At 34.0% G+C, this 72,089-nt stretch overlaps 3 protein-coding genes and 1 long non-coding RNA gene across 5 annotated transcripts; 2 read left to right on the forward strand and 2 right to left on the reverse strand.

Moving 5' to 3' along the window:
* Positions 1 to 1,731: 1,731 nt before the first annotated feature.
* On the reverse strand, positions 1,732 to 2,924 carry LOC142616423 (F-box/kelch-repeat protein At3g06240-like). Its single transcript, XM_075789282.1, has 2 exons — positions 2,558 to 2,924; positions 1,732 to 2,519 (listed from the first exon to the last, which is right to left on the reverse strand). Exons 1-2 carry the CDS (start codon positions 2,922 to 2,924, stop codon positions 1,732 to 1,734), a joined length of 1,155 nt encoding a protein of 384 aa, XP_075645397.1.
* Positions 2,925 to 8,302: 5,378 nt separating this feature from the next.
* LOC142614787 (DExH-box ATP-dependent RNA helicase DExH3) lies at positions 8,303 to 36,534 on the reverse strand. The gene is made up of 19 exons (XM_075787422.1): positions 36,191 to 36,534; positions 35,307 to 35,461; positions 35,126 to 35,213; positions 34,790 to 35,026; positions 34,321 to 34,416; positions 29,118 to 29,306; positions 28,829 to 28,988; positions 28,605 to 28,735; positions 28,075 to 28,245; positions 26,552 to 26,824; positions 21,280 to 21,474; positions 15,532 to 15,735; positions 15,207 to 15,276; positions 14,937 to 15,085; positions 13,207 to 13,515; positions 13,051 to 13,110; positions 9,422 to 9,574; positions 9,217 to 9,327; positions 8,303 to 9,057 (listed from the first exon to the last, which is right to left on the reverse strand). The coding sequence occupies exons 1-19, from the start codon at positions 36,449 to 36,451 to the stop codon at positions 8,596 to 8,598; spliced, it is 3,474 nt and encodes a 1,157-aa protein (XP_075643537.1). The 5' UTR covers positions 36,452 to 36,534; the 3' UTR covers positions 8,303 to 8,595.
* A 4,291-nt stretch (positions 36,535 to 40,825) lies between these two features.
* Positions 40,826 to 45,208, forward strand: LOC142614851 (protein RBL). Of its 2 annotated transcripts, none has more exons than XM_075787496.1 (5): positions 40,826 to 41,058; positions 41,165 to 41,263; positions 42,032 to 43,119; positions 43,192 to 43,453; positions 44,715 to 45,208. In XM_075787496.1, the coding sequence occupies exons 1-5, from the start codon at positions 41,040 to 41,042 to the stop codon at positions 44,894 to 44,896; spliced, it is 1,650 nt and encodes a 549-aa protein (XP_075643611.1). In that variant the 5' UTR covers positions 40,826 to 41,039; the 3' UTR covers positions 44,897 to 45,208. The 2 variants fall into 2 exon arrangements, with proteins under 2 accessions (XP_075643611.1, XP_075643610.1); XM_075787495.1 differs by having other exon boundaries at positions 40,843 to 41,058; positions 44,700 to 45,208.
* A 5,623-nt stretch (positions 45,209 to 50,831) lies between these two features.
* LOC142615644 (uncharacterized) lies at positions 50,832 to 51,801 on the forward strand. The gene is made up of 4 exons (XR_012840803.1): positions 50,832 to 50,881; positions 51,108 to 51,176; positions 51,319 to 51,390; positions 51,768 to 51,801. It is a non-coding gene; the product is annotated as an uncharacterized LOC142615644 (long non-coding RNA).
* Positions 51,802 to 72,089: the final 20,288 nt, after the last annotated feature.

The following is a 72,089-nucleotide window of genomic DNA, read 5'->3' on the forward strand; positions in this document are numbered from 1 at the left end:
ACAATAGCATAGATAAAATACATTGAATAGGATCCTATGAAACAGGTTTGTTAATCATTTCAAATTGTACTCATCATTTATATAAAAATATTAATAATACATCATATTATTTACAATAAAAATAATAATACATATTAACTTCAAAGTTCATTGCATGATGTGAACTGCTAAAGTTTGCAACAATAAGCAGCATTGATACAATGATTGGTTGGTATTACATTTCATGCGTGCTTTGTGGAAGGAATGTCAAACGACAATCAAGATCATTTTGGTGAAACAAAAACAAATTTCCCTATCCCAAGGTTAGAGGCACTCACATTAATTATATACTCTCCAAATGTATATAATATATTCATCTCACTACAACTACTATATATACAATTGCAAACTACATCACATATAGGATTCAAATTGAAGTTTTTTATGCAACTAACAAAATAACTTTTGTGATATTTAATCGATATGCTGAGAAAATCCTAAATAAATCTGCAAGAGATCTTGCTAAAAAATAAACTGATATGTAGATTGACATCGAAAAAAGAATCCCACATGATTTGAAGAAAATTTTAGATAAAAAATGCATTTCCTACTTCATTTGAATGAATTCAAATTAAAGGATGGTTTTGATAATGACACAATAGTTATGATTTTTGATATCCAATCAAGAATCTTCCAATGTCAATTCATTAGTAATTAACACAAATGATGCAACAAAAGGAAAAAAGTGATGAAAGCCTAAAAATTGAACAAATAGGAACGAACCAAACTTCAAACGTTGAAGATGAAGAAACAGATGATGATAACATACCCCTCGACAAGCTTTACAAGCATTTCCATACCACAATAACAAAGCATTGAAGAAACAAAAAAAAAAAGATTTCGTATTGAAGCTCTTTATTACATCACATAATAATCATCAATAATATGGAATGAATTAATATACTTTTATCAACTTTTATTATACAATATTACTCCAAAGTTGTTTTTCTTTTATTGCTCATTACTTAAACAAAATAATTATAATGAATATATGTGTGCAATTTATAATTTTTGCTTCTTATGATGAACTCATTACTAACAAAGTTTTATAACAAATATGCTATAATATATGTACAACATTCTCCAAAAAATTTTTTACATAAAACATTATAACATTATCCATGCATCACACGGGAAACTTACTAGTTGAATTTTAATTGTAGTTGGTTTTCTAGACAAGATTGAGATTCATAAATTAGTAGCAAATATTTCATGTCCATACAAGAAGTCAAATATAGTGAAAAATTATTCTTAGATCAACATGCAATTAAAATGGTAAATAAAGGCATCATTAACCAAATATGCTCATGAAGAAATTGGATGAATAAAATCATATGAATGCTCAAGAGCAAAATCCAATGAACCTGAAAGCCTAACAGATATGTATCTCTTAAATTCTTCCTCTTCAACCACTCAAAAGGTTCTATGTACTATAAACTATAGCATGTTTCTTTAAGACAAAAAAAGCACAAAAGTACCAATAGAAACATAATTTTAAGCAGCTGAAAACAATTGTTGATTCACATAAATTGACAATACACATTTGATTTGAGTCAAAATAGCATTCTATCAAATGCCATTAAAGGATAATATAAATCCAGAACAAATATTATGCTTTTAACAATACTAACACGCCTACTACAATTAAAAGCATGACAATGGTTTCAATTAATTCATACCATTAATGACTTCTCAGTAAGATATCACATTTGTACCATCAAGTAAAGCAAGGTTCTCCATGTAAGTAGCTATAACTAAAGGATGTATAGCTTGAATACTAGTCTCCTTCTCATATAGAGTTTCGGGGTCAATTAAAACATACTTATCTTCCAAGCTGCAGATCTCTTGGAACTTCTTTTGGATTAAGAGTGATCCATACTTGGTGAAACCAATGAAACAAGTACGAGTTTCAATTGGTACAACACAAAGTTTACTCCACGATTCACACACACCGTACTCCCTCATCACCCATATGCAACATAGCATGCCATGTGGTTGTCGTTCAAATTTTGTTAAAGCTAGTTTTTCCTTGACTGATGTAAGACATTTCCCATCCTTGAAAGAGTGATCATTAGGCAAAGGTAACTCTTTGAATTTCTCACTATTGACATCAAATGACAATATCATTTCAATATAGCGCATCTCTTGTCCTCCTCCCTTTTCTTTCATATCTAGCATCCAATGCAAATGTCCACTAACAAAGGGGAATGGCTTAACACAACTAAATTTGTAGAAAACGACATTGGGCCTCCATGAGATTCCAACTCTTTTCCATGAATCTGAACACAATGTATACACCTCAGCCTCAGGGGGAGGCATAGGTTCGGTAAAAGGCCTTGAGATCCTCACAACCTTGTAATCATTTTTTTGAGAATGGTGAGCAAATCCAAGTTTAGCGAGATGTAATTGGCTCAAGCAAGTATCAGGCAACTTCTTAAATTTTCTAATACTGGGGTTCCACAAGAATACATCATTAAACCCAAAGAATACATTATTACTTAGGAGTTTTGCAGCCTAAAATCACTGAAACACAATAGTCCATTGCATGAACCGACTAAAAAGGCAAGCCCAGATTGAAAACTAAAGGGAATTTTCAACTCAGATATACCATCAAACATGTGGTCACAGGCGACCTTCAAACCTTGATTATCAAGATTAATTGATGGCATGTGTATGACATAACCTTGATTGTGGCACAACAACATATTAAGGTGGGTGGAAATGAAATTGGGGCTGGTGATGCGAAAGTACCAAGATTTGTGAACACGCCTGATTCTTAGGAGTGATTTTACGGGTAGCTTTGCTACGATGTCCAACACGATGTCATCTGGGAGATGGTTCTTCCTTTGTCGGAGGATCAGTGATTGTGGTCGGGCTTCTTTCATTTGAGATATTTTCCACCGGAAGAGAGGGACACCAAAGAGAGAGAGTGAGCAACACTACTTTTGGAATATAGATCGATAATTGATGAGGGATCAATAAGTTTTTCAAAATAGGCATAATATAATATAGTAGATTTTTTCTCAACATTAATTCATTGGTATGCTTTCTTGGATGTATAAGTCTAATTACATACTTTGCAAATGTATCTTTTTTGAACGCTATATCTCGGCAAATTCCTTCTTATGTATGGTAGAGTATATTCGTTTGTGTTGACTATCATACTTTTTCAAAGATAGTTTTCTAAGTTTCTAAATTTTTTAATGTAGGTCAAAGGAAAACGAAAATTTGGTAAATGAAAATTTGGCTTATTCTTTAGAGGTTGTCTTTTGTGTTTATTATATGAAAAACATTTTCATTCTCATAGTTTCCCTTTCATGTTTTGAATTATACAATATATGTTCTTAATTTTCTATGTGTACCAGATACCAAAAAAAAATCTCTAAGTCATTTTCAAGTTTGCTACCAAATACAAGAAAATGAGACATTTTTCAAGAAATTTTATTTTGGAAAATGGCGCATTTTCCAAAAAAAAAATGTTTTCTATCAAAACAAGAAAACCAATTATCAGGAAACATTTTCCAACTCATTATACAAGAATTTTTTTTTTAAATTTTCTACATGTACCAAATATAATAAAACATTTTCCAACTCATTTTCAACATTGCTAACAAATATAAGAATATGAGACAATTTTTAAGAAAATATATTTTAGAAAACGAATCATTTTCCAAAAAATTTAAAATATAAAAAAAAAAAAAATTTCTATTTAGTAAAAAAAAATTAGGTGTTTAGTATGACAAGTAAAAATTTTCTAGCAAGCTATGAAAACCGACTACCAAATTGTCGGCAACCGCTAGCAGAGCGATGACTTTGGTGATTGGATTGCCAGCACCTATGTCTGATTTGATGGCTGGAATGGAGGTTTTGGTTATTGGACCTCTGGAATTGAACAACGTCTCCAATGATTAGACCCCCCGACAACAACCGCCAGAGTAGCAACTTCAGCCACCAAAACACCGGCACAGGTTGCCGGAGCAGTGGCTCCTATTGTTGCAATTGCAGCTCCGATGATCGGAATGCTAGCACTTGCTGCCCAACTCCTCGAACCGGTGACCTTGCCACTAGTTGGGATGAAGGGAAGCCACTGTATTTTTTTTTTGTAAAATGTTTTATCAAATTTTCAAAGGTAAAACGTTTTATAACTTTTATAAAGGATTTTACAGTCAACGTAAAATATTGTATAAGTTTAACCACATTTTATATGCAAACAAACACCTAAAAATTGGAAAACATTTTCTAAAAAATACTTTACTTCAAAGCAAATGAAGCGTTATCCTGTGGATAGGGTGGCGAAAAATGTTGCAATTTCATGTCACTTTGTATAGCCATCCCTTTTGCGTCCTTTAATATATATAAAATGTTATTCAGGAATTATATGTCAAATTGGCCTTTGGGTTGGATGTTTCATAAAACATATGGAAAAGAGTAAAAACGACTTACAAACTACCATAATAATGAATATAATTGATACCAGTTTTATAACTAAAAATAAATATTTAAATTGTCTTTTTGTGATTGATAACATAATATCAATTTGTAAGACTTACGTAATAAAATTAGTGTAAACCTATCAACACTCTCATAAAGATAACAATTTGGGGTAATTGCACATAACCCACATGTGGTTTGGGTGAAAATCACTTTGCCTACCCGTGGTTTGAAAAGTATCACTTAACCTACCTGTGGTATGTTTCCGTCAATCTCCGTAACCCACCTTAAGTCTAGCTGTTACAAAAACACCTCTTAACCCCAAAACACAACATAACGCGAATCAAAACACCCAAAACTCAAAAACTTTTTGAGAGAGAGACCTATGGTGAGATCAACGTGTTCTTCGAGGTTTTTATATCTCTTTTTCGGCCTGTCCCGACCCGGTGGTTTCATCTCATCACGGTGGTTCTAGCTCTCGATAAGTGGTTACAAATTTTCTTGCCATTAATGGGTTGTGGCTCTCCATTTGGTGGTTTTGTGTCACCATTTGTGGGTTTTGTTGGTTTTTGCATTTGAGTTTGCTTTATTTTTTTTTTGCAGAAATCGCGGTGGCCAGTGGTTATTGGTGGATTTGGTTATGGGTTCACAATAGAGAGAAAAGAAAGATAGAGGTTTTGAGTTTTAGAGAATTTGGTTATGGGTTCACAATCTCAATCTCACCACAGCCATATCAAACACCTAGCTTCTCTAAATTCTTCTCCAAATCGTCCTTGTATGTTGGTAAGCTTTTTTTTTTTTTTTTTTTTTGAGGTATAACACATACCCATTATTCAATTTTCTCTCTTTGTTTGGTTTCCAAGAAAATAAAAGGGAAAATGGCTTTAGTCTTCTAGATGGGTTAGTAAATCTATTCTCTTAACTAAGCATACATTAGAGATTCAGAGTTGTACTGGTGACAATGACTTTAGTCTTTTAGATGCTACTATGAATCCTGTTAAGTCCACCACTGATGTTTTGAACCTAATGAAACTTGGTGAGGTGAATCGTGGTGAATCGTGTTGTCAGCTCTACCGCAATTAACAGTAGTTGTCGTTCCCACAGGTCAGTATTTAGGAGATGATTTGGGATCTGTTTAAATTTAGTAGTTATTGGAGAAAGAAATCCTTTCTTTTTTCACGGATGGGTAATAAAAGGGAAAAAAATATTGGGTACTGTAGTTTGTGCTATTTGAGCTTTAAATTGATGTGTAAAGGTCGAAACTTTTGATTTGTTTTCGATTGGGAAGGAGGAAGAAATTCTGGGTTTTGTGATTTATATTGTTGAGGTTCTTGTAAAGATGAGAGACTTACTGAAAGTTGAGCCAAATGGGTGTTTAAGACTAAGATTGAAGAGTTTGATTTCTTTTATAGTTATATGGTTGCTGAGAAAATTTAAGAGAACTTGGGAATGTGTAAAAAAAAAAATTCTGGGTTTTACAATTTATGTTACTTAAATTTAGAAGCTTGCCTCTATTATGCTAAAGTTAATATAAGAATTTTTGTTTTTTATTTGGCGTAAAATTTATTTTCTGCTTCTGTTTGGTTGCTAAGAAAACTGGGTATGTTCTTCATGTTCAAGATTTATGTGAATTGAGAGAGACAACAATACCACTTTTTGATTTTGTTTCTCTTGTATTTTTGTGCTATTTTTTGTTTTGGGAGGAGAGAGACATAAAATTTGAGTAAAAATACCTATTTACCCCTGATTTTAACAGAGGTGGGTTACGGAAAACAAACGGAACATACCACATGTGGGTTAAGTAATACTTTTTAAACCACGGGTAGGCAAAGAGATTTTCTCCCAAACCATAGGTGGGTTTATTGTAATTACCCCTAACAATTTTAAAATGTTCATTTTAAAAACATGGATTTTAAATTAGTGTTGGCGGGTGTCCTCTCTACTTCTTTCGGTGTGTATTTGTTCGTTAAAGAAGAAATAGCAAGGGCAATTTTGATATAACAATCAAAAAATGCAACTGTAATATCACTACAAAAAAACTAGGGCTATAGCAGCATTTTTAAACCACGGCTATAGCCCAAAAACTGCCGGTATAGGCCCAAATGGCCTATCTCGGTGCTTCTTAGCGCTGCCCAACGAGTGTGACAATAGGTCCCGACTGTTTTAAAACCCTATCCTGGCAATTTTTTAAGAAGTGTTGGGATATCCTTCATCAACAATTTTAAACCCTATAATAGCGCTTTTTAAAAATGAAAACTGTCATTGTAGGGGCACCTATAATAGGAGTTTTAAAACTGTTGCTATAGGATTTTTTTTTTCTCATTTTACATTTAATTGTGGTTTTCGGTACCCTATTCTAGCGATTTTTTTTTTTTTTTGCTTCTTATAATCACTGTAATAGGCTAGGCCTACACTTGCAGTTTCAAAACCGTCACTATAAGTATATATAAATATATCTTATATCAGTGGTTTTAAAACCGCTATAATAGGCCCAGCCTACACTTGCAGTTTCAAAACCGCCACTATAGGAAATTCAAGGAAATAAAAATATATCTTATACCAGTGGTTTTAAAATCGCTGTAATAGGCCAGGCCTACATAAAATAGAAATATATCTTATACCGGCAGTTTTAAAACCGCCGCTATAGGGTTTTTTTTTTTTTTTTCAAACACTTATATCGTTTTCTTGCACATCACTTTAACATCCAATTTATAGGTAATCAAAATACATTGCCAAATACACAAAAGGATCCATTGCAAAGGCATATATGCTAATTCATTATGAAAAATACTTACGATTTCGCATTGCATTTTTTGGAGTCCATTGCACAAACGCGATTTTCTCCCCCATAATCACGTTTTGTAAAGCTTACCAAACGCATAAATTTGCGTTTCAATATCACAAACGGCCATAAAAGCTTAACCAAATGGGCACGCATAGGAACAAAAACAAACAATTTCATAGCCCTTCAGAAATGGATCCACAGGAAGTGCACAAAGGTAAAGTCCAATTGCTATAGATCATTAGCTAGATTGGGAAACAAATAATAAAGAGTAATATATATTTCATACGGTTGTGTGCAACAACCGTAGGCGCACACACACTTTGCACTGAATCATGACTTATGGTCATGAATTAAATCACGAATATTGTGCAGAGTGTGTGCGCATACAGTTGGGTGCAACAACCAAGTGTGCACTTGTATTAAGCCAATAAGAAAATTACACGTACCAGGAATCCTTCAATCCCACCCTTTGTTTAAATTAATTTTAATGCAGCCTGGAGCCCACAGAAAGCATGTGCTGCGGCAGTATGCAGAAATCACAATGAAGATTTGCATTCTGTGCATAGAAATGACACAAGCAATAGATCCATTAGTGGCAGCATATGCTCAAGACTTGGGAGTGTCAGAGGCAATTGAACTAGACTATTCTAGTCTAATTATTTTAGAATTTCAGCGTATTTGTGATGTAGCAAAGTATTTGTCGTCTTCCAAAGTGAACTGGCAGGCTCAACTTGTAATCCAATGTTTGTTTGGGCTTCTGTAGATGAGTTTGTTTCTTATCTTTTGCCTCTAATACAAACTTACTTTTTAGTTTTTACACCCCACCCCCAAAAAAGAAAAAGGAAAAAAAAATGGAGTTCAACGAAACAGTTCCTGTAAATTACAAGGCATATTGTAATTAGACAATAAATTTACAGAAATCAATGTGATTCAGTTTCTGACTTCATAACATGCAGCCAAGTAATTGTCAAAATTGACCACCAAAAAAGATTCTTATATACATAAATGGCATTTCCCCTATCTCAACTCCCCCCCCCCCCCCCTCCTTTTTTTTCCTTCTCTACCATGAAAACTAAAAAAGAAAAAAAAAAATCCTAATTTTACAACTTTTTCTTCCCGCTCTAATAGTACATGGTATATATATCACTGGGAGATTCATATTTCCTCCATTGATGTCAATTATTAATCAGTAACGAGGAAGCACGCTTGTGCAGTTGTGCTCACCTCTCAAATAATTGAACCTATACTATATTTTCATGTAAGGGCAACATTGCATAAACAGGGTCAATAAACCATGGAAGGTAACATCTCAAATAAGTAAATTTGAGGAGAAGGCATCATCAACGGCCCTTTGATCTCCTGCGTTTTCCAAGAAGTTTCAACATGTTGTCTGTGACATCAGGTGGAGAGTGATCGTCTCTGTCCCTACTGTTGTCAGAAGTGTGAGTCAACCAGGCTAGTGCCTCTATAGCAGCATCCCTCTCTGCAAGCTGCTTGTTTTTCTTGGGTTTCCCTACGAATTGCATTCCCTTGAACTCTACCAGCGCCCTGAACTCATTTGTCTTAAGGTGTTTCGTTTTGTATTTAGGGGGGGTGTGTCCTGCTCTCATCAACAGTGTTTGTAGCAAGCTCTTAGGATTTGTTCCATCTTTTGTGAACCTGTTTTCATTAGACTCCCTTGGCTTCTTGTTTTCACGTCCAAATACAAATCTACCTTCACATTGGTCCCCTGATACAAGCTCTTGAATTGCAAGCATAAGGTACTTCCCCTCCTTGTGAATGTCAAGGTTAGGATCTTCAAGCTGCATCATCACAAGGGCATTATGAGCAAAAACAATATCTATTAGCAAAACCTTCCTCTCATTTTACTTAAATAACGTAGACCATTGCAATAAATAGAAAATGTCAGGCAGTAAGTAATATATCAAAATATGCTTGTGATGTTACTGTTGTTTCCTAACCTTCTTCTGGATATGAATATCAAGTTCTTCCTTGAGCTTCAAGTAGCACTCCGCCATACTAGGATCGATGAAAAAATCAACATACCCGTCCAACATTTTCAAATGGCCAGCCTGAAATAACAAGAGATTAGATATACTAAGATCCCAGACTCAAATTCCTTCAAAAGAATGAAAGGTTTTATAGATATGTATATAGGTAATTTACCTGTACACCTTGGCTTAGAGCACCACCAAAAAGCATCAGTATGGAATCGGATACACCAGTGGAATCTCGTATGAAAACTGTATTGACCTTCACTTTTTCACCAAACACCAGCCATGGGTAAGGAATTGTCTGGTAACGTGCATTGACAGAATTCTGAAGCAAAACCCTCGTATATATCAAATAACTGCTCGATACCAAAGAATTTATGTGCATTGACAGAATTCAGAAGCAAAACCCTCACATATATCAAATAACTGCTCGATACCAAAGAATTTTGACAAGATCAAAACACCAATAAGAAATTTTTATATCCATAACATCTGCATTAACATAAATCTTGAAAAACGAGTCTTGTTTTTTAACCAAAAACTTTTTCACCATGAATTTACAGTTTTTGCAATCCAACAATTAGGCACTGTATAAGGAAGTAAAAACCCACAACTTCCAGGATAGGAATTGAAGAACATCCTTGAATTCCCATGTGCACTGATAAACAACCAGAAAAGTTTTTAGAGAGACATCTGTCAAGTCCTCCCTTTGTCTCTTTAAAAGACAAGAATTTGATTTTACAGATTTCACAATTTAAAATTTTATGCACTGAATGGGCTAAAACCCATAACTTATGGGATAGATATATTATTATATCCTTGAATCCTATGTGCATTGAAAATCCAGCATGGTTTTAGGGAGACAACACCCCCCCACCCCCCCCAAAAAAAAGGGTGTGTGTGTACAAATATATGAATGCATATTTCAACAGATGTACTTATGTGCACTTACTAAGAAAAGGAAAGTCAAATATGAGAGCTTCCTAAAGAATTACACAAGTCAATTCAAATGATCCATGAAATCAACTAAAGTGTTAGAAAAATCCCCACTTAATGCACCCCAAAAGCCACCAAAAAAAAACCAGAAACAAACAAAAAAACACAAAGGACTCCAAATTATGAACAATTGTGCAATAGTGTGATAGATGGTTTACAGATTCACCACTTCTTTTGTACATTCAACACAAATTACCGGTGGTGTATTACTCTTTTTAAGATTGACCTTCTTAAGATTGTATTATTGTCGTGATTTTACCCAAGGTAGCTGTTCACATAAAGAAAGGCACTTGTTTAGGCGTCTTATTACTATGTATACTTTTCCAAGGAAAACATGTGCTGCTGGAGCCTCTAAATAATCATAATAAGATCAAAGACTAAATTTTACCATGGCTACTCAGAAGCCATCGCACACAATCATTACCTCCAAACATGTTAAGGTTAGTATAACGTCCACCAGAAAATCTAACCCCTCCAACTCCCAATCATAAAAATTACAAATAAATCTCAGATTCCAACAATGAGACCCATCCTCCCCACTAAAACCAATCAAAGAAGATACTGAAGCATCTTTTCCCTCTGCAATCGAATACAAATCCCGATCTCCTTTAGAGCATGTTCACCACACCAAACATCATGCCAAAATTTAGTCCTAAAATTGAAAAGAAATCAAAGTAGAGAACTTTTCCAGACCAGCTTTAATTCCCTTCCAAAGACTACACCAATATTACCTTCAACCATTTCAAAAGTCCATTTGCCCCATGTTGTCCTCTACTTTGCAGCCACAACAGATCTCCAAAAGCAATCACTATCCTCACACCAAACTCCCATAACTACTTCTTCAGTGAGGTTTGGTTGAAAGGGGTTGATTTCCTCACTCGTAAACTATGAAGCACGGGTGCGTTTCGGGATTCGGGTGCGGGTGCGGGTGCGGGACTCGACAATTTTTGAAAAAGTAGGGTGCGGGTGCGGCGATTAAAAAATTATTAAAAATATTTTTATTTATATTCTTAATATATTGCTAAGCATACTTTTTCACATTATATAAACATATACCAAATTTAAGAGCAAAAGTAGATAATAACTAGAATACAACTCCATTATATAGTGAAGGCAGAGAGTGGGAGAGAGGCAGAGAGGCGCAAGAAATATGAAGAGGGAGAGGGCTGAGTGAAGGGCTGAAGGCTCTGGAAGTGGAGAAATGAGAGTGTATACGGTATAATAGGGTTTTGTTTTTTTCCAAACGGTGCGTTTGCACCTCTTTTTTTCTTTTTCTTTTTTTTTTCTTTTTTTTTTCGGCCAAGCTAAACGGTGCGTTTCGCACCTTCTGTTTTTTTTTTTTTTTGAATTTCGGCTGCATCGGCCGATTCGCTCCGGTATCGGCCGATTCGCGCTGGTATCGGCCAATTCATGCTGATACGGACCGATTCGGGCAGAATCAGCGCGACATCGGCGCGTATCGCGCCGAAAAAAATATTTTTTTAAAGGCGGACGCGGCACGGACGCGCAGGCAGCGGTGTCGCCTGCGCATCCCCGCGTCCCGCCACGTCGAACGCGGGTGCGGCGGCCCAAATGCCACACCCGTGCTTCCTAGCTCCTAAACTTAAATCTCCACCTCCCCTGCCCCACAAAAAGTTCCTTTGAATCTTCTACTTTCTATTAACCACATGAGAAGGTATAGTGAACCAAAAAGAAAATGTGTTGGGAGACTAAGAGCGTACTTTTAAGTAGTGTAATACGGCCTCCCTTTGATAAATTAAAATTTTTTTTTTTCATCCAGCCAAGCATCTCCATCTTTTCTAAAACTGAGTTTCACGTTGAAGTAACTTTAGAAAAAGAACCCAACATGTCTAAACATGTCGTATGCTAGTTTTTCCTTTATGTGTTATGTGGACTATTTGGTGCAATTGGCATGCACAATTGGCACAAAGGAAGCAGGACTTCTGATGGTGTAAGAAACAAATTTTGTAATCAAAGTGTCTTTTGAGGTCCCTGTAGGATTGGATGACTGCTTTGGGTAGCATACCCTAAATGTCATTTGTTGACTTTCTAGATATTTTTACTTTGTGATTGTATTCCTTTGAAAGGGATAGAGTCACATCTCTTGTAAGTCTCCTTCCCTTCTTATGTTCAAATAAAATTATTTACTTATCAAAATATTTCCCCTGTCAGCCACAAATTATTCAGATGCCTTTGACATTTGTAGTAAACCAGGCTACAGTTGCAGAAAATATACAATTATAAAGCTCTAGAGAGAGATTTTTCCTGTATCATTTTTGAAAAGGAGGCAAAAATAAGCAAAAGGTATTTGTTTTTTTATGCTTCATTCCCAACCTAAAAGTACAACCCCAAAACTAGTACCACTATATGAACAAATAAGGAGAGTTTTATTGTAAGCCTCAATTAATATGTCCCACAAAAATTAAGAATATGCAGAAAATGTAAACAGGACTTCTTTTTTTTTTTTTTTTAAATCTAGACCTGATACATATCAGCAACTCAGATATTGTATTGTACTGTATGTTATACACCATGTATCATAAAATAGAGAAACATGGAAAACAGCTTCATCCTGCAGTTTATCATTCAACTGATCTTAAGAAAGTGGTCCCTTCTAAATAAGATCTAAATCATGTCATGTTAAATGAAATTTAGATGTCTTTTGACATTCTATCATGCGAATTGGATTTCATTAAATCAGAATTTATAGCAACTGAGCAGATAAAATAAAAATTCACCTAAAGTCACTACCATTTAGTACCCCAAAAAATTGTTTTGGTAAGGAGTTGCCACTTTCACACTTACCGCATAGAGTAAAACCTGGCCATCATCCATTGTTTTAAAAGACATGGATGTTTCTCTGTGCTGCACTTGTAGCAAGAAAACAATATAAGTCAACTACTAAACTGAGGATTTTATAATAAAAAACTGAAAGTACACTTCCATGTACAGATACCTTACCACGACAGATGCTATGCCAGGAAAGAGGCCAGAACATATAATTGCACGAACCAATGACTGGTTGTGACTTAGTCTGTTGTTAATGCTTGCATCTGCATCTACCAAACCAGCATCTTTCAAAATGAAGCTAAACTGCTTTCGAAGAGAGTGGATAGCCTGAAGTGTTTGGGCAGATAGGAAATTCCTCCAGCAATACTCGTATGCAGATCCTTCTCTTTCTGCATCTTTCCATCCTTCATACGCACGAACAAGAGCCATATGATCACTGTAATCTTTTGCAGAAAATCTAGACTTTGCTGTCCCTGCCAACTGAATCAGAGAGGTAATAGCAAATATTAGTTAATGTGTTTTCTCCACAATCTATGTGTGACAAGACAATTGGTAACTCAAAGGAACAATTCATGAACACTGGGAAAAATATTCATGTGTGTATAGGTTAACAAGCACTGTAATCATATAGAATAAATGAATAGTACACTAAGTGACCAGTATAGTGCCTCAGTTGATACAAGTAAAAGTTTATTCCTGTCTTTAAGGAGGTTAGCTTATAAATGTACTGACCAAGAGTTAAGCCAGGAGTTACTAAAGTAATGTAACTCGTAAAGAGCCCTGACTGTTCATGCTAAGCTCCTGGAACTTTCCACTTTGAAAGCTCACAATACAATTACAAATCAATTCAATATTATCATCTCCCATCAGTACCTATTTAACAGATCTCTGGTTTCTGAGGGCCCTTGTTTATAGCTTGGACTTTAATTTAACTGCTTGAAAGTATAAGAAACTCTTTCTTCAACAAGCAAAGCAAAAGTAAATGAACCAACATCAGACATTTATATAGACATCCTTCTCCTTATCAGCTAACCTTCTAGTTCATACCAACTAAAGCATTGTGAGCTTCATAATTATTGCAGGATAAATAGTAGAGAATTACATTTTTCCAGAATTTACAGAAGTATTGGGTCAACTAGACCAGCTGGAGTGGTTAAACCACTTTTCTTTTCTTTTTTTGGCTAACTGTTAAACCACTTGACCCATCAATGGTAATTGTCTTGGACTCCTAGGAACATGGTATCTCAAGCAACCCGGGTATCCTATAACTAGAAAAAGGAGAAAACAGAAGGAAATGAACATACACTTGATGTTTGATATGAATATTGTAAACGAATTGGCTGTTAAATGGCAAGATAATTATTCATTTCAAGATTCTTTTAACGAGTAAATGTTTTCTTTTCAGCTCACAGACCTAAGAACTTCCTCCTGCTTTGACCTCTAATTTTCTATAAAATTGTTTTGAACTCTTGAATAGCCTAATTTAAGTAAAATGAATTGGTGGAATAAAAACCAGTTGCAATTAATTGGTTTGAGAAGGAAAAATGACAAGAAAAACTATCAGATAACACTTTAAGAGGCATTATCCAATTAAACATAGAGAACAGGAAGCAGTAAGAGTGCAATGCACTCTACCATGGAATACTGATTTTAAAGCTGATACCACTCTTATTTTCTTTTACTTCTTCACATTGTCTTTGCTGATTAGTTTTACATGGCACAGATGTATACTACTATACTTAAACAATGCCCAGGGTACAGGTCTACATTCATAATTAAGGTACACATCAAGATAAAGAAGAAGAGGTTGAAAAGACTTTGATGCATCAACAGCTCATTTGTTGAAGAGGTTGAAAAGACTTTGATGCATCAACAGCTCATTTGTTGAACTTGGTACTTACATCCTTTTTGTCTTGGGGCAAAAGGAAAGGATCCCTGACACTAAGCCCAGAGACTACTGTAAGAACAGGATCAAAGCACCGAAAGACAGCACCCATGATTAGCATTTTCCCAAGCTTGGGGTCTACTGGAAGCATGGACAAAAACTTTCCTGAATTGATATTACAAAAAGAAAAAATGAGTAAGAACAATGAATTAACCATGAAAAAATATACAAATGATGAACACAATTAAGTACAAAAAGCTCCACTGGCAAGAGTCAAGAGACTAACCAAGATTTGTCAGACTTTCCTTCTCATCTAGTGCCCCAATCATTTTCAGAAAATCAACGGCATTTTGTACCTGTCATCCAATTGAAGTTCTCAATTTATGCCATTGACTCAAAGGTAAATGATAAAATTGATTTATCAAATCACTGCACTACTTAACATTGTAGGGTTACAAAAGATATATCACGATTAAGAAATTTCCTAAACAATAATATCCAATATTTAATGACATGAACAATAAAAAAAGGCATCATTGTCAATTAATTTTAAGTACAAAGCAACATATCAGTAAAAGTGCATGGGATATTCAATGAGCAATATTACTTACAGCCAATGGTTCTGGTGGCTGCAGAGCTGAAGACAAGAAATTTCCTATGCTTTCAACCTGCAAACTTTTAATTTGCAAGCAGAGAGAGTTCAAAGGAGTTCTCAAAAGTTCAGGAAGCTGATATTCGGAGAAAGCTTCATAAACACAATTGGGATAAAGGTGGTAACATTCACCAGGTAGCACGCGTCCTGCCCTACCCCTTCTCTGCAGCCAAATAAAATCCGACGAAATATTAGATAGCCATTTGCAAATTACATGTATATGAGTAAACAAATAAAAATAAAAATGGATATGCAATGGATAAGGCAAGAAAAGATGTCAAATAACTTCATAAAATGTGCTACATGCAATCAGCCACATACTGCCAACTCTTCAATTGGTCAGCATGAAATGGTTCTAGGTCATACAAATCACCAAGCAAGACCAGATTCAATCCCATACATGTCAACAGAACCTCTTACTCATGGACAAACATGTCCATGCACATATCCACCAACAGGAAAATAATCATATCCAGAAAAAGTTCTGTTTTTTTTTTTTTTTTTCTGATTTTAATGACCAGCAAATTTGAATTAAAGAAGAAAGAAAAAATAAACAAAAAAATGAGAGCAAGGTTCACGGCATCCATTTTATCATTTCATGCACAAGGGCAAACCAAAGTGGAGTAAGGCCTAGTGATGCAAGGCAAACCAAAACTTTGCAACAAGAAAAATAAAGATAGAACTCAGGGGTCAGCACCAAGCAAAGAAAACCACAAGGAGTCAACACCAAGATCCCATTATCTGTCTTCTATGTGGGAAGTAGTAATCTTATTGTATTCTGTCATCCTTGGTACCCCCATTGAATGAAGTTGGTTCTTCATTTGTTTAATCTGACTAGTCAAGTCTTGAACAGCTTTCATTAGATTTTCTAAGGTTGGCTCCGTGGTAGACAACAATGGAGTGGGCTTGGACTAGAAACTGCACTGCCATTTGTCTTTTATTTTTCAAATTGTGTGATTGGTTAGCTGTTCTTTTGCCTCATACTGTCTCCTTGTTTTTTTGAAAAGCGCCGAGATAAGAGTGGGATAGATAACTGTGTAGATAAAATCGTGGTACATATTTTTTTCTAGAGTTGGCTCTCATTTTTTCCCAAGTGAAGTTTTAAAAAATCCTCAGGAGTATGGAGAAGTCAAGAGCTCCCCCTGCTGTTGGTGGTCGAGGGGCTGGTTCTCTGGCAGTGTATGACCAGCAGCTCTCTCACTCCTCCCGTCCCTCTAGTTCTGGAGTCAATCCCACCTCATCTGTTGGTCCGAAATCCCCTTCCAGTTCTGCCTGTGATGCGAGGCCTTGTGGCCATCCTTGCCAGCATTTATAATGGTTTGGGCACTGTTGCCCAAGAGAAAGTGGGTCCAGGCCAGTGATTTGAAGAACAATAAAATTTAAAGTGAACCAATTATAGTTTCAGTACTCCAAAGCTCTACCAGCAACTCACATTTTGGTGAGACCAACTTTGTCGTGTTCAATTGACACACCAAATGTTCAAACAATTGGTCTATCTCAAATAACCAAATGTTGAAAATCAATGAGTTTGAAACTTAATAACCCAAAAAATAAAAAAGGTTCCTCAAATATTAACATAGTTCTCTAAAATAAAAGCTTCAACAAGAACTTGGATTGCCATCTAGTTCAAATGCTTTGAACTGATCATTGTTTGGGCCTTGAACTTCATTTCGTTTCATTTTTTATTTTTACCAACTGGCTCAGATTTGGGCTTTTATTTATTTATTTTTATTATTATTATTATTATTATTATTATTATTATTATTATTATTATAAAAATAAAAAAAATAAAACTAGATCATTAAGGGCCACTATTTTATTTTTGATAGGTAAGTAGTTCAACGTTTTTTTTTTTTTTTTTTTTTGACAAGTAAGAAAGATGTATATTCAAAAAACTGCTCTATGCAGAAAAAGCATAAAGCAAAACAAGGAGTACAAAAAAGAGAAAAAAAAAAAACAAAAATACAAAGAAAATTAATTACAAAGGAGAGAGCTAAGAAACACAGGGATAGAAGCACTAGATGTGAGTCCCCAAACCTTAAACCAATCAAAAAGAGAGCCACTAAATGAAGCAAGCAGCTGGTCATCAAATCTGTCCTTGTCCTCAAAGAAAATACAAAAATATTCATTCTAAACAAAAATATTATATAGTAGGTCTAAGAGAAACTAGGAACTTAGGGACAGATAAACAATTAGAAAAACCCCAACACCTTGACCAATCAAAAAGCGTGTGCTGAAACACAGATTTTAATTGATCCAAGGAGTTTTCAGTGTCCTCAACCAGGCGACAATTCCACTACTTCCAAACAATCCACAGAAAACAACCTAGTACCATATTCCAAATAACTAAGCCATGCTTCCCAAACCAATTCCTCCAACAAAAAACATAAACTCGCAACAAACCCAGGCATGACCAATGAATCCCAAATATCTGAAATACATCCCCCCACAAAGCATGGGCAACATCACTATGAAGTAAGAGATGATCCACTAACTCCCCATTACTTAGACACATACAACACCAATTCACTGAACACAACCCTTTTAGGAACTTTAATGGTCCAAATATCCAACCATGGAAATAGGCAATTAGTAGCAACTCGAATCACCTAATAAAAAGATCAAGTATCAAACTTGCCACTTCCTTCTAGGCACCAATGAATCCTACCCCTTGCCTCACCCCTTGAAACCCAAGAATAAATATGATCAAGAAAAGAGAAGGCTACCTCTAATTCCCATTCATAAAAATCCCAGTGAAATCTCAAGTTCCAACTCCTACAATCCCCATCCACCAGGTGACCCAAAACATCAAAGATAAAAGCTTCCTCATCACCTAAATATGCAAAAAGATTGGGGTATAGAAGCTTAAGAGGAATTTCTCCAGCCCACGCCAAAAGAGAATACGATTACCCTCTCCAATTTTGAATGCCAAATGTTGCAAAAAACTATCCCATCATGCTCTTAAACCACACCATAAACCACACCCATGAGCCCCCCTACTAACTTTAGTACTCCCCCCTGTCCTCCGCATATTTGGTAGCAATAATCTTCCGCCATAAATGAGATGTTTCATGCCCAAACCTCCACAACCATTTCCCTAACAATGCTTGATTAAACTACAGAACCCTCCTGACCCCCAAGCCACCCACATCAATGGGTGAACAAACCTTGTCCCATGCCATCAAGGGATAGTAAATAAACCCCTCCTCTAAAGCCTCCCACAAGAAATTCCTCTGAATTGTTTCATATCTATCAGCCACATATCTAGGGATGGTAAATAAAGATAAATAGCATGTTGGAAGGCTTGGCAAAGGACTCTTCAACAAATTGAGTCTACCTCCCTTTGATAAGTAGAGTCACTTCCAACCCAAAAGTTTTCTTTCCATCTTCTCCAAAATGGGATTCCAAATAGAGGTAGCCTTAAACAGGGCACCAAAAGGCTTTTCTAATATTTCATTGGCAAACTACCCACCCTGCACTGAAAAATACTTGCTAAATCATCCAAGTTACTTACCTCCCCAATAGGAACAATTTCACTTTTTCCTGCATTAACCTTCAAACCAGTAAGTAGTAACTGCTTATTTTCATGCCACTATTTTATAACAGACCGGATATCTGGAGTTTCAAGTCAGGTCAGGTAAAGGTGGTCAAATGGGTCAAGAGGGGGTCTGTTTGTTTCTAAGTAGATTGGGTAAGAACTCGTCAAATGCTAAAGAGGCAGGGGGCACTCAGATGGGGTGTGCTATCAATTTCCTTCTAAGATTTCCTCCAAGGCTTGGCAGTGTCGTGCAAGATCAAAGGCTGCTAGTGGGATTGCAGTGGCACAACACCAGGCAAGTCTGTGGCACAGCATCGAGAAAGGACAATGATAACTGAAGGATTTTTTTGTATCAATTGGCCTCAGTATGGACGCTTGTACAACAGCAGTGTGTGGCATTGGCTTTGAGGAGCATGAAATTTTCAACTAAGGTTATCAGAGGTAAGTGACCAGACCTTTTGGTGGATCACAGGATCAGGCTGTGCAGGTTGTTGATGGGTTGCTGGCAGCAGTGTGGAGTGAATGACAGTGGCAGGCTCTCTCTCTCTCTCTCTCTCTCTCTCTCTCTCTCTCTCTCTCTCTCGTTTTTGTGGGTAGAAAATACAACGGGGCACAGGGATTTTTTTTTACTTTTAATCTTTTCTGGTTTTGGCTTGACCATCAATGCTTCAATAGCTTCAAATGGACCCAATTTTTACTGGGGTACCAAATTTGATGTAGGACAAGCCAGAATTTTGTAATAAGAAAATAAAGATAGAACCTAAGAGTCAGCACCTACGCTTGGAGTTATCGCCAAGCAAAAAAAAAAAAAAAAAAAAACACACCACCTAAGGTTAGTGTTAGGATTATGGTCTGGGAAGCACGGGTGCGGCGTTTGGGCCGCCGCACCCGCGTCCGACGCGGCCCAACGCGGGGACGCGCAGGCGACGCCGCTGCCTGCGCGTCCGTGCTGCGTCGGGCATTAAAAAATTAGTTTTTTCGGCGCGATTCACGCCGATACGGCGCCGATTCGGGCAGACACGCGCGAAATCAGGCCGATTCACGCCGATTCGGTCCGTATCGGGTGAAATCGGTCCAGCCGATATCTGCCAATACCGGCCGAAATTCAAAAAAAAAACAACAACAACAACAACAGGTGCGTATGGCTGAAAAAAAAAAAGGTGCAAACGCACCGTTTGGAAAAAAACCAAGACCCAATCCTCTCCCTCTTCATTTTTCTTGCGCCTCTCTCCCACTCTCTACCTTCACTCTTCAGCTAGGCTCTCTCCTATTCTCTGTATTCTAGTTATTATTTACCATTGCTCTTAAATTTGGTATATATTTATATAATGTGAAAAAAGTATGTTTAGCAATATATTAAAAATATAAATAAAAATATTTTTAATAATTTTTTAATCGCCGCACCCGCACCCTACTTTTTCAAAAATTGCCAAGTTCCACACCCGCTCCCGCACCCGCACCCGTGCTTCATAGATTATGGTTAAGTAATTAAACCCACCATTTCCTAATAGTTTAAGCTCTTGATTTAACATGGTATTAGAGTAGGAGATTCTGAGTTTGATCTCTGTCTTCGCTCTACTTCCCATTTAAAATGTTCAATTTCCACTTGTAAGGCCCCCACTTATTAAGAGGAAGTTTAGGCCCACAAGTGAGGAGGAGTGTTAAAATTATGGTTAAGTGATTAAATTCACCATTTCCTAATAATTTAAGCTTTTGGGTCAATAGGTAATTTAACAGTTAGAATCGACACCAGACCATAAAGACAATTTCAACATAAATTTTATTTATCAAAATAATATTCCTTTAATAGGAGTACATTATTGTGCTCGTATAGACTACAAAACCTTAATTCAAACTAATGAAGGAAATATTACTTAATGAATTACAAAAAATAACCCCGATTTTAATAAAAATACTGATAATAAACCTACTTAAATACTAGGACCTAAAAATAATATACAATTGACCAAAAATACAATTACCTTGCAAAATTAAATACTAATAAATTAAAATAAATAGCTCTTTGAGCATCACGCATCACCTAGATTATCAAAAGAAAGAAAGAATAAATGGACGAAAGCAAGTGGAGCTTCATAGCATGCATTTTATCTTTACAAGTGCAAGGGAAAGCCAAAGTATATAAGCCTGCCTAGGATACAATAGACTTACTTGACGAGCAGATGCTTGTGATATCCAAGAAGGTAGCAGACAAGGCGTATTATTCAAAGCATCATAGGTAGTCTCTTTTGCTTTTCCACAATCTACCACAAAAACTACATCATTGATTGTGATACTTGCCTCTGCCATATTTGTAGCAAGAACTATTTTACGTACATTTGCTGGTGGTTTCTCAAATATAAGTTTCTGCAGGAAATGACAACAGAAAACAATGGATAATATGATATGAAATCAGCAACCCCAGATGAAATGCAAATCGTGTTACAAAAGCACATTATAAATGATATGTTTGAAACTACATGATGATATGAAAGCAAAATGAACCCTCACAAGCAGCAAGAATTAGAGGCATGGTCAGAAGCTTTGAATGCTATTCTTTCAATGTATAAAGCCTTTGTAAATTACAACTTTGACTGTAAGAAGTATTAATGGATGAATACATCCTCACAAAGCACACAACAATTATGATGCAACACTTCCAAAATATCGTCAATAGGCTCAATACCTCAACCAGAATACCAAGTACACATTTGAAAAAAGAGTTGATAACCCATATCAAACATCTGAGGAATATTTTGCACTCAATCCACTAACAAGAAGTCTCCTTGAACAAGTGATATCTAACAGATTCTCTGCATAAATCAATTTCACAATCCTGAGAATAACTTCAAAAGTAGACCAGTCAACCCCAATTTCTTCCAACAAGACATAATTGCACACCTAAGCATTGTGATCAAATACATATACAAATTAGTATCACAAGAAAAGGAGAAGCCCCAATCACAGACCTCACTGTATCCAGATACTATTTAGTATTTCACCACTTCTGAAAAAAGGGGCCTATTTTTGAGATATCCCTAACCATGACCAAAACTAGTAGTAGTAATAGTTTCTAATCTACGCATTTTAATCAAATGCATTTCTATACAAATCAGAATTATATAAAAAAAAAAATGTACCAATCACAAATGTCACTGTATCCAGTTGCTGTTTAATATTTCACCCACAACCATGGCAGGGATTACACCTACAAACTTCATTCTCCCCTTCTTACAAAGCCAAAATAAAACAAAAACCTTTGAGCCTCATGGCCTTTGTCCCACATCACTAAGGAGTAAATTGGTGTGAGTTTATATACACTCATCACTACCTTAAAGATCAGAATACGCTTTTTGAGGTTGGCTTGGGATTATACCTATAAACTGATGAGAAAATGAATTTCTGATCTTTGAGCCTCATGGGCTTATTCCCACACCTACAAACTTCATCCTCCCCTTCTTCATTTCATATCCTATCTTTCTTTGTATCTCCACTTGTCAATCTTAACATTCTCACTTCGTATCCTATTTTTCCTAGTATTTCACCTATCCACAATAATAGGACCATCAACAGGTCAGGTTAGAGCTCAAATTTGATCCAATAAATCAGATCCGAAACTGGTTAATACATTCAACAGTTAGGATCCAACTAAAAATTTCAAAATTGATATAAATGGAACAAACTGAATTTTGTTCTGATCCAATTCTGTTAGCCCCAAATCCAATTATTTATTTATATACACATCCAATTAATTTTACAATACATATTCAAATCATATTTTATCTATTAATTGAATTCACTTTTTATCCTAGCTTATTAAAAAAGAGAATTTATCTATTCAGATATAATGAGCCTAGCCTGCACTTTTTTAAGGACTCAGTGTTGGGAATTCAAATACATATTCAAAACATTTAAATTTTTTCATTGCTAAGTTACACACACACCCAAAGGATCTTGAACCCACAGCATCACCCTCCAACCAATTGTTATGAAAGAAGGAAATGCCAATTGAGCTATAGCTCATTGGCATTTTTTTTACATTGCTTGAATTTACTTTTTTTCTGGCTTTAAAAAAAAAAAAAAAGAACTTTTTTTTTCTTTTTTGATAAGTAATAAACTTCATTGAATATGAAAAAGATCAACAAGAAAAAAGAAACAGGGCACACAGGCAGTGTGCAAAGAGACAACAAAGAAAAAATCTATAAAAAAAAAATGAAGCATGTCAGGTAAAGACATGAAAGTAATGACGCCCAAAGCACTTGCCCATTCTAACTAAGTTTGAAGGAAGAAAAGCTTCAACTCATGAATTGACCTTTCATCTCCTTCAAAAGTACATGTGTTCCTCTCCCTCCCACATTAGACAATGAGGGATCATACTCCAAAGCAACTTAGTATAGAATCTACAATTCCTTCCTAACCAACTTGCTAAAAGATCCAGAACCCCACACGGCATGACCCAATGAACTCCAAAAAGGGAACACACCATATTCCATAATTCTTGCGCAAATGGGCAATGTAGAAGTAGTCTCCCCACTCCTCTTACACATACCGCACCAATCCACCACCACCAGTTTTCACCTCCTTAAATTATCAACAGTTAAAATTTTCCCTAACGCCGCTGTCCAAATATAGAAGCTGACTTTTGTAGGTACTTTTGGTTTCCACAAAGGTTTCCATGGAAAAGGACAGGTGATTGGAGGTTGTAAGGCCTTACAATAAGAGCGAACATTGAAAACACCCCGAAGAGAACGTTTCCAACACAATTCATCCACCCCATTCCTTCTCACAGAGCTAGCATATATAAGTTCCGTAAAGGAGAAGTATGATTCTGATTCCCAATCTTGAGCGGGTAATAACCCTAATATTCCAATGGAAATTACCCCGACTTGTTGCTAGCAATATTGTAAAGTTGTGGGTACATATTTTCGAAAGGAAAAATCAACATATTTCAAATGTATGATTAGAGTAGCTCTAGAGAGACAAGTAAATTAATTTCTTAATGTAATGTGGTCATCTCTCCATGTCTCTTCCTCACCAACTTCTCACCTGACTCCACCACCACCTCTAACCTCTATACCATTCCACCCATTTTCCTCACAACAGTTTCCCTACCAATATCTTTTCAATCCCTTTTTTTCCGAGGACTATCCCCCAGTCACATCCCACACCACTTTTTGAACCACCTAGCCAACCAATCGAACCAAATACTAAACCATCCCAAACAAATACAAACAAACCAAACCAACATACACACATCAAACCCAATCAGCCACCATCCAATATCAATAATTCACCCCCTTTAAACACAAACCAAACCTCAAGAAAAAAAAGTCCAACCTACACATGTTCCAGTTAAAACCCTGGCCAACCATGCTCCCACGGAGCCATTCAAACCAAGAAAGGAAGGGATTAGAGAGCAAGATGGGGAAAGTAGGGGCAGAAAATTTTTTCAAGTAGAATCAAAATTCTACGAATTGCTTTTATTAGTGGGTGGGAGTAACCGTCATTTGCAAATTTTTGAAAGGGTAAGGAGTATGAGTAACATAATTTTGGCAAGGCAGGAATACAGTGGTTTTGTGCTTCTATGGAAGAAGTTGTTGCACTACTGTCAAAACAGAACGTGGTTAGAACTTTCCGAGAGGCAGGGTGGGTGATGATATTTCAAAAGCATAAGAATGAGAAGGGTTGATATATATCAGTATCGGAATATGGGGCAAAAAATAGCCAAGGGTCGGTTGACATTCCGAAGGACAAAAAATAGCCAGGGGTCGTTGTTAATCACTACATTTTTGAAAGACAATCATTCACGCGATTTGTTATTCTCCATCACCGCTGGTGTTTTCCGACCAATGTCAACCACCGTGGTAGCCGGCTAAAATACTCTGTATTTTCTGATACATTCCCCTCCATCCCCATCAGTTCTTACCCTCCGGAATGACAACCGACCCCTTGCTATTTTTTGCCCCATATTCCAATACCGATATATATCGATCCCTCTCATTCTTATTCTTCTGAAATATCATCACCCACCCTGCCTCTCGGAAAGTTTTAACCATGTTCTGTTTTGAGGGTAGTGCAACAACTTCTTCTGTAGAAGCACAAAACCACTGTATTCCTGCCTTGCCCAAAATTATGTTATTCATACTCTTTCTTCCCCTTTCAAAAATTTGCAAACAATGGTTACTCCCACCCACTAATAAAAGCAATTAGTAGAATTTTGATTCTACTTGAAAAAAATTTCTGCCCCTACTTACCCCATCTCGCTTCCTAATCCCTTCCTTTCTTGGTTTGGAAGGCTCCGTGGGAGCATGGTTGGCTAGGGGTTCAACTGGAACATGCGTAGGTTGGACCTCTTTTACTCAAAAGGTTTGGTATGTGTTTAAAGGGGGTGGTTTATCAATATTGGATGGTGGCTAATTGGGTTGGATGTGTGTATGTTGGTTTGGTTGGTTTGTATTTGTTTGGGATGGTTTAGTATTTGGTTTGAGTGATTAGCTAGGTGGTTCAAAAAGTGGTATGGGATGTCATTGGGGGATAGTCCTTGGAAAAAAGGGATTGAAAAGATATTGGTAGGGAAAATGTTGTGAGGAAAATGGGTGGAATGGTATAGATGTTAGAGGTGGTGGTAGTGGTTGTGGTGGTGGAGGCAAGTGATAAGTTGGTGAGGAAGAGACAGGGAGAGATGACTGCATTACATTAAGAAATTACAACTTACCATATTAACAGGGTAAAAAAAAAACGAAAAGGAGAACTTATCTATTCACATATAACAAACTTGCACTTTTTAAGGACTTAGTGTTAAGAATGTATCTTTCATACAGTGAATGATCATACAATAAGGAGGATCTTACAGAGGAAATTCAAATTGAAAAATATAGTCATGCAAGAGATAAGGAATTTTAATGGGAAATAAGATTTCCAAGATTTGTTAGGTCTTGGCTTCTTTTCTCCATGTGGTATGCATTATCATTATTTTATTTTTGTGTTACCTATTATTTAGTTTTCAACTTGTTTGACAGAACTCTTTGTACCTTTTCTAAGCTTGTATTCTTAATCATATAAAAGAAAGTTGAGCAAGATGGAGGGTGAGGTTGTGGATTCAAGACGCACTAGGTGCACATGTATAACCAATAATAGATAATACACAAGAAACTTCTAACTGAATTTTGTACTCAAATGAAATATACTAACATCCACAAGATTATCTATCAAATCCAGATATTGGTTCAAATAATCCAATTCAAACTCAGACTCTACTGAGAGTGCACCAAATTTGACAAATTGACTCCCCTAACTGTTACCATGATGTTTTGAATGATAAAATCAATTGACTAAAGGCATGAACAGCAAAGCTAACCTTCAAGCAGAAATGAAATTTCCTAAAACTTCATGATTTAATCAAATTTCAAGTCCTTATGGAAACCAGGAGAAAGTGATAACCAACCTGTTCAGATGTTGCCATCGATCCATGGCATGTTAGAAGCAGCACCCGGTTAGGATCTCCTAGTAGGGGATGAGCTTTAAGTTGATCTCTCAAACAGCTAATATCCTCCCAGCCAGTCATGAATACTAAGACCGCACCTGGTCTTTCCTTTCGACAGATATGACACAAAACAGCCTCAATAAGATTAAATCCAATGCATTCAGGCATCCAACTTGCTAGAGAATCACGTGTCCTGGAGCTATACTTCTCAAAGCTTGATTTGTTAAGAGCATCCTGTGCAAGAATGACAAGATAACTAAGAGCATGCAACAATTATCAGAAAAATCTTCAATCAGCTTCTGCCATAGTCTTGCGAATTTTTTTCAATGAAAACAAATACATTGCAGTAATTTTAGTTTCCTTCAATTAAAATCAACCATTATATAGAACAACCAAAAAGATAAATTTACAAAAAGCTATTACTCAATTAATTTCTAGAAGTTTCAAAGAACATTTAACTCAACCCACGTGGAGGTCGACATGTGAGTTGGTGTCGTCTGTGCAAACGTAGTGAGGAGACAATGACCATCTTTTGATACATTAAACATAGTGAGGAGACAGTGGGCCATCTTTGATACATAGTAGTGTGGAATTTGAGCTGTGGTATTTAGGACCTTTGGGATTCAGTCGGTATTACCAGCTAAGGTCTTTGATCTATTATGTCGGTGGCGGAATGGGTGAGCTAATTATTCTTCAGATATATGGAATCTTGTGTTTTTACTTTTATTGTGGACTATATGGAGGGAAGGAATCGACGTACTTTTGAAAATGTGGAATGCACAAGGACTCAATTGCTTGCAATCTTCAACAGTTCCTTATATGAGTGGTCTTATGCTTCGGGTCATACAGATAGTGATTCTGTTGAATCATTCAAAGAGTCATTATATATGAAAATAATTCTTTTCTTTGTAATTCTTTAGGCTCCTTCATGTCATTTGTGCATGAAGTGGTCTCTATTCAATAAAACTATTCTTATCTATCAAAAAAAATATTTTCTTCCCTTTTTTTTGGCTAAAATTTAGAATTTTCAATTTCTCCTTGTATCCACCCCCATGAACTTGGATAGCACTCCTTTGCCTTTTTAAAAAAAATGAATTATTTACTGTTAAATAAAAAGGCATATTTGAGATTGTTATTTGTGTGGTTCTGCACCTTTGGCACAAATGACATGCATTCTGTGATAGATCTTATTGATTTCCTCTCTTTTTTAATGTAATTATTTGACAATGTAATTTTTTAGGACTATTTTTTGAATACATCTTGTGTACATGTGGTGAGGTATCCCTGCATTCTAATAAAATCTTATTCGTTATAAAAAGAGGGGAAAAAATCAAGTATCAAAATGATCACAAATATCCCACGATCTTTCTGCAAAGCCAATTCAAATTTTTTACCAAAATTTTGGATTTAATATTTTTTAATTACATTTCAAATGTTTCTGAAATACCCCATATGAAATCCAAGTTGTTGACAAATGCACATACCTCAACAAGAGCAGTAATCTGGCTTTTCCTTTTCCGTGGTGCTAGCTGCTTCTGTGTTTTCCACATTTTGTCTTGGCCATAATCATCAATTTGGTTGAAAGAGGTCAACTTATATCCTGTCATTTCCAGCACGTCTTCTAAAAAGTGTGCTCTCACTGGATATGTAAAGCCCTGAACAATATCCAAATGCAGATAAATCATATGGAGAAAAACTTACGTTAATTAGTCTTTATTTTACATGCGAGCACAATATAAAACCTAAATGTAACTCTCAAGTCACTAAATAAAAGCATACCAAAATATATATACAGGACACTGGCAGCTAAATTGTGACTAAAATCAATAGCAACATGGCATGATTAGGGTTTATATTATGTGTGACTACTAAAAGTGAAGCAGCCAAAGAAGAAAATAGAAGGCAATAGGGCTGCTGGTAAATGTTCAAAATGATTGATACAGCTTGCTGCAGACTAGGATAATTTGTTCACAAATCAATGTACTCATAAATGAACTCAAATTTTTTAGCTTACAGGAATGTGAAATGTTGGCGCTCCTCCAAAGTAGCTGGAGAAAAGCTCAGCATTTAGAGTGGCACTCATTAAAACCAATCTCAAATCTCGACGGCGTGGAAGAAGATCCTTCAAGACAATTAATAAGAAGTCTGTAAAAATGAAACCAAAAGAAAAATTTATAGTTATAATCAGTTTTTTCTTTAGCAAGTCAGATATTGAAGCAGGCGTAATAGAAAATGCACCTTCATTCATGCCTCGCTCATGAATTTCATCAACAAAAACATGGGTTATACCATTCAGATTGCGATCACTCAGCAGCCGCCGAAGTAAAATACCACTGGTACAAAAAAGCAGATGGGTGTTTTTTCCTTTCATTCCCTCTAATCGAACTTTATAGCCAACCTACCAAAAAATTCTCTGTTGTGGTATAGCAGCAAGAATAAAAAGTTTTCAATCTTAAATGTCTATTGAAAAAAAATATAATGCTTGTGTCCATGTGTATATGTGTGTTTTCAAGGAGGCAAGGCTCACTGTATCCCCAAGAGGCTCTCCTCTCTCTGCAGACACTCTTTCTGCAACAGCCATGGCAGATATTCTTCGAGGCTGGGTACAGATTATGCTACAGAATGCTCCACGACCAGATTCTATTTCTGACTCTAATATATATTGGGGAAGCTGAGTGGTCTTACCGCATCCAGTCTCTCCAGATATTACTATCACCTATCAGTTCAACAACTTGTTTAGAATATCAGAAGGAAATATGAACACATATAATTTCCACAAAATTCTCTGTAATAAACTTAATATATGAATATCAAGTGTAACTAAGATAGCAAAGAAGAAATTGATTTTGAAGCAATTTGAAAATCTAATTCCCTCAAAAAATTCAAAGTACACATGTAAGTTGAAAAACTCTAAAATGCTGATCAAACCTCCTAATCTAGCATTTTTAACTGCATTGCACACTAAATGGCTTCCATACTGTGGCCCAATATTTAGAATTGTATACCCAAAAAAAAAAAAAAGCACATGGCAAATCAAAATATGCAAATTAAAAATTTAATTATATAAAATAAAACATTAAAAGTAGGCTACAGTCCTCAAATAAATCCACAAGCTTCAAAAACACCTGATTAAGAACAGAAATAAGATCCCAACCTATAAGCCACATTTTTATTTAAACACTACAAGTGTGCTTCTGTGACACAAAATTGAAAAGTTGTTGCAAGGAACCAGGGGACTTAGAGCCCGCGCATTGTAAAAAGCAAAAATGAAAGTAGATCATATAATTGTCCAAAATAAATGGTATTTCCTCCAACAGGAATGGGTCAAGGGGAGGTGTGGATCAAAATCCACTGGGTTCTGTACCTTACCAATCAAGAAAAATATTGTCTAGAATAAATGTTAGCCAAGCCGTTTCAATCTAGACCAATAGCACATCCAACTAAATCAAGAAAGCTATGATATAATCAATGTAAAATATGAACACCAAAAATACCAAATTCAGTCCATTGATATCCACATCTAAATACATGATGGAAGAGAAAACCTAGAAAAAAAATTACATAATATAAAATTATTGTTCACATATATTGTAAAAGTGCTTTTTTATTAGTGTTTACAAACGCACTCAGCAGGTTTCAAACACACAACCTCACCCTCCACCTTGCTCTTAAAAGGAAAGGATGTCATTTAAGTTAGAGCTTATTGGTGTACTATAACAATATTGTTCACACTATTGTAGCAAAAATACTGTTCATGGAAATGTTAGCAGTTATATAGGCTGTGTGTTAGGAACCCTAATGGGGATGGATAGGAATTATAGGGAGATTGATGGGAATTGTAGGGAAATTTACTTAACTTGAAGTAGTCACCCTCCATAGAGAAAGAGAGAGATTAAGAGAGAGAGAGAGAGACAAAGAGAGAGAGATACACTAATACACTAAGAAGTTGGTTTATTCTTCGATTGATATCTAATGTTGAATTACAATCATGTATTTATAGGAAACTAACTCTAATGCCATTGGCCCACATGGCTCAAGAAAATTGGCTAGTTAATTCAACATGTGCTCTATAAATTAAGCCATGTGTTAAATGAGCTACATGTGCTCAAATCCTAACTAATTCATCATAATCCCAACTAGCTAGTTAACTACCTAACTAAAGGAATTACAATAATTATTTCATATTCCTAACATTTCCGTCCCCTTAAAAACACCTTGCCCACAAGGTGTTGTTGTGAAATGACACCTTCAATAGGGGAAACCGGCCACTAACCCAAAGCATCTTGACCGTTGATTACACGAACTGCTTCAAAGCAATTAATCACAACCCATGACATAGGAGCATAACGCAAAGTAGTCATATTGAACCTTCATCAATATACAACTCAATTTCTTATAAAAATTGGGATCATCTTGGCTATGGAATCCATTATTTATCCCACAACTATCACCAAGAAAAGAAGCATCTAGTTCCTTGGCTTTGTGACAACCACTAATGAGCAAGATGTGGCCCCCATAGAAAAGTCCAATTTCAATGGAATTGCCACCAACATGCATGACTGTTAAGTCCACACCTACATTCTTGACTACATGAGCAGCCCCATTTGTTGAAGCATGAGTTTGGCCAACTTCAAAAACCATTGGATCACTTGCATTCACACCAACAGTGTGTTCTTACTCCACACCAACACCAACAACAATAGGTTCATGTATTATGGATTCTTGGTCAGTAGTGTGTTCTTGCTCCACACCAATAGCAACATGTTCATGTATTGTGGATTCTTGGTTAGTTGAATCAAGAGATCGTAGCTCCTCTTCCGTTATATTCTCAAGAACCTCTTGCAATCTTGAGAGCTCTTCATTCATGGCCTTGTTAGATTCAGCCAAGGCCTTGACTTTCTTTGAAACAGCCTTGTGAGATTTTGTCAAGGCCTTAACCTTCTCTAAAACTTCATTCACCATTTTCAAGATTTCTTGTCGGTTATATTCATCCGTCTCAAGATCAACGGCTCTGATACCAAATGTTAGGAATCCAATGGTTCTTAATGAGGATGGATAGGAATTATAGAAGGATTGATGGGAATTATAGGGAAATTGACTTAATTCGAGGTAGTCACCCTCCATAGAGAGCTACATGTGCTCAAATCCTAACTAACTCATCATAATCTTAACCAACTAGCTAACTGCCTAACTAAAGGGATCACAAGAATTATTTCATATTCCTAACAGTGTGTTTGTTTCAAGTGAAAAACATATATGGAAAATATTTTACACCCAATTGGGTGAGGTAGACCAGAAAAAATACGTCAATTTCAGTTTAACCCTAAAATTGGGGTCCCTTCAATGTAAAATTTTACAATTCTATTTTACCTTCAACCAAATTACACTTCTATTTTTCAGCATCTACCCGAATTGTGTGTGTGTGTGTGTGTGTGAGAGAGAGAGAGAGAGAGAGAAGCTCCATCCGAGACTCCGTCCAGCGTATTTTCCGACATACAAACATATTTTCTGGTAATAATTTTACGTACAAACCAAATACTGATAACCATTTTCCGGCATATTTTCCAGAACGCAACCAAACAACTAAAAATATTTTCCTTTCCAAAAAATATTTTCACTTGAAAAAATTTTACACTCGAAAAACATTTTACATCAAACTAAACATAGCCTTAGAATTATCAATTGTCCTGGATAGTTAGGTTTTTTAAGACTATTTTGGTCTTTTATTTATTTTCATTTTAAGTTGATGTAATTCAGATTATGGTTTATTGTTACTACATTTTCAAGGTTCCATCCTTTATTGAATAGAGGTTATGACAGTTTTGTAAGACAGCTTGGCTTTTATTATAAAAAAAAATTTAACCTTTGGCTTTAAAAGTTCTCTTAAGAACTTAGTGTTTGTTTAATTATGCTCTTAAGAAGAGGTATCTCCTTTATTTCCCTCAAAGAAATCTAGACTTCAATGGACAATCTAATTAAATCCTTAATCTTGTCACTTATTATTCCACGTTAATTCCCATCAAAGCCAAAGATGATCCATCCATTTGCAACGAAAAAAAAAAAGTTTCAAAATCTGTAAAAAATAGTAAGATGTCTATTGAAAGGACCACAATTTGACTCCCTAAAACTACTCCAAAAACAGGCTCACGTGATGTGATGTCGAAGACCATAAAAGATTTGAATGTGTCTTCTTCATCACCAATTGGTTTTGAGGTGAAATGGCACTGCTTACGGTCTGACAATGGTATTAGAGCCATGGTCATGGGTTCAAGTCACCAGAGAATCATTGTGAGGGAAGAGTTGTTGGAGGGACCACAATTTGACTCCCTAAAACCACTCTAAAAATAGGCCCGCGTGGTGTGATGTCCAAGGCCATAAAGATTTGAGTGTGTCTTCCTCATCACTAATTGGTTTTGAGATGAAATGGCACAGCTCACGATCCAACAATATCAAACACCGACTAGAGTTGATATTGGAATAAACATCTAAGTGCCTTAACAAATTTGAAGCTCATATAGAGATTCCAAAAGACAGCTGCGACTCCTTTGACATATCAAAAGGTCGTCTAGAGGTTGAAAGCAATTAAATAAAGGAAGAAAATTTATATACAGCACGAGGAAATGAAGCATGAAAAATTGCAGGAATTTGTATCAATCTATAATGTCTGATCTGACAATGGAAATTTGATCCGTACATATTAAAACTATGAAGAGAATGATGCAGACCAAGCATGTGATGCAAGTCTCAAAAGTATTCTTTTAGACATGGAAGGTTTGCATACATGTGTTGATATTTGATTATAGCCGGCATGATAAAGATTTAGGAAGATTAGATGTTCTTTCAACGAATATCGCAATGTATGATGGGCTTGGTTCACATTATAATTAAGAGGTGATATATGATCAGATATGGGAGAAGTTACAGCAAGGGTATAGCTTTGAAAAAATTGTAAGGATGCAAAGATGATGGCAGTCCAAAGTTTAGAAGAAAGCTGTCAAAAACTCAATGATACAACGCTACAGCCTACAGACCGCCCTCAAAATCTACTAAAGAGAAATAAAATGTTGATTTTTCAGAAAAGGAATAAATTATTTGTTTGTGTTGGACACCATAGGAAGAAGGGTTAGAAATCATTTTCTGGAGATCTGATTTACCAGGGAAAAATTAATCAAAACTAGAGGTTTGTCCACAAGCATAATACAGTACCATAATGATGGTCTGTCCATGACACTGTTGTAGGTATTTAGAAGTATCATTTGTGCTAGTATGGTTGAGGTAGCTTGCTTCCAAGCCACTGCAATAGATGCGTGTAGTCGTAGATGTCAACTCAGACCGGATCCTGGCTATCCGAAAAATGCAGACTGTCTTTCAGTTTACTTTAACTTAAGTTGATGTGTATGGCTAGGATTAGGTATAATTATGGGTTATGATTTAATTTTAATGTGACTAGGGTTTTAGGGTTCAATCATCTTATAAGAGAAGTTATGACAGTTTTATAAGACAGTTACCTTTTAGCCTTTGGCTTAAAACCTAAAAGTTCTCCAAAACTGTGTTTGCTTAAGTAAGCAACTAAGAAGTGTTTGCTTTAGGTTTTGATGAACAACCAACATCTCGTATCACTCCACCCTGTTTAACATGACCAAGAAGATGAAGAGAAAGGACCCAGCAGGATTTCTTACAAAAGAGAAGACAAATAGCTGAAGGTGAGAACAGAAGTTCTATAGTCAGACCTGATTTTGTGCTATCGCTTGGAGCAGCCTTTCTCTCTCCTTGAATGCCGGTAGAGATCTTCGGAAGTCCAGCATCTTCTTGCCTTCAGGTGATTCCTGTAGATCAAAAGGTGACAAATAGCTAAGAGGACAAATTGAAAAACAAAATAACACCATTACTTCCTGAGAGGAGAGAGAGTTATAGGATACAAAGAGCTAAGAGGGAGAGAGGAAGTGGGGGAGAAAGTGGGAAAGATAGTTATAGTTTTTTTTTTAAGTATAGATAATTATAATAGCCCTAAAAATTTATTTCACAAAAAGGTTAGTTGTAGAAGAAGAGATTTTTAGGAATATTTGGTTTTTTTATATAAGTAATATTTGGTGATAAAATTAATAATTGAAAACTACCCAAGAGTTCTCTTACGTAGTAATAGAGATGACAACAAATCAAAAAAATTTGATAGCAAACAACAAAGATTAGCAAATATACCCGCCAAGTTCTTTGCATATTTCGCATTCGCAAACTCCTTCTCTGAAGAACCTTTTCCATAATGGACCCATCTATAAAAGAATCAGTGTTCTCATCCAGATTCACATCTTTGACCTGATCAATGGGTTTAGCATCATCTGAACCATCATTGTCCTTTCTAGAATTTAACATGACTCGATCAAGGTGCTCCTGAAGTAAACCCTCAACCCTCCTTTGCAAGCTTAGCGGGATTACCACCTGCACAAATTGAGCATCAAAAGTTTCAAGGTCTCGACTGACATCACTTATAGTGGTAACATACATAAATGCTCTTCAAGAGCCACTGGAGTATATTACCTCTCTTTGTGGACGCTTATCATCCAAATCTGGCCTGTAATTAGGAAGAGGAACCTTGCTTGCAACAACCACTTTTCCATACAGTTCACTACAAGTACAATTAACAGTGTTGTAAGGTGAACTATGTCCTATCAATCAATGTTATGGACAGAAAAAGCAAATGCCTATAATGCTTCTCTACCTGTAAAGTCCCATCCTTTTGGCTAGATTAGAGATTTGTTCATAGTCTCTCCTATCTCTCTTATCTCGGGATACAATCTCTTGGTCCTTTTCATTACGCAACAGCATGCTGAGCTTCCATTTCCACTCATCTATGTTGACCACCGAAGATGATGCCTGCAGTTATAAATACATTCTGTTACAACTGCCAAGTAAGTTCCCCACATTTGATTTAAATGTGGTAAAAGGCTACTGCCCAGTGAATAGGTTCATAACCAATATGATTATGAACTTCTGAAGCAAAAATCTTACATCTTATACAGCCTACTCTTCGAACTCCACACATTGACAATGTGCAGACTCATCTACTATCTATTCTCCCAGTTCCTTCCCTTTACAAAATCAATGAGTTCCTAATTCTGCCAATCAATTATTTATCAAAAAAACATATATTTTTACTGTTATGGACCTATGCTTATGTGCAATCTAATGCCCATTTCCATAATAAGGAAATAAAAATGAAAACTTTACAAATTTCAATATCTCAAAAAGACTATATAACAATTGCAACGTTGTGGATTCCAATCAGCTCAACTAGTAAAGTCTTTCATCATTAACAAAAAAAAAAAAAACCCGGGTTTGAATCTCACCTACCACAAAAACCAATTGGCGTCTTAGCCTAATGATGCCACAAGTTCAAATCTTATCGTACCTATCAAATGTTTGGTGGCTTGAACTGAACCATTTTGCAGCATTAAGTAAAGAGTTGAGCTAAGAATTCCAAACCCAGTTGTTCTTTTCTATTTTTATTTCTTTTTCCTACACCAGCTTATCAAAACAACTGAGAACAACCTCAAACTCAAAATTCGAAGGAATGAAACAACCTTGTAACAAAACAAAACACACCTTATTGTTGTCGAAATCACAGTCGTACTCGTCGTCAGAGAACTGTTCGGCGGCGTAGCCGCAGAAACCTCGGTTGGCGAAGAAGTATCTGGCATTGGATAGGGAAGAAGAATGAGGAGAAGAAGAAGAAGGAGGGAAAGGGAGGAGTAGAAGGAGATTAAGCAAGGGGCGGTGGGGGCTTTGGTTGTGAGTGTTGTTGGAGATTGAGATTGACTTGGCGTATCCAAAAAGGAGACCCACTACTGCTTTTGGATTTTGCATTCTAACGGAGGAGCTTCGGCCTTTCAGGCATGGCGGTTTTTGCCGAACGGTGCAATAAGAAAGAAACACAGTAGAGAGAGACTAGTGAGTCTCTGACATGGTTTCTTACTTTGTTGCAGCAGCATAGCTTTGAGTTGGGCCGGGTCCAATTCGAGTTGGGTCTGAATTTGCCCCGTTTATTATAGTGACTTTTTTTTAAGGCAAAAAGTAAAAACCAAAAAAACAATAATAATATAATAATTTTTATCCACACTAATTTTAGAATCTGTATTTTACATTCTTGACTATTAGGTCAATACCAGAATGCCCCTTTTAAGTTTTTTTTTTTAATTTAAAAAAAAAATTTTTTAGAGGATTTCAACATATGGCGTCTGCTCCTGATAATTGCTCTTTATTATCAGATCAAGACACCAATCAGTTTTTGGTGTAGGCGGGGATTGAATCCCAGATCTTTTATACAATTATCAGAGACTTTACCAACTGACCTAACTGAAACTCACTTTTTTAATCTAAATTCAATAGTTACAATAGGAGGGTTGCTTTTGTACAAAGCTCAAGAAAGAATGTCATTTTTCAATATATTTGGGGAAAATGTTATTTGGGAGTTACCAGAATGTTTGGGGCGTTTTTTGGGGCCCATACACATGTCACACTTTATTACTTTGATAATTAGAGTTGAAGTTATTGAAGAGTTAAAAGTCTAAAACTCTCGGCAATGATCTTTACTGTCATGTTTTCTCAAGGCAATGAAAATATGAAATATCATAATGAGTATATGAAATGAGATAATGAATGTTGGAGAAATTAGTGATAAATATATTTGTAAGTTGAATATGACAAAAAATAATACTTATATAAAAGAGAGTTGAAATAATAATGTACAAGACTTGTAGATTTGGGATTACTTGCTGGTGAAACCAATTAATTGACTTTGGTGAAAATGATAGTACAAACACGAGCTACTCAACGGTGGTGAAAAAGTATTCAATGGTAATATGATGAGATATTATGTCACGGTGGGAGGCATTAATTAGCAGAACTACTTTGAGGTAATTAGCAAATAATAATATGAATCATTTGGTGATGACACCATGAAAAAGATAGCGGCATAGTATGAGTTATTAGATGCACCATGTAACCTTTGTCATGGGCAGCTATTTGGCTTTTGAGAACTTTGTTGATGACTAATGAATGCTAGTTGTTTGGTTTAACCATTTTCATCGCTCATTTTTTTAATTTTCATCACTTATCGCTCAAAATCTGTAGGTCTCACCAGTAGTTTTCTTTATTTGGCTCAATTTTTATTCTCAATTCTTATCACTCAATACTCAAAAAAGTGAAAATGAGTGATGAGATATGAGAACAGGTTTTGTGCATTTTCAAATTTTAGAAAATTGAGTTAAGTGGCAAAATCATAATAACACACAGAGAATAGGACCCACATGTGATAATTGTCTCATCAAGTCAGATGGTATTTATTACTCCAAGGACCCCAACGGCTGCTTGCTCCTCTTTTCTTTTCTTTTTTTTTTTTCTTTTTTTTGAGGAACTGGTTATTTGCTCCTTTACTAGAGAGGAGGGCACTGTAGCAAAGGTCCCACCAGTTGAGTTAAGGAATTATGAGTTACGGGAATAAGTGGTAGTTGTGAGTTATGAAAATTAGAGCAATGAGTGATGAGTGATTGGAAATGAGTTATAGAATCATGATATTTGAGTGATGAGTGTCCATTTTTTTTCACCCAAATAGCCAACTTGAGGCTAGAACTTGGTATGTGGGAGCTTCAATAGAAACTTGAGGAAAATGGGATCTAACGCGTAATAAGATAGTAAAGAAATAGAATAATCAATTTGAAAGGGAGAGATAGAGATCTCATGGGTTCATGCTTAAATGAGATAGATAAGGGAACAATATGAGTAAGTTAAGGCACATTAATGTTCTTTTCACCTCTTCCTTTTTTTCTATTTGAACTTTAGTCCCTCTTTGATTCCCCATTTTATAGTAAGAATGGCTTGGTTTCTAACAAATAAATAGGTCTTTAATATATTGGATGAATCATGGTTTGTGCTAAGTTTCTCTAATGATATGAAGGGTTTGGAGTAGGAATGGCAATGAGGAGGTCCACTTTGTAAAATTATACTTCGTGTTAATTTGCTCTACATCTTTTATAATTTTTGTTTTAAATAAAACTTTTTTCATTGATATAAATATACTTGAAATTACAATTAAATTTATTTCATCAAATAGAACTAATTTTTAGCAAGAAGTGAATAAGTGTTTAACAAGACAATATCACAACAAAAACAAAAATCTTAATATTAATGCATTTAAATAAGTTGGTATTGATTTGTTTATTTAAATAGTAGGGATTTAAAGTATGAAAAATTTACAATTATAGCTCATATCAATGCAAGGTGGGGTGGGGATGGAAGGGGATAAGGCTTGCCTTATGCAACTAACTTGTTTTTATTTCCTAGTTAGAAATTATTTAGGTGGAAGTAACATTTTAGTTTTAGCTGTAAAAGAAATATGATTTTATTCTAAGCATACTTGGCCTATGTAATGGTGAAATCAATAAGCATGATCATTCTCAGAAAAGTGAATCGGTAGTTACTGGTACTTAAGAGTTCCAAGTCTATGGCATTGAAGAGGAGAAAGTCCATTCTGTGGGCATTGAAGAGCTGAAGTGATCTTTGCCAAGATTTGCACGGCCTGAGTTGAAGGGGAAATGGGAAAATAACAAAAAATGTTACCGTTACTAAACGGTGTTGTATTGAGTGAATAGTGGGCAAACTTTCACCGAACGTTGTCGCATTGGAGCTGAAGGGAGATTTTTAAGTTATTTTTTTATAATAAAATGTAAGACCCACAACGGCCGATATGAACTCAAAAAATAAGCTGGTTTTTTTTCAAAATTCATGGCCTCACAAATAGTGTAATAAGACTCATAAATAGTACAAAAAATAAACTAAAAACTTATTTAAGCATAAACTTGCATCAATTCCCAAATGCACTCTTAATGTCCGTTTGGGAACAACTTTTTTAGTTTTTTGCAAAAAGTGTGTTAAAATAAACTTGTACCTTGAAAAAAATTTGAAAAAGTGAAGAAATGCGGAAAAAAAAAAAAGAAATTTTAAAAGGCTGTACATAAAAACTAAAAGTTGATGCTGATACCAAACAAGTTCTTAATACGGTGAATGTCAACTTATGTTGGTGTGAAAATTGAGAGGAAATGTCTGTTTGGGAACAACTTTTTAAGTTTTTTTGCTAAAAGTGTGTTAAAATAATGCGAGAAAAAAAAAAGGTTTTAAAAGGATGTACATAAAAACTAAAAACTAAAAACTAAAAGTTAAAGTTGATGCTAAACAAGTTCTTAATGCGGTGAATGTCAGCTTATGTTGGTGTGAAAATTGTGAGGGGAAAGAAGGAACAAGTAATGAATGCATGGTTGCTAACTAGATGCAACCCATTTATTATGTGTTCCAAGTAGAGGTGTTCACAGTGCGGTTTAGCCAAAATCATAATCGCATCGCACCTCATTTTTGCGATCACATAGGTGATGCGGTGTGGTTTAGAGTTTAACCAAAACCATAACCGCACCGAACTTTATTTTTGCAATCACATGTGTAGTGCGGCGTATAAGATGTAGTTTGAAACTAGTATATTTTTCAAATTTTGAGTTTTTCCTGTTCAGCCCAAAATTGATTTTTTTTCCCTTTGTTTTGGGCCATGTTTTAAACTATTGAGCTAACTTTTCTTTATTTAAGCTTGCTTTTCTAATCAACACTTGTTAGGGTTATTAACTTTTTTTTTGAAAACTATGGTTATTAAACTATTAACAATATATTTAATATTAAAAAAATAAATATATTAATATATAGTGCGGATGCGGTGCGGTATAGTTTTCTTATTATAAAACCGCAAATTACATTGCAGCATGTGGTGCGGACGTGCGGTGCGGTGCGGTGTGGTACGGTACGGTTTGGTGAACATCCCTCGTTCCAAGCTAACATATGAACCAATGGCATGATTAAAAATTTGTTATTATTATTATTATAAAAATCACTCCTCTACATGTCAAACCACTATTTCCCTGTAGGTTTCAAACTTCATAGTGCCCATATTACTATTCGGCCATGGGTTAAAAAAGATTTGAGTGATAACTTAGCAATAAGAGTGGCAATTTTTATCGGTGAGTCTTAATTCAACTTATTTGAATATTTGAATTAAATGGATAAAAATTAATTTAGTTATTTAACTAGTAGTTAGCGGGCCTGGTGCACTTGAAACATATATGTTTGTAAAAAAAAAAAAAACCGGCCCATAAATTAAAAAGTAGCTAGATTTGAAGGCGTTAATATTTTAATTAAACGGTCCAGAACTCCAGATCATACCCAAAGGCACTTGGAAATTCCTAATCCTAGGTAGCACAGGAACCGGGTTCTAGCTGCTCTTGGGTTTTCTTTTTTGGTCTCTCTCACTTTCCCTCTCGTTTCCTACTTCGGCTTTCTCTCTCTCTCTCTCTCGCGCGCGCGCTCTCTAAACTCCCAAAATCAAAACCCCTGGCTCTGAAATACAATAATCAACACCATGAACGCACCCATAATCGGTGAGTCTCCACTCTCTCTCTCTAAAATATTTTTGATTTTGGCCTGAAATTTAGTCTTGAAATTTTTAATAATTTTTTTTGGTATATATGTGTTTTTTGTGTAAAGATCCACTGCAAGGAGATTTTCCGGAGGTAATAGAAGAGTATTTGGAACATGGGGTCATGAAGTGCATTGCTTTCAATCGCCGTGGCACCCTTCTTGCTGGTATTTTTTTTTTTTTTTCACAAACTTTACCACTTACTACTTGTTTTCTGTTCCTAAATTGTTTGATTGTTTATTATTTTCATTACAAATTTTGAATTTTGATAATGGGTGCTACTAAAGTTGTGATTTTGGTTACCTTGAGAAGAGTTGTGTCGTTTATGTTTCTGGGTTTATCCATATTCTTCTCCAAGTAGAACTGAAGAATGTCTTTTAGTTTCGTTAGCTGCATTGCAAGTTTTTGCTAATGTTGTTTTGTTGGGTTTCTTGTCTTGGGTAACAAATTGTTGGGGAATTTCGCAATTCATTAACAGGAACCCCTCCTGGAAATTTGGTATGCACCCAGATCTTTAAACAAAGTGTTAAAGCAAATTCTGTAGTTTTTTTTTGGAACCTAACAAAGGGAGCTAAAATGGCACAGGCTTCCCTTGTAAAAGCTAGGTGGAGGGTGAGGTTGTGTGTTCTAGACTCACTAGTGCATCTGCAACAGTGCAACTTAACAGTAAGAAAAAAAAAACAAAAAAACTTCATTGTTTGGTAGTATTGGTAGTCACTGTTATGTAAGATTAAAGGGATGACACAACTGTGCAGTGGTAAATATACTCACTTTAAAAGAAAAACCAAATGCATTGCATGCACTTAACTTGTGTGCTTATAAAAATTAAGGTTGGGGTCTGGTAAGAACAAATTGAATAAATTAGTTATTGCAATATTCTTGAGAGGTATTATAAATTCTTTACTGCTCATGCTGACACTGGTTTGATTGACCAGCTGGTTGCTCTGATGGAAACTGTGTTATCTGGGATTTCGAAACTAGGGGCATTGCTAAAGAACTCCGCGACAAAGAGTGTAATGCTGCCATAACAAGTGTCTGTTGGTCCAAGTATGGTCACCGTATTCTTGTATCTGCTGCTGACAAGTCGTTGACGCTTTGGGATGTTGTTAGTGGTGAAAGGATTACACGAACAATTTTGCAGCAAACCCCTTTACAAGCTCGACTACATCCTGGTTCCTCCACTCCATCTCTCTGCCTGGCATGCCCCCTCTCATCTGCTCCCATGATAGTTGACTTGACCACTGGAAGCACAACTGTGCTGCCGGTTTCAGTCCCTGATGCAGGCAACGGACTTGTCCCTGCATCACGCAACAAATTCTCAGATGGAACTCCTCCATTCACTCCAACTGCTGCTTGCTTTAACAAGTATGGGGACCTTGTTTATGTAGGGAACTCCAAAGGGGAAATTCTGATAATAGATTACAAAACCATTCAAGTGCATGCCATGGTTCCTGTTACTGGGGGTGCTGTGATCAAGAACATAGTATTCAGCAGAAATGGGCAGTATCTGCTTACAAATTCGAATGATCGGACACTTAGGATCTATGAAAACCTTTTGCCCTTGAAAGATGGGCGTAGAGCTCTTGATGACTTAGAGGCGACCCATAAAGAGCTAAATGGTGTTGAGAAGTTGAAGGCGGTTGGATCAAAGTGCTTAACACTTTTCCGGGACTTTCAAGATTCTGTCACAAAGGTGCACTGGAAAGCACCTTGCTTTAGTGGTGATGGTGAGTGGGTAGTTGGTGGTTGTGCAAGCAAAGGAGAGCACAAGATTTATATATGGGATAGGGCTGGGCATCTTGTGAAAATCCTTGAAGGTCCAAAGGAAGCCTTGATTGACTTAGCATGGCATCCTGTTCACCCCATTGTTGTCTCTGTTTCCCTGACTGGCTTGGTTTATATTTGGGCTAAAGATTATACTGAGAACTGGAGTGCATTTGCTCCTGATTTCAAAGAGCTAGAGGAAAATGAGGAGTATGTAGAACGTGAAGATGAATTTGATCTGGTGCCTGAAACTGAAAAGGTGAGAGGCATTAGCCTGCTAAGCAGATTATTTGTTCATTTCTTTATCTCTAAAATATATGTGTGCTTGCAGGTAAAAGAATCAGATGTTAATGAAGATGATGAAGTTGATATAGTGACATTGGAGAAGGATTCGGCTTTCAGTGATTCAGATATGTCCCAAGACGAATTGTGCTTCTTGCCGGCCATCCCTTCTCCTGATGTTCCTGAGCAGCAAGACAAGGGCGTAGAAAGCTCGTCAAAGTTGGTGGACAGTAATCATTCTGGATCCCCTCTTTCAGAAGAGGCTGGACCAAATGGACGTGCAACAAACCATGCATCTAGCCCTCTTGAAGGTAAAATTATGTCTTGTTTATATATTTTTCCAAGTTATAACATACCTTGAGCTGACCTTTACTAGGAACAACTGAACAAGTATTCCAGCAAGCTTTAGAAGTGAAGTTTGGATGTGTTTTTGCTTCATATCTCATATCCAAAGTCTGGGTTCAAAAATTCCCACATTGAGTTTGAAAACCTCAATTTTGAATCTACCTTTGTCTTGCACCCAAAAATTGTAGCCATAGCAATACATTAAAAAGGAAAAAATGGGTGGCTCTGATAATAGTAGTTCCATTTTTAGCTTTTTAACCTCATGAAATATATATTAAACACCTCTATAGCCTGCCCTAACTCTTCACTGCCTAAGCAAAAACCTAGTGCAGAACATATGTGCTTAAATTTTTTTATATGAAACAAGTTTCTTTAGTCCCACCCCATCCCTAAATAACAGGAAAAGTATTATGTGAAAAATTGTTAGGACCTTATTAGTTCCTTTTACCCCTTTCCTTTCTCCCTTTGAACAGTGTCCTTCTGTAGACCTTGTGTACTTGGGTTTCACCCCCTTGTTTTTGGTGCTTCTAGTCATATTTTTTACAAAAAGGGGGAAAAAAACAGAAAAAATGGTTAGATCCTATAAGAAAAACTATTAAGTAAAGATAAAAATTGTTCTAATTAAAGCGTTACTTGAACTATGATCAGCCATAAAATATTGAGCTGGATATGAAATTCAATTGATTTTTGTGCTTGAAATGGTTGAGAATCAGATTTGTTGGGTGAGAAAGCATTGTTGCAAATGTTCTGAAAGTGTTGCTTGATGTGTGTGTGTGTGTATGCTTTTTTTAATCTCAAAACCAGCAGTCGCAATTGATTTTGTCCTGTGCTAGATCTTTAAATTGTAAGAGGGCAAGTGCTTTTCTTTTACATAATCTAGTGCTACTAAACATTTGAGAAAGTGGAACTTCTTACATTTAGTTTTTATTGCATTAAAGACAATAATTGAACTATTTGCTGGGGAATTATGGAATGCTATCAAGACATAATAATCTAATTGAAAAAAAATAGATTTTTTTTATTGTACAAGATGTAAAGTTGTAAACATAACTTTTTTTGGGACAAGTGGGGGGGGGGGGGGGATGAATTTAAGGTTTTAAAAACCAAAATTTACTTAATCTCATATGCTTGTAAATAGAATGGAATTTATTCTTAAGCTCAATGTTCTGTGTGAGATTCCTTCAAATGAGGCACTGACTCATGCTGTTATAGATAATTCTGTTGCAGATGATGCAGGAGGATCACGCATGAAAAGGAAGCGGAAGCCTTCAGAGAAAATTTTGGAATTGCAGGCAGAGAAGGTCAAGAAACCCTTGAAGCCTTCTGGTAGATTGTCAAAAGTTAAAAATAAATCTGTGGCTGATCTGGATAACGGTAATGGTTTTCTTGGGGATGATGTTTCTGATTAGTACAATTAGATATAGAATCTTATATATTTTTCCATCTGTATTTCTGTAATCTCTTTTCCTGTGGACAACTTAGAGGCTTAGGTTTTTTTGCCCCCTTCTCTTTTAAAATTTGTGGTTGGCCTGGTGAAATATGTATATTTTCTTCGATTCATGCCCCATCAAGTTAACGTATGGCTAAATTATGAAAGAGGAGGGTTCAGATACCACTACTTAGTTTTGGTAGGATGATTTAGCAATGTTAAAGGTAGGTGTTACAGAGATTCTCCACATGTTTGCATCTTCTGATCAGTAAAACTTTGGGTCTTTGCCAAACTGGTTGTTATGATTTAGCTATAGTAAAGCAAGAAATTACAGAAATTCTTCCTAACTGGTTATTAATAATAGGTTTGCGTCTTTGCCAAGAGCCTTTGTAGCTCAATGACATTGTTAGTTTTCTTTTATGAGAAGAACTAGGTTTAAATTCTTTATTTTAATTATCGAAAAATAGTAGGTTTGTGTCTTTAGACTTATTAAAGACCTATTGTATCTAATAAGAAATCTCAGCAAGTTTGAAAAAATATTATGACTTTAGCGTCTGTAGGCTTATTGTGCCTAATACCAAGTTGTATATTTCACGTCTATAAGTGGCCTTTGCTTTGTTATTGGCTGTTTTGATTATACTCCATGTACAGCAGAAGACAACAGTAACCTGTACATTTGAGAACTGGTAGACAACCAGTGGCTTCAACTAAAGCAGCCAGAGTTTGAGCAAGTATGAATTCGGGTGCAGGTCTAATATGGACTAAAAGATCTTGTTTCTCTAGTTATGCCACCCAACCTGCAACTGCATACAACATACTTCAACTGCACAGAACCATCCACTTTAACTGCATAGAACCATCCACTGTGACTTGGTAAATGGAGGCCTAAATTGATGATAAAGTTTGGAGTTTGGACGAAATAGATTGATCACTTTTCAGGGCGATGGTAAAATAAAGTGCTTTTCTTAAAGTTTGAATAAGCATTCATTTTTAGTATTTAAACGACCTTCTCAGACAAGGCAACAAGGGCAACAAGGCAACAAGACAAGGCAACAAGGGCTTAACCCTTGAGCCGCGTTATTTTGGTTTTCCCATAGCCTTGCAATAGCATTATCAATAATAATGGAATATTATTATTGCAAAATGTAAATAAGTTTTCAACAGAAAACTGCATCTAATGGAATATGGAGTTAGTACTTTTTCCTTAATTAGGTTTTAATTGTACAAATGCTCCCAATAAGTGGGAAAAGATAATAGGCGAAACTACAATGTTAGTTTTTCAAGTCTATTCTAGGAGCAGGAGCACAATTGGTTACTTAAGTTTAAAAAATGAGTTGTATTAGTCATTTTACTATGCGGTTAATGAAACAATGACTTTACTTTTTTTTTTTTTAATGCCGTGACATTCTTTTAATTAAAAAATTTCAATAGTTAGTATAAACAAGGGCCATCCAAGATCACCCAAACAATGAGGCAAAAGACTAGATTGTATATTTGTATGCTGCCTAACTAATTTTGACACATTCATAATTTCAAAATAAAACATTGATATTTCATTCAAACAAAAGACTAACGGAACACAATCAAAGGTTTGACTTGGTTCTCGAACTCTCACTCAGTCTTTAGTTTATCTTCTTTATCAAAGTTGCATCTCTTAGTCATTGGTGATGGGAGTCAAATCAAAGGGTGGAGCTAGAAATCATTATCATCGCAATCCAAAGACTTGTTGAGGAAAGAAAAATCAAAGAAACCTCCAATACTGATGGCCTCGTCCAAGATGATGTCGTCGATGACCAACTTCTCCTCTCCAAGTTGCTTTCTTAGATTTGATTTGATTACTTCTTAAAATCCCTAAAATGGGTTGCACAGCCACAAATAGAAGAAAATAACAATACTTGAGATGGGTTGGCCAGAAAGGAGAAGGGAGGTGGAGGGGAGTGGCTGTGCGAGCATGACTATGAAACAAAGTGGCTTATGGATGATAATGTTGTCGCCATCATAGGGAGGTGGTGTCATGTGGAGGAGGACGATGGGTCTAGGATTCAATCTATCACTCTCTCCCCCCTCTCTCTTAATTGTTTCAGATTGTGGACTTGGAGATTCAGATTTGATTTGGTTGATTCGGGTTATGATTTGTGAGGGTTCTTACGTAAATTCAATTTTGTAATTCTTTTACAAAAAGAAATGCCACGTCATGAAAAGAAAGTCATATCATTATTCCGTTAGCCACATAAACAACACTACTAATAGAAGTTAACAGAAAGACTTATAGCGCTTATTATAAAAACTTGAAGGACCAATTGTGCTCAGTTAAAACTTGAGGGACCAATTGTGCAGATAAGATAAACTTGAGGGTCCAACAGTATAGTTTCTCCAAGATAATATCAAACTATTAGTAATTAATATAGGATCTATGGAAGAATATTTTAAGTTAATATTTTAATATGGTTTTATTTTGAAATTTGAACTACTTGTTTAATAAAAAATTTTGTTGTGAAATACCTATGGATGAATTGAAACATGTTGATATTGAGAAAGTTGAGGAAGACGTGGCTAGAATTTCAGCTTACTTTGATTTCATGAAAGAGCATCTTAAAATCTTTTAAAAAACTGAATAAGAAATAAAAACGAGGAAAAAAGAAAGTGTATACACAACACAAATGACCGAAAGATAATGTATATCTTTGAAACAATTCTGAATGCTTTTCTTATTTATTTGTTTATTTATTTTTCAGATAATACACTTTTCAATGCTTATACACATGGTGTTTATAGAGTTGCCTTAATTCCCATATTTTAGGATTTGGGTGGCAATTCGCAATCATGCGTGTTTGTGTTGTATCGACTCATAAGTATTCAAATATATAGATTAACACAGATATGAAATGTTTATTAATTGTATTAGATCCCTTTATCCTAACATGATTGGTTTATTAAATATATTGACATGACAAAGCTTGCACAACTTGTTTAATAAACGAGTTGTGCTATGGTTTACACGACCTATTTGATAAATAAGTCATTTAGATAGGTTAATAAGTGTACCTAACATGAATAACTTGGTAGCAATTCTCATATTTTATAGAATGTATAAGTATACAAATTGTAAGGGTTATATTTGCAAATTGGCATATCACAAGACAAAACGTACTTCACTTGTATTTGAGTCTTATGTTCTAATATGTTCAAGAAGATCATTTAGGGTTCAACAAGATGTATTATTGAAGAAATAAGAACTCTCAAGAATCAAAACAAGAAAATTTAAAACTATAGATCTTAACACTTACTCGATACCTATTGATCTATCAAGATTTAATGAACTTCAATGCCTGGCTTGACACCTCTCGATCTATCGAGCCACGAGAAAATTGAAATCCAAGATTTGTTTTTGGCCCATGATGACAAGACTTTCTTAGGGTTTTGTGCACTAGGGTTTCAAAACCTATAAAAGTTATAGGTCTTGGAAGGACATCCACAACAGGCCAAAAGCGGTTGAGAGGTAAAAATGGTAAATCTTATCATGATAAACAGTATAAAAGGTAATAGCTATGAACAGTGAAGTGATATAATAATACAATCACGAAAAGAAATAGAGATAGAACAAAGAAGAAAATGAGAGAAAAGAAAAACACAGAAATCAGAGAAAAGCATGAGTGATAGGCATAAATGCATGCATCAATAGGCTATTTATTTCTCTCCCTCTTGACAGACCCACTCTCTGAGAAGTTAAGAGTTAGAGTTTAAGCCATCTAAGACCTTTCAAAGTGTATAATCTCTATGATAGAAGCCTTTTTATGAGGTTACCCTCATTGGAGTTGGCTCCCTTTTTGGATTTGTGTTTGTTGAAAAGTTAGCCCATTTCTTTGGCAAACGAGCTTTACTTTTTTATTGATGAATGATTAGTTTGTTACCTTATTACTGAACTGCTCGTTATGACTTTGTTATTTGTGGTTGTATTATTCTACCATAACCTTATTAGATTCCTTTTTCTTGTTATTTAGATATTAGTATTGTTCGTAAAATGTTATAGTTATTCTGCCTTATTGTATTTCTTGTTGTAATGTCTATAATAGTTACTCCTGCTGTGAGCACGCCGTACACTTAAGATTCCTGCCAAGGCATGTCTATATTACGATTATCCAACTTGTGCACAAATTGCCCTAAAGTGTGTTTCACTTAGGCTAGTCCTAACTCTCCTACCTCAAAATTACAGGCCGTTGTACAGTAGGAGAGATCAAAGCCCAACAACACGAAAGACCCACCACAACTTGTAATTGCTTGAGTCATGATTGGTGGATTCTTTGGGAGTGGTGACCTAAATTTCACTTGATGTGGGGGGTTTTTGCATGTGATGGTATTCTCCATTGTGATCAAATTATCATGTCAAACTTATTTTCCATTTCTCTTTAATTTGGTTTAGTGATTTAATTGTGCCCTAATTTGATTTGCATGTAATATTGACTAATTAATCAATTTGGGTAATTAATAATCAACAACTTGGGTAATTGGATTAATTAACTAGGGTCAATCTATAAACCATCAAAAATATATTTCAAACATAATCACCAATCATTAAAATATAATTACAACCATAAATTGGATATATTGGTAAAAATGACATTCAGTTAAATGGATGGATTAAATTGGTTCAAACAGGTTTCACGTGTCAAATTTGTATTGACATGTTTACTAAACAAATCAATTTGTGTTGACTTAAATCTAATATGAACCTATTGATTCTAAACCCTAACTTGTTAACTTCTTGTTTTGTATCTACAAGTTGTGTCAAATATCATTACCCCAAGCTATTAGGGGTAACTTAACCAATTCTATTACAATTGGTTGGAATATAACGGTACAACTGTACCAACTAATTTGTACAAGTGCATTATCCCATTATCTTTTTCATTAGCCACCGTTGGGTACGTACTTCACTAATGGATAAAAGGAAAAGAAAATTAGAATCTATAATCATAAAACTATAATAAATTCATTATTTTTCTTGCGAACATGGCAAACTATCACTCTCACCATTTCACATATTATTTACATGACCTGATAATCACATAATTATTGTGTGTCGTATTTTCTAACTAAATGATTTTTTTCTTTTTATCACAAACTTGTTATATTGTACTAATTGTTTTCATTTTAATTTTTTGTGTTCATCATGTACTCTGTTATTTGCCTCTTAGTTAATATTATTAATTAAGTGGTAATTATGTCGAAATAAAAATTCATTTTCATCTTTAAATTTTGTAATTTTACTTTTTAGAATCAATTAATGCACATTTAAACATGTGTTTCCTCTAATTTATTTAATTTTTGCCCATATATTCTCCCAGTGGCTTTCCCTTTGGCATTCAAGCCTTCAAAATTTGATCTTGGTTTAATTGTTGTTTTGATCTCACTGTTTTCTGGGAAATTGGCAAGCAGTTCCTTGCAACGACAGATTGCCTCCATGAGGCAATCCTTGTTTGATGAGGTTTTTATCTTCTTTAGTTCTTAATTGAAGAAACATTTGTAATAGTTTTTACTTCATTTTCAATATCCCATTACCATGCATAAAATTTATTTGAATGTCGAGCCCTCCTTTTCCTCTAGAAGATCAGTGCTAAAATTTCTATGGAAGAATATTTTTATTAATAAAGAAAAATGGGTAGTAAAGTAAAATTTAATCATGCACTTCACATCTTATCAACGAAATTCGGTGCAGATATTAACATATAGTAATAACTAATAAAATCCCAGTGTTTTGCATAAACTTTTCAACAAGAAACTTCAAATTTGATGCAGATAATAACATATTTTACTAACTTAATGTTTTGCAGGGAATCCTAGATCGTCAACACTTCATTCAAGTGGCGTATTTGGAGGATGGGGGCGACCCAAACTTTGTTAAGGACTATATAGGTGTATATCTCAGTGACTCACTGAAAAATCTCAATGCCATAGAACAAGCACTGTGAGTGGTATAGTAAATAAAATTTCTTGTGATGTTTTTCTATTTAGTTTAAATCCACATTCGGTAGTTAATATATTTTCAGAGTAAATTTTGTGAAATTTTAATAAACAATAATATAACAAGAAGGATAACAGTAATAGTACGTATCACATTAAACTTCTAAACTTATACTCCGTGACTAGATTAATTAAGATTAAATAATATTCAGCTATATTTGTTTTTATAGTGAGGCTAAATCCCTTGATGTCGTTGAACTGGAAAAATGTCTTGAACTGTTGAAGGACGACTGCCTCAAGTAAGAAGACTGCTTACTATAATCATTCTCAGACTCCACAAAAATTAATGGAAACTTTATGCATTGGATTAGGCATTTTGTTTTTTTATACTAATATGCTTTTGTGCATTGGGCACGATCTCTATTTTGTTATTATTTCCAGCATTGGTGATCAAAAGGTCGCTGATGAAGTCGAGAAAATGCTGCAATGTTGCAAGGGAGCTGACATGGAAGGGTAAGTTCATTTATACCTACTCGAATCCTTTTCCTCAAGTCATAATAAAATTAGAGTATTAGATATAGAATTATATATGTTAATATTTTGTTATTATCTATGATTTCAGACTAGAAGCTAATAGTTAATCACTACTATGTTGAAGTTTGAGATCAAAGTAACACTTTCACAATATGCCATTAACAATAATAGGATATATTGAGATAGGTTTTACAATTTACAAGTGAGCTTAGACTAGTATTGAAATATCTCATAGAAAATTATTGGGAGAATGCTACTACCATTGTTAGTAGTTTACGTTATTTCATCAACACATTGAACTTAGTATAAGTGTTAAACCATTGTTAGCATATTTATTGACTTATAACTATGAGCAGAGCTAGGACTGCACTTCCTACTGTGAAACAAGAGTATAACACTCTGAGGAACAAATTGGAAGCTTATCATGAGGTCTCTCTCTCTCTCTCCCTCTCAATTAATTCTCTTGCTTGTGGTCAGGATAAATGAGTGACATGTGGATTTGATTTCCATCCATTCTACAGCTACTTGAACAAAGGGCAGCAATGGCACCTAAACCTCCAAGCAAACGGAAACTACATAGCCTAAGTGGGAATAAATGGTATGTGGTGGATTAGCAGATCATTCAACATTTCAAAAATGCTAGTACTTGATTAATAATAACGAATAGATTGCAGGCATTTTGCCTTCATTACTCAAATACTATATACTAGTGAATAAACTATAGGTGTTTGGCCTATGTGCATGAGTTAATTTGTTGCCTCTACGTTTCTTGTTTGTCTAGAACTAGTTTGTTCATGGTGTACCATGGATGGATACCAGTTCCTTTGTCAAGTTTGTTTGTAATAAGGTTACCTATGTCAAGAAACCCTTCTAAGTTGCTTTTAAATGTGAATCCAATTTATGTATTGTTATTGTCCTTATTTAGATCCAGTTTGTATGAACTCTAGTAACCAACCAACTTGATTGGGGCATGGACCAAGTCCCTAACTTGAGACAAATTATATTTGAATTTTAAAATTTAGCAATCAACATATCTGTCATTAAGGGATAATTGATTTCCTTAATTCACATAAATGAGTATTAAATAAAATATGATATTTTTATAAAAATATCCAACAATTTTTGAGAGGAAAACTTTGCCCGGCAATGTATTTCTTAAATATTATGGAGTGAGATTTTGTAATGAGTGGATGATTTGAATAAACTAGGTTATCAACAATTTAAAAAGTCGACATTTTGGTATTTATTTAAATTAATTATTGAAGATGTGGTAAAATCCAATCCTAAGATTTTAAGAATTCTACAATAGAATTATTCTAAGCACTTCAAATTTTTTTTTTATCCAAATATTATCTATAAAAAGACAAAAGGACATTTTCATGGCTTCATGGCAAATTAGTGGTATCTCTCTCTCTCTCTTTGACAAAGCAATACACGAGAAAGTTTAACAAAATATAACTCTTTTTATATAAATTTTTTAAATTATGGTATTTATTAATAGATATTTAATTGTAATTGTGTTTGTTTATGAAACTATTTATTCAACCATTTAAAGAAAATATGATGTTACAAGGTTCTAATGGAGCATACATACCTTTTTGAGGAATCCTTATAAATTTAAGATGAAAAAACCATTTTACTATCTAAATTTTGGACTTATTGTTTATTTGATCATTGTTATTTTCAATTTACAATCAATTTTTTGTTAGTGAGTTGACAACAAAAACCAAATTGACTACAATATTAATGTGAAAAAAGTGTGGGTTTTAAAAATTTATGTATCAAATTGAAATTAGTATAAGCCAACAACATAAAAGTCAAGGACTCAAATTTCATAAATATTATAGATATCTACTAAAAATATAAAAAGAGCCAATGTCTCTAGCTACAGTAGTCTTGGTTTATTCAACTTTTATATTCTGCAACAAGACAAAAGGGTTAGTTTGGGTGAGAATTTTTTTTAACATTAAAAAAATGTTATGCCTACAATATTTTCACAATAACTCTTAAGTAATAAGTTATTATTGAGTATTACTGGCGAGAAAAAAATAATTTTGGTAGTGGGATCAAATTAGAATCATTAATAACTTACTCTTGAGAATTTGTTATAAAAGTATTGTAAAAATATTGTAAACATAACACTTAGTATTTAATACTATTACCTAAAAACCTTAAAATAAGGAGAATTGGTGAGTTATTTTTCTTTTTTTTCCCCTCCAACTACGCCAGCTTGGTTTAAGCTTATTTTTGTTTTTTGCTTTATATATTTAATGATTTTTATATGTTTATTTTGTACTTTTGCAATGTTAGCTTACATCGTAGAATGTAAACATACAAAAAGTGTTAAATATTATACATATTTGCAAAATAATGGTAAATATTGTACAACATTTGTCATTTTTTGTGTGTTTATAGTATAAATTTACATTATAAGTACAATGTAAATATAGAGATATTGTGAAAATGTTGTGTCACATGTCTCAATTCCTTATGGGTCAAACTAAAATAAAATAAAATAATAAAATATCAGACTAAGATCTAGCACAACTAAAAATAAAAGTATTGTATTGTGAAAATGTCGTGACATTTTGTTGTTATCATAATATTTTTACAACTATTGAGGTGTAAGTTCCTTATAGGTCAAAATAAGATAATAAAATATTAGAATGAGATCTACCATAGTTGAAAATATAGGTATTATGAAAATGTGGTGATATTTTGTTGTGTTCCTAGATTTTTTTTTGGTTTAGTTAAATTTGGTAAGCCAAAATTCACTTTTTTGGGCATAGTTTTCTTGGGGTGATTTTATTGTTTGTTTTTATTTTTTTACACTTATTTAAAATTTAAAGTAAAAAAAGAAGAAGACAGTTTTACACCAAAAGTAAAAAATAAAACTGGGTCCTTTAAGTTTGGGGTAATTTCATTCCTCCCTAAACTTTAAAAACAAGGAAATTGTTGGGGACATATTTTTATGTAATTAGCATATTCTTTGACAAAACGTACTTTACTTGTTTTTGGGTATATCTCAGTAGGGTCAAGATAATCAGTACAAGTGGTTAAATTAAAGACATGAAGATTACTCAAGAACTGCTCAAGAAAAGTGCAAACTGTAGGTCTCGATACCTTCTCGACAGAAGCTCGATCTGTCGAGAGTCATTAAAGCTCGACAGATGTCTCGATCGATCGAGCTTACGAGATTCAGATTATAGCCAACAACGTTTTTACTCTAAAAGGCTATTTGTTTATGGGTTTGTATAATTCTTATTGGACTAGAAAAACCCAAGGTTTGTGTAAATCTATTTGGAATAGGAGAGCCCATTAAACTCCTATTTAAAGGAGGTGGAAAAAGAAAAACCTAACCCTAAAAAGTTTTATAAAATTTTCTTTTTGAAACCCTAGCCTCCTTCTACAGAAGAAAGAGTTCTTGCAGCGTTTCTTGTATGCCTTTGGGTTTTGTAACTAAGTAAAGTCTCTTGCACCAACATTGGAGATCTTATTGGTGTTTCTTTGTGAAGCTGCTGCAAATCAACTACAACAATCAAAGGGTTGTTGTGGAGTTAGTCACGTACTTGGATTCGTGCAAAGGAGTAAGCTGCGTACTGGGATCTGCGCATCAAATTGGTTAGTCACATACTGGGAGCTGTGCATCGAAAGGAGAAATTGTCACTACAAAACAAGTCCAATTGGGTATGGAGTAAGGGTTCAACTGTAGGTTGGTAAGGTACTTGGGATTCCTTTACTTGTAACCGCTTGTTGTGATAATAGTGGAATTTCGAGAGTGGTGACCTTAAATTCACCCGGTGGGGTTTTTGCCATGTAGGTTTCTCCATTCGTAAACAAATCTCCGTGTCATTTAATTTCTGCTGCATACTTTAGTTTATTGGTGATTTGTTTGTACTACCACGCGTTTGCATATTAATTTGATTAATTAATAACTTGGCTAATTAATCAACTTAATCTATCACAAGGGGTCAATACGTTTTTTGGCCTATCAGAAGTACCCCTAACTATTACTCTCTTAGTTAAATTATTTTGAAATCTTATGATTCTTACAATTTTCCACTGTTCAATGTCTAAAATACCCCTGTTAAAATTTAATATTCCAAAAAAAATTTTCCATGTATTTTGAGTTTTGTGTTGTAGTTATACTTGGAAAGTTGGAATAGCGATATATAATGTTCTATTTGTTACCTAAAGAACATTGATTTTCCGTGTAAATGTTATATCTACAACATTTTTCACAATATTTTTATATCAAATTATAAGTGGTAAATTGTTATTGGTTCTAATTTAAACCTCTATATATAAAAAAGTTCAATGCTCAAAGCTACAGTAGCAAAGCTACACTAGTTTTGGTTTATTCAATCCAAACTATTTCACTGGTTTTCTTTTTTCTTTTTTGGAAATATCGCCTATTGAACATGCTTTTTATTTTATTTATCTACATATGAGCTGTTACCCTAAAAGAATAAAATATAATCAAAACAAATTGCCACTATATTTTTACAATTATTGAGGTATTAATTATTTATAAACTAAAAAAATAAATAAATAGCATACTAGAACCAACCACAACTAAAAATAAAAGTATTGTGAAAAAAAAGTGTGACATCTACAACATTTTTTTTAACACTTTTATAATAAATCGTAGATGGTAAATTGTTATTGGTTCTAATTTAAACTTACCAATGAAAATATTTTTTTGCCTACCAGTAACAACCTATTACTTTATGATTTGTTGTGAAAATATTGTGAACATAGCATCTCTCTTGTGAAAACTAGCTTTTTTTTTTGGAGGCGGGAGGAATATCGCCTATTAAACATGCGATATTATCACGACACTTTTATAACAAATCATAGGAGGTAAATTTTTATTAGTTCTAATTTAAATTTACTAATGAAATTACTTTTTTTCCCACCAACAACAATCCGTAACAACCTTCTACTTTATGATTTGTTATGAAAATATTGTAAATAACATTTCTCTTGTGAAAATATTAAGACATTTTGTTGTCATAATATTTTCACAACTACTAAAGTGTAAATGAGTAAAGAAACTTGAAATTTGGTGCAGATATTAACATACAGTACTAACTAATAAAATCCCAATGTTTTGCATAAACTTACCAACAAGAAACTTGATATTTGATGCAGATAATAACATATTTTACTAACTTAATGTTTTGCAGGGAATCCTAGATCGTCAACACATCATTCAAGTGGAGTATTTGGAGGATGGGGGCGACCCAAACTTTGTTAAGGACTATATAGGTGTGTATCTCAGTGACTCACTGAAAAATCTCAATGCCATAGAACAAGCACTGCGAGTGGCATAGTAAATAAAATTTCTTGTGATGTTTTTCCGTTTAGTTTAAATCCACATTCGTTAGTTAATTTATTCTCTGAGTAAATTTTGTGAAATTTTAATAAACAATAATATAACAAGAAGGATAACAGTAATAGTACGTATCACTTTAAACTTCTAAACTTATACTCTGATTGGATTAATTAAGATTAAATAATATTCAGCAATATTTGTTTTTATAGTGAGGCTAAATCCCTTGATGTCGTTGAACTGGAAAAATGTCTTGAACTGTTGAAGGACGACTGCCTCAAGAAAGAATAACACTTTTTTTAAGGATTATTAAGATGCTTACTATAATCTTTCTCAGACCCCACAAAAATTAATAGAAACTTTATGCATTGGATACGACATTTTGTTTTGTTTTTTTTTGTTTTTGTTTTTGTTTTGTTTTGTTTTGTTTTTTTTATACTAATATGCTTTTGTGCATTGGACGCGATTTCTCTATTTTGTTATTATTTCCAGCATTGGTGATCAAAAGGTCGCTGATGAAGTCAAGAAAATGCTGCAATGTTACAAGGGAGCTGACATGGAAGGGTAAGTTCATTTATACCTACTCGAATCCTTTTCCTCAAGTCATAATAAAATTGGAGTATTAGATATAGAATTATATATGTTAATATTTTGTTATTATCTATGATTTCAGACTAGAAACTAATAGTTAATCACTACTATGTTGATGTTTGAGATCAAAGTAACACTTTCACAGTATGCCATTAACAATAATAGGATATATTGAGATAGGTTTTACAATTTACAAGTGAGCTTAGACTATTATATGAAATATCTCATATAAAATTATTGGGAGAATGCTACTACCATTGTTAGTAGTTCACGTTATTTCATCAACACATTGAACTTAGTATAAGTGTTAAACCATTGTTAGCATATTTATTGACTTATAACTATGAGCAGAGCTAGGACTGCAGTTCCTACTGTGAAATAAGAGTATAACACTCTGAGGAACAAATTGGAAGCTTATCATGAGGTCTCTCTCTCTCTCCCCCTCAATTAATTCTCTTGCTTGTGGTCAGGATAAATGAGTGACATGTGGATTTGATTTCCATCAATTCTACAGCTACTTGAACAAAGGGCAGCAATGGCACCTAAACCTCCAAGCAAACGGAAACTACATAGCCTAAGTGGGAATAATGGCCTGTTTGGGAGTTTAGAGAGGGAGTAGAGGGGAGGGGAGTAGTGGGGAGGAGAGTAGAGGAGAATGATTACCCTCCACCTTGTTTGGATGTTTTTATAATTAGTAAGGAGGAAGGGAGTAATTAGCCATTTCCCTTGTTTTTAACATTGTAATTTTATAAATATAATAAGGGTAAATTAGGTAATTTACTTTATAAATAATTTTATGTGCTCTACTCTCCCTCCAAATCTCTCCAATTTGGGGGAATTAAAAATGAGGGGGTTGGAGGTAGTTGAAACCCCTCCAAACCCCTCCAAATCTCTCCTCCTCCTTCCTTAAAAAACTCCCAAACAAGGTAATTGAATTACTCCCCTTCCCTCTACTCTACTCCCCCTCTTTTTTCAAACATCCAAACATGCCATAAATGGTATGTGGTGGATTAGCAGATCATTCAACATTTCAATAATGCTAGTACTTGATTAATAATAACGAATAAATTGCAGGCATTTTGCCTTCATTACTCAAATACTATATAGTAGTGAATAAAATATAGGTGTTTTGCCTATGTGCATGAGTTTGTTGCCTCTACGTTTCTTGTTTGTCTAGAACTAGTTTGTTCATGGTGTACCATGGATGGATACCAGTTCCCTTATCAAGTTTGTTTGTAATAAGGTTACCTATTTCAAGAAACCCTTCTAAGTTGCTTTTAAATGTGAATCCAATTTATGTATTGTTATTGTCCTTATTTAGATCCAGTTTGTATGAACTCTAGTAACCAACTAACTTGATTGAGGCATGGACCAAGTCACTGACATGAGACAAATTGTGCGGTCTATAATATATTCAGACCAAAACACCAATTGGTTTTTGGTGTAGACGGTGATTGAACCCCAGATCTCTTATTCAACTATCGGAAACTTTACCAGTTGAATTAACTAGAACCCATATATCTGATGTAGTTAGACAAATAATTTTTGCACGTTATTCCCACGATACAATAATCCAGTCATCTTTGTTGATTATCCTTGCGAGCGTACACTGCTTGCATGATATAAGCTCTCTATAGTACTTTCGTTTCATAGAAAATTTAGTAAAAAATATTTTTTGAGAATAGTAAGAAGCAGAAGATGACGAGAGTTTAGAACAATAATAAAATTGTTTTTAAAAGTTTGTAGCTTTGTAATCCAAAAATAATGTGATGATTTTTGAAATTTTATTTCTTTTTATATATATAGAGCAGGACATGTAACTTGTCCTTAGCCAAAAAATCAAAAGGTTTGATATCAATTAAATGGTCATAAAGTTATTGAAATCAATAGACAATCAATAGCTTTCTTTCTATATATATAATATATAAAACGGACATCAAATTGTCTTTGCCAAATCTATATGTTGGTAAAATGCTATTGAAAACAAATCATTAGCCCATAATGTGGCTGAACTTTATTACAAATCCTTTTAGAAAGCTTAAGAATATATATTACAAATATTGCTAACTGTTTTGACTTTCCATTAAACCAAATAGTAAATACTTGTATATATGGTAACTTATTATAATATACAATAATTCAAAAAGAGCTTGTATACTTAATTTTGCTAAAAAACCTTGCAAATATGACGTTAACATATTATATTCAAATAAAAAAATTTGAATGCAAAACATTTATAATGGAAAGTATATATATGTAGTAAAACCAAATATGCTAGCAAAGATGGTATTAATATCACGTTAATGTCCAAAAATTTCCTAATTAAAACTATTAACAATAGTTATTCAAATTTTAAATTATATTTGAATTTTAAAATTTAGCAATCAACATATCTGTCATTAAGGGATAATTGATTTCCTTAATTCACATAAATGAGTATTAAATAAAATATGATATTTTTATAAAAATATTCAACAATTTTTGAGAGAAAACCTTTGCCCGGCAATATATTTCTTAAATATTATGGAGTGAGATTTTGTAATGAGTGGATGATTTGAATAAACTAGGTTATCAACAATTTAAAAAGTCGACATTTTGGTATTTATTTAAATTAATTATTGAAGATGTGGTAAAATCCAATCCTAAGATTTTAAGAATTCTACAATAGAATTATTCTAAGCACTCCAATTTTTTTTTTATCCAAATATTATCTATAAAAAGACAAAAGGACATTTTCATGGCTTCATGGCAAATTAGTGGTATCTCTCTCTCTCTCTCTTTGACAAAGCAATGCACGAGAAAGTTTAACAAAATATAACTCTTTTTATATAAATTTTTTTAATTATGGTATTTATTAATAAATATTTAATTGTAATTGTGTTTGTTTATGAAACTATTTATTCAACCATTTAAAGAAAATATGATGTAACAAGGTTCTAATGGAGCATACATACCATTTTGAGGAATCCATATAAATTTAAGGCGAAAAAACCATTTTACTATCTAAATTTTGGACTTATTGTTTATTTGATCCTTGTTATTTTCAATTTACAATCAATTTTTTGTTAGTGAGTTGACAACAAAAACCAAATTGACTACGATATTAATGTGAAAAAAGTGTGGGTTTTAAAAATTTATGTATCAAATTGAAATTAGTATAAGCCAACAACATAAAAGTCAAGGACTCAAATTTCATAAATATTATAGATATCTACTAAAAATATAAAAAGAGCCAATGTCTCTAGCTACAGTAGTGTTGGTTTATTCAACTTTTATATTCTACAACAAGACAAAAGGGTGAGTTTGGGTGAGAATTTTTTTTAACATTAAAAAAATGTTATGCCCACAATATTTTCACAATAACTCTTAAGTAATAAGTTATTATTGAGTATTACTGGTGAGGAAAAAATAATTTTGGTAGTGGGATCAAATTAGAATCATTAATAACTTACCCTCGAGAATTTGTTATAAAAGTATTGTAGAAATATTGTAAACGTAACACTTAGTATTTAATACTATTACCTAAAATCCTTAAAATAAGGAGAATTGGTGAGTTATTTTTCTTTTTTTTTCCCCCTCCAAGTACGCCAGCTTGGTTTAAGCTTATTTTTGTTTTTTGCTTTATATTTTTAATGATTTTTATATGTTTACTTTGTACTTTTGCAATGTAAGCTTACATCGTAGTATGTAAACATACAAAAAGTGTTAAATATTATACATATTTGCAAAATAATGGTAAATATTATACAACATTTGTGTGTTTATAGTATAAGTTTACATTATAAGTACAATGTAAATATAGAGATATTGTGAAAATGTTGTGTCACATGTCTCAATTCCTTATGGGTCAAACTAAAATAAAATAAAATAATAAAATATCAGACTGAGATCTAGCACAACTAAAAATAAAAGTATTGTATTATGAAAATGTTGTGACATTTTGTTGTTATCATAATATTTTTACAACTATTGAGGTGTAAGTTCCTTATAGGTCAAAATAAGATAATAAAATATTAGAATGGGATCTACCATAGTTGAAAATATAGGTATTATGAAAATGTGGTGATATTTTGTTGTGTTCCTAGATTTTTTTTTTGGTTTAGTTAAATTTGGTAAGCCAAAATTCACTTTTTTGGGCATAGTTTTCTTGGGGTGATTTTATTGTTTGTTTTTATTTTTTTACACATTATTTAAAATTTAAAGTAAAAAAAAAAAGACAGTTTTACACCAAAAGTAAAAAATAAAACTGAGTCCTTTAAGTTTGGGGTAATTTCATTCCTCCCTAAACTTTAAAAACAAGGAAATTGTTGGGGACATATTTTTATGTAATTGGCATATTCTTTGACAAAATGCACTTTACTTGTTTTTGGGTATATCTCAGTAGGGTCAAGATGATCAGTACAAGTGGTTAAATTGAAGATATGAAGATTACTCAAGAACTGCTCAAGAAAAGTCCAAACTATAGGTCTCGATACCTTCTCGACAGAAGCTTGATCTGTCGAGAGTCATTAAAGCTCGACAGATGTCTCGATCGATCGAGCTTACAAGATTCAGATTATAGCCAGCAACGTTTTTACTCTAAAAGGCTATTTGTTTATGGGTTTGTATGATTCTTATTGGATTAGGAAAACCCAAGGTTTGTGTAAATCTATTTGGAATAGGAGAGCCCATTAAACTCCTATTTAAAGGAGGTGGAAAAAGAAAAACCTAACCCTAAAGAGCTTCATAAGGTTTTCTTTTTGAAACCCTAGTCTCCTCCTACTGAAGAAAGAGTTTTTGCTGTGTTTCTTGTATGCCTTTGGGTTTTGTAACCAAATAAAGTCTCTTGAACCAACATTGAAGATCTTATTGGTGTTTCTTTGTGAAACTGCTGCAAATCAACTACAACAATCAAAGGGTTGTTGTGGAGTTAGTCACGTACTAGGATTCGTGCAAAGGAGTAAGCTACGTACTGGGATCTGCGCATCAAATTGGTTAGTCACGTACTGGTGCCGTGCATCAAAAGGAGAAATTGTCACTACAAAACAAGTCCAATTGGGTATGGAGTAAGGGTTCAACTGTAGGTTGGTAAGGTACTTGGGATTCCTTTATTTGTAACCGCTTGTTGTGATAATAGTGGAATTTCGAGAGTGGTGACCCTAAATTCACCCGGTGGGGTTTTTGCCGTGTAGGTTTTCCCCATTCATAAACAAATCACCATGTCATTTAATTTTCGCTGCATACTTTAGTTTATTGGTGATTTTTTTATGCTACCACGTGTTTGCATGTTAATTTGATTAATTAATAACTTGGCTAATTAATCAACTTAATCTATCACAAGGGGTCAATACGTTTTTTGGCCTATCAGAAATACCCCTAACTATTACTGTCTTAGTTAAATTATTTTGAAATCTTATGATTCTTACAATTTTCCACTGTTCAATGTCTAAAATACCCCTGCTAAAATTTAATATTCCAAAAAAAAATTTCCGTGTATTTTGAGTTTTATGTGGTAGTTATACTTGGAAAGTTGGAATAGCGATATATAATATTCTATTTGTTACCTAGAGAACATTGATTTTCTTAGGTTAAATATTCTAGACTTAAAATTTTATCCAATGAAAACTTAATTGACACATGCCCTTTATTATCTTCTTTTTATTTTTTATTTTTCTTTTATTTCTCTTCTCACTTAAAAGGATGTTCATTAAAAACTAAGTAAGCTAAATATCGTGGCTAGACTCATAAAATGTAAGATAATAAAAAAAAGAAGTATGAATAACAATATCTTTATAGTTGATAATTGCAAGTATTTGATGAAGACCTTCAATTGTAGTATATGATATCATTCATTGAGAAAATTTAAATATTGTGACAATGTCTTTGTAAATTTTAATTGCTTATTATTGGAAGGAGATGATATTCATTATCACTCTTAATTACTGGATTTCTAAGTTTGATAACTATGATCTTAACAACTATGATTAGGGAATTGATTCACTGAAAAGAAAAAAATTATTAGGGAATTTGTAAGTGCACAATTGCACCTGGCCCTAAGAACAGTTATGGGCTCAGGCCCAATGAGCCTTAAACAATATGAATTTGTAGAGTGTGGGCTTGAAACCCAGGTTAGAAGTATGTGAGGATTAAATGACAAGCCAAAGACTAGTAATACTTGGAAACAACAAGGAATGTTATGAATCAACCTCCTCGGACGTAAGCCAAGTGCTGTTCTTAAATTATCTCTTTCTTTCTGTTTCTGTTTCCGTTTCTTTTTTTTCTTACAAAAGAGTCCGTCCCTGTTTTTGTTCCAGGTTTTTCCTTAAATACTTCTATTTTTAATACTTTATACACGTGTTGCCCCAACTCCTCCCTTATCCTAGATATTTCTTTTCTTAGTGCCTTTGAACAGTAACTAGAAGTTTCCCTTCTACTGTTCAAGTGTCACTTCCCCATTAATGCGGCCATGGTGGTTGGTGCAGGGTCTTTAATGTGGAGGTAGCAGCCTTTATCTTTGATATTTCTCCAACATCGGTGCTTACAGGACATTCAAGAGTTCACTCCCTCTAACCATTGGTCTTGACCATGTCATTCCCTAACCTTTACCATGAAGTCCCGGGTTCTCCGGTGTCAGTCCGAGGGGAAAAATATCCTCGGCCGGATCCTCGGATCCTCGGCGTATGGGCCGACCCGTAGTACTAACAAGTCCTAAACCCAAGAGCAGGTCGGTCTTCCTTAGCAAGACCCAACGGCCCATATTCCCATCAAGGTCTTTTTACCCCCCACAGAATTGATTAACAAATTCCATATAAATATTGATATTGACTATATGTGTGTATAATTTGTATATTAAGATAATTAATACATGCTTTAATCCTAATTAAAACATGACTATTAATTAGTAATAATTTCACATGAATGCAAAGTTTGGTGAGGTGGAAGGTTTAATGAAAAAACATTTAAGGAGTGTTGCACATTAAGAACTCACATATATATAATATGTTTGTGTATAATTAGTATATTAAGATAATTAATACATGCTTTAATCCTAATTAAAACATGACTATTAATTAGTAATAATTTCACATGAATGCAAAGTTTGATGAGGTGGAAGGTTTAATGAAAAAACATCTAAGGAGTACTCCACAATAAGAATCCACATATAAATAATATGCATGTGTATAATTAGTATATTAAGATAATTAATACATGATTTAATCCTAATTAAAACATGAATATTAATTAGTAATAATTTCACATGAATGCAAAGTTTGGTGAGGTGGAAGGTTTAATAACAAGACATCCATGGAGCGCTCCATATTAAGAATCCACATTCTCCCGCATGAGGTTCTTACCTTCAATTCATATATAATATAGAGCTCACAAAAAAAGTCTAACAATTCACCAAGTATGGAGCAGCAACGTTTTCAACTTTTTCACAAGCTCGTTCTTGCATTCCTGGTGATCATGTTGGGGACCAATCTGCGTCCCTGTTGCCCTGATGTTCCTGAATGTTGCCTTCCAAAACTAAAATTTTAAAATTTTCTCAAGGTTTGTGCTTCTTAGTGCACAATGCATGTTTAGGTGAATATGACAGTTACATTAATGGTTCAGTGCTACCTCCTCTTGTAATAGCACAATTGAATTCACCAAAATAAAAATAAAGGGAAGGCTTTTTAATTTTTTTTTCAGTCATTTGTTATCCTTATTATTTGTTGTTTTAAATTCCTTTGAACCGACCAAGTCACAAATGCTTTAAATTAGGACCGTACCCAATTTTTTTTTTCTTTGGATGGATTTATTTTGTGCAAAATTTGCGTGTAATTCTCAATATTATGAGGTATTTTTTTGGGGGAGTCAACGTAATTGAACTTGGTCAAATGCTAGTCAAAGTTGTTGAGAAAGTGGTGTTGTGACTTGTTGTCTGCCCCATGCACTGGCCGCAATGCTACCATGTCCATGTGTCTCAAAAGGAGAAAGCATTTTCAATTTGCGTTGCCAGCATTTCGGGACCTTACTAGCCCGTTAGCAACTCACGACTTTGCATCTAGATTCTAGTCTCTGTTAACTATATAAAAAGAGCCTATGCGCTCAACTATAGTGATTTTGGTTTATTCAACCAAACTTTTCACTCGCTTTTTTTTTTTTGGTTAATATCGTCTGAAGAGTCTGAACACGCTTTTTTACTTTTTTTTTTTTTTTCTTCATATTAGCTGTTAAAATATTACCGCAACAAATTGCCACAAATATTTTTACAATTTTTGAAGTATTAATTTTTTATGAACTAAAATAAAATAAACAAATATTATACCGAGCCTATGTGCTCAACTAGAGTGATTTTGGTTTGTTGAACCAAACTTCTCACTTTGGTTAATATCGTCTGAAGAGTGAACATGTTTTTTTACTTTTTTTTTTTTTTTCTCCACATTAGCTGTTAAAATATTACCACAACAGACTGCCACACCATTTTTACGATTTTTGAGGTATTAATTTTTTATAAACTAAAATAAAATAAACAAATATTATACCGAAACCAATTACAACAATATATTGTGAATAAAAAGTTCGACATTCACAACACTTCTATATATAAAAAGTGCCAATGAGTAAAGGAACAAGGCATTTGGTTTATTCAAGTGGCACTGTTCCTGTTCCACTAGCCTCTCTCTCTCTCTCTCTCTCTCTCTCTCTCTTTTATAATTTTTTTTAATAATTTTAAATATCGTTGGGTCAACTCTATTAAAACAACAAATTTCTACAATTTTCACAATTGTTAGAAACGTTAAGTCTTTATAGGTCAAAATAAAATAACAAAAATATCATATTGAGACTAACCATAACTAAAAATTAAGGTATTGTAGAAAAAGAAGTATTACCTCTACAACATTTTTCACAACATTTTTATAATAAATCATAGTGATAAATTGTTACTAGTTCTCATTTAAATTTCTATATATAAAAAGTGTAAATGAGTAAAGCAACTGTGCATTTGGTTTGTTCAAGTGGCACTGTTTCGCTGGCCCTTTCTTTTTTTCTTTTTTTTTGTTAATATTGCATGTTGAACTCTATTAAAAAAACAAATTATCACAATATTTTCACAATTGTTAGAGGTGGTAAGTTCTTATAGGTCAAAATAAAATAATAAAAATATCATGCTAGGACCAACCACAACTAAAAATAAAGGTATTGTAGAAAAAGAAGTGTTACATTTACATAATTTTTGACAACATTTTCATAATAAATCATAGCGGTAAATTGTTATTGGTTCTAATTTAAATTTTTATATATAGAAGTGTAAATGAGTAAAACAACCGTGCATTTGGTTTGTTCAAGTGGCACTGTTTCGCTGGCCGTTTTTTTGTTTGTTAACATCGCCTGTTGAACTCTATTAAAACAACAAATTGTCAAAATATTTTCACAATTGTTAGAGGCGTTTTAATTCCTTATAGGTCAAAATATAATTAAGAAAAAATATCATATTGGGACTAACAACAACTAAAAATAAAGGTATTGTGGAAAAGGAAGTGCTACATCTATAACATTTGTTACAACATTTTCATAACAAATCATAGTGGTAAATTGTTATTGGTTTTAATTTAAATTTCTATGTATAGAAAGTGTAAATGAGTAAAGCAACCGTGCATTTGGTTTGTTTAAGCAGCACTGTTTTGCTAGCCCTTTTTTTGTGAACATCGCCTATTGATCTCAATTAAAATAACAAATTGTCACAATATTTTCACAATTGTTAGAGGTGTTAAGTCCTTATAAGTCAAAATAAAATTATAAAAATATCATATTGAGACTAACCACAACTAAAAATAATGGTATTGTGGAAAAAGAAATGTTATATCTACAATATTTTTCACAATATTTCCATATCAAATTATAAGTGGCAAATTGTTATTGATTCTAATTTAAACCTCTATATATAAAAAAGTTCAATGCTCAAAGCTACAGTAGCAAAGTTGTACTAGTTTTGGTTTATTCAATCCAAACTATTTCACTGGTTTTTTTTTTGTGTGTGGAAATATCACCTATTAAACACGCTTTTTATTTTATTTTATTTTATTTATCTACATATGAGCTGTTACCCTAAAAGAATAAAATATAATCAAAACAAATTGCCACTATATTTTTACAATTGTTGAGGTATTAATTATTTATAAACTAAAAATAATAATAAATAGCATACTAGAACCAACCACAACTAAAAATAAAGGTATTGTGAAAAAAAAGTGCGACATCTACAACATTTTTTTCAACACTTTTATAATAAATCATAGATGGTAAATTGTTATTGGTTCTAATTTAAACTTACCAAATTTTGCCTACCAGTAACAACCTATTACTTTATAATTTGTTGTGAAAATATTGTGAACATAGTATCTCTCTTGTGAAAACTAGCTTTTTTTTTTGGAGGGGGGAGGAATATTGCCTATTAAACATGCGATATTATCACGACACTTTCATAACAAATCATAGGAGGTAAATTTTTATTAGTTCTAATTTAAATTTACTAATGAAATTACTTTTTTTCCCACCAACAATAACCCATAACAACCTTCTACTTTATGATTTGTTATGAAAATATTGTGAATAACATTTCTCTTGTGAAAATATTAAGACATTTTGTTGTCATAATATTTTCACAACTATTAAAGCGTAAATGAATAAAGCAACTTGAAATTTGGTGCAGATATTAACATACAGTACTAACTAATAAAATCCCAATGTTTTGCATAAACTTACCAACAAGAAACTTGATATTTGATGCAGATAATAACATATTTTACTAACTTAATGTTTTGCAGGGAATCCTAGATCGTCAACACATCATTCAAGTGGAGTATTTGGAGGATGGGGGCGACCCAAACTTTGTTAAGGACTATATAGGTGTATATCTCAGTGACTCACTGAAAAATCTCAATGCCATAGAACAAGCACTGCAAGTGGCATAGTAAATAAAATTTCTTGTGATGTTTTTCCATTTAGTTTAAATCCACATTCGTTAGTTAATTTATTCTCTGAGTAAATTTTGTGAAATTTTAATAAACGATAATATAACAAGAAGGATAACAGTAATAGTACGTATCACTTTAAACTTCTAAACTTATACTCTGATTGAATTAATTAAGATTAAATAATATTCAGCTATATTTGTTTTTATAGTGAGGCTAAATCCCTTGATGTCGTTGAACTGGAAAAATGTCTTGAACTGTTGAAGGACGACTGCCTCAAGAAAGAATAACACTTCTTTTAAGGATTATTAAGATTGCTTACTATAATCTTTCTCAGACCTCACAAAAATTAATAGAAACTTTATGCATTGGATACGACATTTTGTTTTTTTTGTTTTTTGTTTTTGTTCTGTTTTGTTTTGTGTTTTTATACTAATATGCTTTTGTGCATTGGACGCGATTTCTATTTTGTTATTATTTCCAGCATTGGTGATCAAAAGGTCGCTGATGAAGTCGAGAAAATGCTGCAATGTTTCAAGGGAGCTGACATGGAAGGGTAAGTTCATTTGTACCTACTCGAATCCTTTTCCTCAAGTCATAATAAAATTGGAGTATTAGATATAGAATTATATATGTTAACATTTTGTTATTATCTATGATTTCAGACTAGAAGCTAATAGTTAATCACTACTATGTTGATGTTTGAGATCAAAGTAACACTTTCACAATATGCCATTAACAATAATAGGATATATTGAGATAGGTTTTACAATTTACAAGTGAGCTTAGACTATTATATGAAATATCTCATAGAAAATTATTGGGAGAATGCTACTACCATTGTTAGTAGTTTACGTTATTTCATCAACACATTGAACTTAGTACAAGTGTTAAACCATTGTTAGCATATTTATTGACTTATAACTATGAGCAGAGCTAGGACTGCACTTCCTACTGTAAAATAAGAGTATAACACTCTGAGGAACAAATTGGAAGCTTATCATGAGGTCTCTCTCTCTCTCCCCCTCAATTAATTCTCTTGCTTGTGGTTAGGATAAATGAATGACATGTGGATTTGATTTCCATCAATTCTACAGCTACTTGAACAAAGGGCAGCAATGGCACCTAAACCTCCAAGCAAACGGAAACTACATAGCCTAAGTGGGAATAAATGGTATGTGGTGGATTAGCAGATCATTCACCATTTCAATAATGCTAGTCTTGATTATTAATAACGAATAAATTGCAGGCATTTTGCCTTCATTACTCAAATACTATATAGTAGTGAATAAAATATAGGTGTTTTGCCTATGTGCATGAGTTTGTTGCCTCTACGTTTCTTGTTTGTCTAGAACTAGTTTGTTCATGGTGTACCATGGATGGATACCAGTTCCCTTGTCAAGTTTGTTTGTAATAAGGTTACCTATTTCAAGAAACCCTTCTACGTTGCTTTTAAATGTGAATCCAATTTCTGTATTGTTATTGTCCTTATTTAGATCCAGTTTGCATGAACTCTAATAACCAACTAACTTGATTGAAGTGTGGACCAAGTCACTATCTTGAGACAAATTGTGCGGTCTATAGTATATCCGATGTAGTTATACAAATAATTTCTACACGTTATTCCCAAGATACAATAGTCCAGTCACCTTTGTTGATTATCCTTGCAAGCATACACTGCTTGTTTGATATAAGCTCTCTATAGTACTTTCTTTTCACAGAAAATTTAGTAAAAGATAAATATTTTTTGAGAATAGTAAGAAGCAGTAGATGGTGAGTGTTTAAAACAATAATAAAATTGTTTTTAAAAGTTTGTAGCTTTGTAATCCAAAAATAATGTGATGATTTTTGAAATTTTATTTCTTTCTATATATATATATATATATATATATATATATATATATAGAGTCGGACATGTAACTTGTCCTTAGCCAAAGAATCGAAAGGTTTGATATCAATTAAATGGTCAGAGTTATTGAAATCAATAAACAGTCAAATGCTCTCTCTCTCTCTCTCCATATATATATATATATATATATATATATATAATATAAAACGGACATCAAATTGTCTTTTCCAAATTTATATGTTGATAACAAGATAATGGTGTCATAATGCTATTGAAAACAAATCAATAAATGTCTTGCTGGGATGACATCTCATCCAAAAGAAGTAAGTATGAGCTGGAACTATTGGATGCATGCCATAAAGGTAAGTGAGATATTTAACCCTTATACAGATGGGAATAATGAAAACAAAGAGAGCTAAGAGACAAGACAAGCCATTAATGAGGCGTGGCACAGCCAACATAGTGCAATGGTAGTGGCTGAGCAACCTGCAAGCTAGTGGACAGTTTTAGAAGGACACCCACAATAGGCCAAAAGCGGTTGATGGATAAAAATGGTAAATCTTGTCATGATAAATAGTATAAAAGGTAATAGTTGTGAACAGTGAAGGGATATAATAATACAACCACGGAAAGAAATAGAGATAAAACAAAGAAGAAAATGAGAGAAAAGAAAAGAAAAACACATAAATCAAAGAAAAGCATGAGTGATAGGCATAAAAGCATGCATCAATAGGCTACCTATTTCTCTCCCTCTTGATAGGGCCACTCTCTGAGAAGTTAAGAGTTAGAGTTTAAGCCATCTAGGACATTTTTCAAAGTGTGTAATCTCTATGACAGAAGCCTTCTATGAGGTTACCTTCATTGGGGCCAGCTCCCTTTTTGGACTTGTATTTGCTGAAAAGTTAAGCCAATTTCTTTGGCAAACGAGCTTTACTTTTTATTGATGAATGATTAGTTTGTTACCTTATTATTGAATTGCTCGCTGTGACTTTGTTATTTGTGGTTGTATTATTCTGCCATAACCTTATTAGATTCTTTTGTCCTGTTATTTAGGTGTTAGTATTGTTCGTAAAATGTTATAGTTATTCTGTCATATTGTATTTATTGCTGTAATGTCTTTAATAGTTACTCCTGCTGTGAGCAGAGCTAGGAATGCACTTCCGACTTTGAAACAAGAGTATAACACTCTGAGGAACAAATTGGAAGCTTATCATGAGGTCTCTCTCTCTCTCTCCCTCTCAATTAATTCTCTTGCTTGTGGTCAGGATAAATGAGTGACATGTGGATTTGATTTCCATCAATTCTTGCGATAGTCACTCCACAAGTATAAATGCTTGTGGAGTATGGGGGAAAGGGCCGGGATTTAAGTCTCTAGGAGGAAGTTTCACACACATATATACTTAGATTATGCTAGAGTAGAATTCTATCTTGTATAAAAAAAAAAAATTACTTGATTAATAATAACAAATAAATTGCAGGCATTTTGCCTTCATTACTCAAATACTATACAGTAGTGAATAAAATATAGTTGTTTTGCCTATGTGCATGAGTTTGTTGCCTCTACGTTTCCTGTTTGTCTAGAACTAGTTTGTTTATGGTCTGCCATGGATGGATACTAGTTCCTTTGTCAAGTTTGTTTGGTTAACTATTTCAAGAAACCCTTTTAAGTTGCTTTTAAATGTGAATCCAATTTATGTATTGTTATTGTCCTTAGTTAGACAAATAATTTCTACATGTTGTCCCCAAGATACAATAGTTTAGTCACCTTTGTTGATTATCCTTGCAAGCATACACTGCTCGTACGATATAAGCTCTCTATAGTACTTTCTTTTCACAAAAAATTTAGTAAAATATAAAATATTTTTTTGAGAATAGTAAGAAGCAGTAGATGGTGAGTGTTTAGAACAATAATAAAATTGTTTTTTAAAATTTTGTAGCTTTACAATCCAAAAATAAGGTGATGATT

This window comes from Castanea sativa, chromosome 11 (assembly GCF_040712315.1).
Source record: "Castanea sativa cultivar Marrone di Chiusa Pesio chromosome 11, ASM4071231v1".
Lineage (NCBI taxonomy): Eukaryota > Viridiplantae > Streptophyta > Magnoliopsida > Fagales > Fagaceae > Castanea > Castanea sativa.

Excerpts from the sequence above, each read along its gene's own strand:
- LOC142616423 (XM_075789282.1), bottom strand. The coding sequence starts at position 2,924 with ATGAAAGAAGCCCGACCACAATCACTGATCCTCCGACAAAGGAAGAAC. Across the intron at positions 2,520-2,557 it reads ACTATTGTGTTTCAGTGATT|GGTTTAATGATGTATTCTTG; the intron begins TTAGGCTGCAAA and ends ATGTATTCTTTG.
- LOC142614787 (XM_075787422.1), bottom strand. The coding sequence starts at position 36,451 with ATGCAAAATCCAAAAGCAGTAGTGGGTCTCCTTTTTGGATACGCCAAG. Across the intron at positions 28,736-28,828 it reads TGAGCGAGGCATGAATGAAG|ACTTCTTATTAATTGTCTTG; the intron begins GTGCATTTTCTA and ends TCATTTTTACAG. Across the intron at positions 13,516-14,936 it reads TGCCCCAAGACAAAAAGGAT|TTGGCAGGGACAGCAAAGTC; the intron begins GTAAGTACCAAG and ends TCTCTGATTCAG.
- LOC142614851 (XM_075787495.1), top strand. Across the intron at positions 41,264-42,031 it reads CCGTGGCACCCTTCTTGCTG|CTGGTTGCTCTGATGGAAAC; the intron begins GTATTTTTTTTT and ends TTGATTGACCAG. Across the intron at positions 43,454-44,699 it reads TGCATCTAGCCCTCTTGAAG|ATAATTCTGTTGCAGATGAT; the intron begins GTAAAATTATGT and ends ATGCTGTTATAG.